Raw genomic sequence first — 72,089 nt, 5'->3', positions numbered from 1 at the left:
GATGGGCTATTGAGCTGGGAGGTTGGGTGGGGCGAACTGATGCGTTGCGGTTGTGAGTAGAAGTCTATGAGCTAGGCAGTTATTAACTATTAATAATGGGAAATGATAGGCAGGGGACACTCATCCGTCCCTGTTCTACTTTTAATAATAAAATAATATATTATATAAACAAAAAGTGAAAAAATCAAAAAGAATAAATGAAAAAAATATATAATATATTATTTTATTATTAAAAGTAGGACAGGGGACGGATGAGTGTCCCCTGCCTAACATATATTATGTATATTTAAAATATATAAATGAATTACTGAAAAATAAAGTTTGGGTTAAAATATAACAAAGGGACAAAGGCTCTTGAACTAACATTCGATTTTAAAATAATCTCATGAATTTCTAAGTGTGCTAAGATGACTTATCAAACTACCATCGTTTTCAAAAAAAGCTATGTTTTTCTGATAATACACTTATCCTCAAAAAAAAAAAAAAAAAAAAAAAACAAACTATTTTTTTAAACAAGAAAAAAAAAAAGAAATTAAAAACTTTAAAAAATTTTAAATTAAAAAAAAAGAAAAGAAAAAAATGAAAGGGGTGGCTGTCAGTTGGGCAACTTTTCCTTTAGGGGTGATTAGCGAGCCACCCACAGCCCATGGGGATGGCCACGCGCCACCCTAGAGGTAGTCGGGGGTAGCTCGCGGCCACTACAAAAAATTAGCAATTTAGTGACGTGGCTACAGTAACCCACTTTATGACACGCCACTAATTAGTGAGGTTTCATTTTATGAAACGTCACTAAATAATTTAGTGGCGTGCTAAATATACCACCTCACAAATTAGTAGCGTGTTGATACTGACACGTCACTATTAAGTGGCGTGTCAATCTGACAGGCCACTATTTAGTGCCGTATCAAATTGAGAGACAAGCCATTATTTAGTGGCGTGTCACCCTAACACGATACTAAATTAGTGGCGTGGTAAATTCAGCACGCCACTAATTTTTGTTTCGTTTTCCTCCCTATTTTTCCCCTACTCCCGCTCACCCCCTATTTATCTTCATTTTTCCCTCCCTTTTCTCCTTCTATCTTCTCTCTTCTCCCATACACATGTACTCCTTTCTTCCTTTCTTTTTTCTTGTCTTCCTTTCTTCTTTTTTGGCTTTGTTTTTTTTTTTTTATTCATATATATTATATGCGTTTTGGTTCTCCTTTTCTAAAGTGTTTTAGTCAAATGGGTACTTTTATGTGTTTCAATAAAAAGGGTTTGATTTTTGTTTTATGGAAGAAATGTTTTTGGTGAAGAAGGAAGAAAAAGGAAGCAGGATAGGAAGGCGGAGAAGAGCTCCGGCCATTGATGAACTGATCAGGAGGATATGGCTGTTGTGTTGTAGTTGTAGTACAAATGTAGAGCAGTTTTTGTTGGGGAGGATTAGGAAAAGTCAAGGAAGAAATGTTACAGGTCTGATCAATCGCATGGAAGGCATGGGTCTGGAGAGCAATTTCTGTTGAGGAGGAACTTCAGTTGCTTCTAGATGAGCGAAATCGCATGGGTTTGATTATTATTATTTTTTTGGCCACACCACAATTAGTGGTGTGGGTGTTATAGCCACGCCACTGAAGTTAGTGGCGTGGCCAAATTTGCCATGCCACTAAATAGGAATTAGTGACAAACTGATTAGTGGCGTATCAAAAACGCCACTAAAAGTTAGTGACGTGTCAGACTACAAAAAACGCCACTAAATGTAGGTCACTAAAAATCAGTTTTTTTGTAGTAGGCCACTCCCAAAGGTAGGCATGGCCTGCAGGCCACCCATGGATCAGGCTGGGGGTGGCCGTGAGCCAGCCCCATGGGCTACCCAACTGACAGCCACCCCTTTCCTTTTTTCTTAAAAAAAATAATAATCATATTTTTGTTTAATATATTTGTATTTATTTACTAAGAATGACACAAGTTATCATTTTATTGGTGCTGACATGGACATTAACAGAATTTGTCAAGTGTTTTGACTGTATGGACTAAATTGTTATTTTGGTCAACCTTGATGACTTTCTTACATTGAATGGTTTGAAAAATACTATCTATTAAAAGTATAGCATGTATTTTCAAACCATTTGATATAAAAAAACGATCTAAATTTACATAATCTTAGAATCTACAATTAAAATTGTAGGGGGTCCTTATCCTGAATTGGCAGCTTTCAATTTCCATTAAGTATGAAAGTTAATTACGAAGATGGATTAGATTTATTGGGATCTCGAATAATTTTCTATTCAAATTGCACTTACCCAAATAAAATCTAGGTTGTCATCTATCTAAATAGATAAGTTTTATATAAACTCTCTGATAATTATTGGCTAAATTACAATTTGATCAGCAAAATACTGGACATTAATCCAAGAATAAAACAGATGATTTGGCTATGGAACAGTCTTTAAAAATAGAAATAGCAGTGTAGGCCATCAAATTTTGTTGTTTTGTGAAAGTTAACGGGATTCTATAGGCACCGGGAATGTCATGGATCGATATAGAGAAATGGAAACTTGAAGCTTGAAGCTTTCTGGTAGAGAGAGAGAGAGAAGATGGGAATTGAAGAGTAATCTAGAAGGGTGGAGTTTTTCGGTTCAATCTTGCCACGCGGCAGAAGGAGACAGTCCCTGAGTTGTTATGCGGTCTAGCTGGAACCCATTTGGGTATCCAAAAATGGTGCGTTCAAGAGGGGAGAAGTGCGTGCGTTTTATGTTGCTTGTAGTGTCGTTTTTATAGGTCTGTCGTTTTATGTTTTGTCTATGCGTTTAAGGGGTCCGGTTGTAAAGGTCAGTATATAAGACCTGTTATGGGAAGGGTTAGGTATCTTGAGAATTGTTAAGTTAACTACAGAGGGAAGGCAGCCTCGAACTTGCAATATCTTTGTTTTTCCAATTATTCAATGAATTTCCAGTGAGCATTTCTTCTCAATTCCCTTCTAAATTCACCCTAAACACCTAAACGGGGATTATACCTGTTACAATTTGTGACGACTCATTTTTTTTTTTTTTTTTTTTTTTATACAAAACATTTCATAAATATTAATCTCTTAAAATACTAATGGATCCTCACAGTGACACGACGATGTGTTGCAAAGCCACATATGGTACATACCCCATAATATGTACCTAGTAAATCAGAGTACAACATCTAACTACTATGCAGTGGAAAACATAAACTCAATAGCAGAAATCACATCTTAAACATCTATCATAAATTAATAACAACAAGAGCCATTTAACATCTATGTGTTCAAATCTTTCATCAATATAAATACATAACAGAAATGGCTTTATACAATAATGAGTGACACATGCGTCACAAGCCATAACAAAACTTATAAAACTGAGGACGCCCATGGTCCCGCATTTACGACCGTTGCGGCGAGCTCTGGTCATAATATCCCAAATGCATGTCTACAACCCCATCAACTACGACCCGAGTACCTGCAACCAAAGGGACATCATCTATACGGTTGTGGGGGTTTGCCACATCCGTATAGATGAAATGATGAGTTCACCGCCTCAGTACATAATACTGAGACCTTAGTGATATTAAACTAACTGAGTTTTCGCAAAGAACCAACTTTTTCTTTTTAGTCTCGCGTACACTATAACAGTTGTCAGTTTATAAAATTTTGTTTGAAAAACCCCATAACTGATATAGCAAACACCGACTATGAGAAAACATTTAAAACATACTATGTAGTTGGACTCATACGTAGAAGTTCCATTGGCTTGGAAACAACCACGTATAAACCCACCTACAATAATACTTTTATGTTGGTAGCTCAAATGCACATATGTCAACGTTATTAACTGTGATGACATTGTGCCTCAGGGTATTACAACTTCATGTCAAAGCACATAGTTGTTCATGCGGTTACTAGAGTAAGACTCTGATATCCAAGCACTTCTTACTGATGTGCAAAGACAATCCATCTACCTACTCCCAAGCCACACTGATATTGCAACCAATAGCGTCAAAACCAAGCACACTAAGCTTAAAACATGCCATCTCGCTCTTTAGTACAAGCTTACTATCATTTTCTGAACATGGTTAGCACGGAATCCTAGGGCATTACAACTTCATGTCGAGCACATAGTTGTCCATGCGGTTACTAGAGTAAAACTCGGGTATCCAAGCACTTCTTACTGATGTGCTACGACAATTCATCTACCTACTCCTAAGACGCTGTATTACTCATACCGAACCATGACAATACTCTTGTTTGTCCAAGCTCAATGTTCTAAAATTATGCAACTAGACGATAACAGTATACATAAGCTCTTTTGCCATTAAAACTCTTAGGTATACTAATACGTCTAGTATAAAAACTACAATATTCTATATCATGAAAACATAACACAATTTAAACAATGATATGCATGCTTATGATGGTCCTTTCATTCCTTGTGAGATTTTTCTTCCTTTTCATTCTTTGAGGCTTACTCTTCCTTTCATTCTTATGCTCATGCTTTATGCTTTACAATTCAAACTCTATACTCCTATTCTTTGCAAATCATGCTTTCTTCAAATTAGCTAAACCAATCAACATGTAATTTTATCATTCTACTTTGCATAATTTAAATCTCAACCGTAGCTCACATTAAAACACTCTAAATCAATTCAACACATTTCATTCATACATCATTTCATAACATCATTGATATATTTGAACATACTCTAAAATACTCAAATCAAGCAAAACATGTATATTCAACATACAGTTGGTTCGGATTTATAAAATAACATATATATTTTGCAATTCTATAATGTATAAAAATAACAGTTTTTCAGTGAGTAAAATATCACATGGTTGCATTGGACTCACGACTCCAACTCTACATTGAAGAACCCATTGAAGTCTCCAATTATGACACGATCCTGCAAATACTTATAACGTTAGACTACGCTATGGAACTCTACACTCTATGACACATAGACTGCCCGCGTGCTCTTGCGTCACATTACCCGTGTCTAAATCTGGTTAATTATCCTAAACTATTATTAGATTATCATTTAGGTTTAGGTTCACATTTTATTTCATTTATTAACGCTAAGATGTATTTACTATATTTCATTAGCTTATACATTATTGTTGTACCACATTATTATTGCTGACCTTTTTATAGTTTGTCATTTATTTACTAAGTTAACAATATATATATATATATATATATATATATATATACACACACACAACACTTAACCTAAACCATTAGGTCTTTCCAACTTAGAACCTTAGTGACTTATACTTTAAAGGTTATCTTAATGTCTTTAATTATATTAGCCTAAAATCCATAATCTATTTATATAATCACTTTACCTATTCACAAGTTTATTCTTTCTTTATGCCAAAATATTTTATGTGCTCACTTACTTCATGTTGCCTTCACTCCTCAATTTATATTAGTCATTATCTTACTCATTTAACCACTTACGAGATGATAACTAACTCAACTCCTTTTCGTAAATGGAAATAGCATGTTCTCTACCAAAAGCTTGTTACACCAATCAATAACTTAGTTAAATCAAAGCATCTCCAAATGAGTCGTAAAGTCTTCAAACCCCACCAAAATTCCTAACTCATAGACATAACCATGTGATCCTACTAACACCCTAAACCACTAGGCCAGGTTCACAAGTCAATACAAGCTTATAAATAAGTCCCTACTAAATTAAAACCTCAAAACATACTTTTAACATTCAAACAGCTTCATTCAACTTAAACTTCCCCCTAAACCAATAATTAACAATATATCTATAAATATCACAATCCACTTCTCTATTGGTCATAACACAATGGCCTCATGAACAACAATGGCCTCAAACCGATATCAACAACAATGGCCTCAAACCGATTGTCTCCCAAACCACCCAATCGACCACCAAAAATTCAACCACTCGTCTACAACACCCATACAACCCAGCCAAACATCTACTACCACCAACTAATTAGCCACAAACAACCAAGGTACCCAACAACTCAATCCTCCAAAACACCCTTGAAAACAATACAATTCAAATTTAAGAACACACCCATCAAATTACAGCCATCGAAGATCAATCCATTCAAATGATAATACCCATTCAGCTACTCCATCCGAGCACTACAAATCCAAACAACTAAAACATCAAACATCCAACAATAATCCAATCAACAGAACTAATCTAAATTAAAATATCATTCTCATATTTAACAAAGATAAATCAAATATGAGAATGAGAGAAAGAAGGGGGGGGCTGCGTCCGTGTGTCGGGCATGGGGGAGAGATAGAGGAAGAAAGAAGAAAAGAAAGAAAAGAAAAGGAAGAAGAGAGGAGTGCGTGAGAGTAACCGGATTGGGGGAAAAAGAAAGAGAAATGGAAAGAAAAGATAAAGTGCCATGTGTCATCATGAGATTGATTGAGAGAGGATCATGTAATCTTCTCTTAACCAATCCGGTGGTGACATGTGGCAAGTTAGGATTTCTTTTTATTTAATGCCCCCATCTATTATTATTTGCAGTAGGACCCCATCTTAGTTTATTTCTATCATTCATTAATTAATATTTGACCACATATTTAATTTAAATACAATTAATTATTTGTTCAACTAGAACCCGTTATTATTATTTTATTCATACTATTTTATCTTAAACTTATTTTATTTCAATAGTATAATTATCGCTTAGGGTGTATTATTAATCTCATCTATTTAATAAACATAACATATTAATTGCTACATTTCCTATTTAATTTCTTGGTCTTTACACAATTGGTATCAAGAGCCACTCGATCCATCACCCACTGCTTCCTTTTCTACCCATTTTTTTCCCACTTCTGATCTTTAGCTTATGCAAACCTGATCAGCTACTATGGCGGAACAAACCCAGCAGCTGAAAGGACTTACATGAAGGGATGGCGCGGCTTTGTGGTGACATGGCGACCATGGCCACCTCTAACGATCTAAACGCTGCTATACACTCGGTCGAGTCTCAGATCCAGCGTCTTAAGGATCTGCTCCTCTCTCAATCCGGCCAGGGCAATGGCAAGGAACCTCTTATTCACTTTGGTTCTTTAACCATCAGATGAGTTTGGGAGAGACTTCTTATCTGGATGGCTCAACTTCCGGTGAAGGAATTATTGAGGCCAAAACAGTCCGACTGGACTTTCCTCTGTTTGATGGTGAGGACCTCGAAACATGGAGTTATCGTGCTGAGCAATACTTCGAATTCTATAACACCCCGGCTAATCATCACATCTCCATTTCGTCCTTCCATATGGATGGAAAGGCCCTAGTCTGGTTCCGGGAGCTCCGCGCTAGTAACTCTCTCACTACTTGGGAGGAATTTGTTCGTTCCATGCAGATTCGATTCGGCAGAAGTTCCTATGACGACCCTATGGAGACCTTGTCGAAACTAAAAAAGGTGGGCACACTGAACGAGTATAAGAATCTGTTCGATACCTTGGCTCTTAAGGTTTAGGGACTACTTAAAGGTCACAAACTTAGCTGCTTTTTAAGAGGCCTCCGTGATGAACTCCAAGTCCCAGTCCAGATGTTTAACCCTAAGAGCCTTGTTGATGCTTACTCTTTGGCACAGATGCAGGAGGAATGTGTCCTTACTACTCAGCTGAGTTCAAGGTCTACCTGGCACTCAACTCTGTTCCACCCATCTCACTCCGGGTGGAGTGCTAATTTACTGGTTGGAGCTGCTAAGGGAAATATTTTCTCTACTCCCACATCGCTGAATGTTCAGGGTCAACCTAGGCCGCCCCCTCTCCCTCTCACAGGCCCGGGTCCAGTGGGGGAAAGACAATTTTAACCAGAACTAGGCCTTGGTTCTTGTCTAAATCACTCAGGCGCAGATGGATGAACGTAGGCGGAAAGGCTTATGTTATTCGTGTGATTCACGGTGGAGTAGAGACCATGTATGCACTGCTCCTAAGTTGTTCCTCATTACAGCTATGGAGGACGTAGATGCTGCCCTTGTATAGGACACACCCCATGTTGATGAAGACCCGAGAGAATTCTTTTTAGAGGAATTTCCCGAGATCTCTTTAAATGCCATCACGAGCACTCCGAGCCCTATGACGATGCGAATTGTGAACTTTCTTAAGCTTCATCCAATAGTCATTTTAATTGACTCGGGCAACACGCATAATTTTGTGGATACAAAATTAGCTGCCACCCTCAGTATGCATCCCATGGGTCACGATGAAATTAAGGTTTAAATCGCCAACGGGCAAGAGATTGTGAGCCTTGGCCAAAGTAGGGAGGTTGAGCTGAGGATGCAAGGTTATGCTTTCAGGACTGATTTATTTATATTGCCTTTGGCTGGTTGCGACGCCGTATTGGGAATTGACTAGCTTCGGACGTTGGGGCCTATATTATGGGATTTTAATAAGCTTCAAATGGAGTTCACATTCCAAGTGGTTGCCTGCATGTTACAAGGACTAAAAAAAGGTCTGACTATTCACTTGGCAGGGGAAGATTCTTTTAAGCTTCCTAAACAGGAACGGAAGGGGTTCTTTCTCCAGCTGCAGGGTAGTTCTGCCCATGGCTCAAATCTTCTCGAGCTCCTTGCCTCTAGCTCCTCCCAACATGTTGTTCCCTAACAACTATCCGAGACTTTTGAGATTTATGCAGACATTTTCAAGAATCGACAAGTTTGCCTCCTAGTAGAGTTCATGAACACTCTATCACCCTACGAGAGGGGGCTCAACCAGTCTTGGTTGGCCCTTATCGATACCCTTTTTATCAAAAGGAGGAGATTGAGAAAATCGTATACGAACTCCTACACTTATGGGTAATTCGGCCTAGTCATAATCCTTTTTCTTCCCTAGTGCTGCTAGTTCGCAAAACGGATGGCACATGGGGCATGTGCATGGACTATAGGGCTTTTAATCAGGTAACAATTAAGGACAAGTTTCCTATTCTGGTTGTAGATGAGCTTTTAGATGAACTTTGTGGGGCACAAATTTTTTCTAAACTGGACTTAAGGTCCGGTTACCATTAGATTAGGGTGGTAGAGGATGATATTCCTAACACGGCTTTTAAGACACATGAGGGGCATTACGAATTTTTGTTTATGCCCCTTGGGCTCACCAATGCCCCCTCCACATTCCAAAGTCTCATGAACAGTATTTTTTTGCCATACTTGAGGAAGTTTATTTTGGTTTTCTTCGATGATATCCTAATCTAAAGTAGGGATATGCAGTCCCACATTTAGCACTTAACCCTAACACAAGATACTTTAAGACAACACCAATTGTTCGCTAAGTTATCTAAGTGCAAGTTTGGGTGCTCTAAAGTAGAGTATTTGGGCCATATAGTTTCTACCAAAAGTGTTTGTGTCAACCCCGGGAAAATTCAAGCCATGGTCGACTGGCCTTTTCCCAAATCTATTAAGGCCTTGAGGGGTTTTTTGGGACTCACGGGCTATTACAGGAAGTTCATCAAAGGCTATGGGTCCATTACTGCCCCATTGACTAGAATGTTGAAAAAGAACTCTTTCGGGTGGTCAACTGAAGGTCAGGTCGAGTTTGAAGCCTTGAAATTGGCTATCACACAAGCACCACTCCTTGCCCTACCTAATTTCTCCCAACCCTTCATCATAAAATGTGATGCAAGCGGCCTAGGTATTGGGGCTATCCTTATGCAGGAGAATCGACTGATTGCCTACCTCAATCAAGCTCTTAAGGGGAAGGTCGTCCACATGTCTACATATGAACGCGAACTATTTGTTTTGGTCACAGCAATACAGAAATGGCAACCCTACCTCTTGGGAAAACCATTTATCGTTCGCACTGAACAACAAAGCCTTAAATTCTTGCTAGAACAGAAGGTTGGTACTCATTTCCAGTATAAATGACTAACCAAACTCATTGGTTATGATTTTATTGTAGAGTATAAAAAGAGGGTGGAGAATCGAGTAGCGGATGCCCTCTCTCGGAAGGAAATCGAGCCGGCAGAAAAATTCAGTTATCCCTCTTATCTATCCCTACTGCTAGCTGGGTGGAGGATTTGAAACAACAGTATATGGAGGATGATGAGCTTAAGCAACTTTTGGCTAAGTGGCATAGGAATGAACTAGATGCCCAGCATTACTCTCTTAGAGACAACCTTCTCTTGTACAAACACAAGATCGTACTCGGTCAGTCACCTCAATTGAAGGCTCAAGCACTTCTCTTTGTTCACAGTGAGCCTTAGGCAGGGCACTCGGGCTATGAGAAGACACTACATAGGGCAAAAATGGACTTCTACTTGAAGGGCAAGAGGAAGGATATTAAACGGTTTATCCGGGAATGTGATGTGTGCCAGCAAAACAAGCACCAGAATACCTCTCCAGCAGGGTTGCTGCAACCCTTGCCTATTCCTACCCGGATTTGGACCAACATCTCCATGGACTTTGTGGAGGGACTCCCTATCTCTAAGGGTCACTCGGTCATTTTGTGGTGGTCGACCGACTGTCCAAGTACAGTCATTTTATCTCCCTCTCTCATCCCTACACTGCAGCCACAGTGGCCTACCTCTTCATTTCCAACATTTTCAAATTACTTGGGATGCCTCAATCCACATCTTCGAACGGGATCCGACTTTCACTAGTCTCTTTTGGAAGGAACTATTCCACCTACAGGGCACCTCTCTAAAGTTCAGTATTAGTTATCACCTGCAAACTGACGGGCAAACTGAGATCATTAATAAGTGCTTAGAAAACTATCTAAGGTGAAAATATTTATTGACTTCTAATTTATGTGCAAACAAATATCTAAAATGCAGAATTTAAATAAGACAAGATATTTGTTACGAAGTGGGAACTCTATAAAGAGAAAAAACCACTATGGGGCAGCCAAACCCAGGAAATCCACTATCCAAAAACAAAGCTAGTTACAAGACACTCATACTCACATAACCCTATGCAGTAGTCATACCTTTAACTTTGACGTGTAACCCAACATAAACGCTTCCCAACCAGATCTTCCACTTGAAGGGGTTTTTGATGGATTCTTTTACCCTAGGGCCGACCCCTAAGATAGACTTCACACGAACACTTGAACATACACTGGCACCGGCTTGAGAGCTAGCGGATCTTCGATTCTCCCTAAACACCCTCTCAAAGCACTATGGAATTCATCACCGAATTCTGTACAAAACACTAGCCTAGAGCGCCCTATTTATAGGCTTCAAGAGACCTCAAAAACTGTTGAGATTCGGACTCTGGCTGGCGAGCGTCTGGACGAAAGTTAGCCACGTCGGGATGGTTTTTTGCAATATCCTTTTAGAAACAGTGCAATTCTATCTTTATCAAGATCACGTCCGGACGGTTTGACCTAGCTTTCAGACGGTATTCGCTAAAATCCTTTCCGCGTTCGAACGGAACTCTGGAATATTCTGAAATACTAGACATCATCCGGACGTGTTGCCACGTCGTCCGGATGGCTTGCAGAGACTTCCCAAACAGTGTCTACTTCTGAAATCAAACTCCTTGTTGAATACTGATTGACCTAGCGTCCGTACGGTGTTGCTCTGACGTCCGGATGGCTTCATTGTTATCTGCTGGACACTGATGGGCGTCCGGACAGAAAGTTCTCGTCGTCCGAATGGATGTTGCTAACTGATGAGCGCCCGGACGGGAAGACCACATTGTCCGGACGGTTGCTTGGGATCTGACTTCTCTGAGTTGGAATCTACACAGAATCTTCCTTGAACACTGAAATAGCCTTCAAGAAGCTTGTGACACTTACAACTTGTCATAATACAGCTCTTTCCACATCAAAGAAATAAACTCTGAATATCTGAAGACTTTGAAATATATGGCATCCCTGTGAAAGCAGCAACATTACATAATAGTGATTTTGTCAACAGAATGTTGCCAATCAAAAACTAACATAAGGTGTTTCACCCAAGACAGCCCTTAGCATTGGATTGCCTGGCTCCCATGGGCCGAATACTGGTTCAACACAACGTGGCATTCCTCTACCCACATGACACCCTTTGAGGTGGTGTATGGTGTTCCACCACCTTGGCTACTAAAGTACATACCTGGAACCACCCGAGTCGAGGCCGTGGACGAAGTGTTGAGCAACCGTAAGCAAATCCTCGGCCTCCTCCAACACAACAACTGGCACAAGACCGAATGAAAAAATATGCAGACTTGAAGAGAACAGAAAGAAAAGTTGAGATCAGGTAAAAGGTCTACCTGCGGCTCCAGCCTTATCGCCAGTCCTCGGTTGCCTACCAGTGTGCCCTCAAGCTGGCTCCCCGCTTCTATGGGCCATTTTTAGGCCTCTGCAAGGTTGGGGAAGTTGCTTATGAGCTCGATCTCCCATCTGAGGCCCGTATCCATCGTGTTTTTCATGTTTCATAGCTCAAGCCCAAATTGGGCTCTGCGAAGCTCCCGCCAGTAGATGGTAACGGTGTTTGATAGGTCTTGAATGTTACACATTCAAGCCCCTTAATTTGCTATTGTTAAACCCTTAGCCTCATTGTAATCTAACATTTTGCATGGTTTTAGTGTTTTTAATAGTTTCAGGTGGTTAAAGCAAAAAGACCAAAAAGCCCTCGGAATTGAGCTTAAAACGTATGAAGGTTTCTGCCACAATCGAAGTCGATCGATCGACCAATTAAGTCGCTCGAGCGACTCGTAGATCAATCGACCAATCCTGTCGATCGAGCGACAAAGCGGCGCCGAAATGCAGACCTGCACGTTGCAGTTCTGAAAATGCATTAAATGCATGGAAGCATGTCAGAGGCGTAAGCTCTAGACTTGGACGGCACTATTTTCATCATGAGGATGCTTTCTTCTCTTGGAAGGAAAGGTCCTCTATAAAAAGAGGATCAAACGCCCACTTTGAAGAATGCTTCTTCTCTTAGATATTTTTAGTCTATAGGTTAGTTTTTGAGCGATAAGGAACAAGAGCAAACAAACGTGAGGGAGAGTTATTTTTGACAGTGTTCATGGACAGTGCATCATGGGGGATTGCTCAACAACATCAAGTGATCCAAGAACTTCCATGCGTGGCTAAGCTCTCCCTAGGGTTTTGGTAAACCCTATCCAAGTATCAATGGCTTAACTTTGTTTTGTTCTTTGGGATATTTTATTTTGTGCATTGATGATTGTATAACTATGAGGATTACATTTTTGTAATTGATTTTAATGATTAATGCAATCTTGATGAAATGTTATCTTGTCTATGAGAAAGCTTTTTATGTTGATTGTACTCAAATTATATTTATTGTTCAAAAGATGATAAGTATAATGGTTCTGCAATGGTATTATTTGAACATGGAACAAGAGATTTTGATAGTTCATGCCTAGGATAGACAAGTCATGCTACACCTTAGATTAGTGTAATATAGGTAGATGATTTGTACTAATCCGAAGATGAGCTACACTTAATCCTTGTTTGTTTGTAACCAAATTAATGAATTTGATAGTCCATGCTTAACAAAGATGGATTACACTTATTTATTAATGATGGTATTTTATTGACACTTTGTTTTGTGCTTGACAACCACACAAATAATATCATGTTCAGAATGAATATCCCATGTTAATATGATAGCCATTGTTACGAGGATAGTAGTGAAATCAATTCCCTAGTTTCCATCTCATTAAGTTCAACTTTAATTTATTTTCCAGCATTTAATTTCTGTTGTTAGTTTATAAATTAAAGATCACAAAAAAAACATCATTTTTCTAAGGGATAAATTATGATTAATTTTATTAAAGCTTGATAAACGCAACCAATACAATTCTTGTGGATCGACACCCTTAATATAGACATTATCCTATAGTGATTCGTGCTATTGCGAGTGGTATTATTATTATTATTGAAGTACAAAACAACCACATCAGTGTTCTCCGGCCGGAACCCGCCGAAATCCTTGACTGTCGAGCTTGACCGAAGAATCACCACCCTCTCATTGAACTCTTGATTCGTTGGGAGAGCCATTCGGCTGATGACGCCACCTGGGAGGAATTCTATTCCCTAAAGGACGCCTACCCACACCTTATGGGAAGGTGTTTTGAAAGGGGGGTATTGTCATGGATCGATCTAGAGAAATGGAAACTTGATGCTTGAAGCTTGAAGCTTTCTAGTAGAGAGAGAGAGAAGACGGGAGTTAAAGAGTAATCTAGAAGGGTGGAGTTTTTGAGTTCAATCCTGCCACGCGGCAGAAGGAGACGATCCCTGAGTTGTTATGCAGTCCAGCTGGAACCCATTTGGGTATCCAAAAACGGTGCGTTCAGGAGGGGAGAAGTGCGTGCATTTTATGTTGCTTGTAGTGTTGTTTTTATAAGTCTGTCATTTTATGTTTTGTCTGTGTTTAAGGGGTCCGGTTGTAAAGGTCAGTATATAAGGCTTGTTATGGGAAGGGTTAGGTATCTTGAGAATTGTTAAGTTAACTATGGAGGGAAGGCAGCCTTGAACTTGCCATATCTATGTTTTTCCAATTATTCAATGAATTTCTAGTGAGCATTTTTTTCTCAATTCCCTTCTAAATCCACCCTAAACACCTAAACAGGGAGTATACCTGTTACAAGGAAGAAAGCAAGAGACATGAGGGGTGGGGACTATTGCGTCAGCTGGGAAGGTATGTCCCAATGTCGTGGGTGTGTGCTAGGGATTTCAATGAAATTCTTGATCGGTAAAAAAAATATGGGGGGCTTGAGCGCTCTAAAAGCCAGATGGAAGCTTTTAAACAAACGCTAAAGGACTGCCATTTGACTGACATGGGTTTTGTGGACCTAAACTTATGTGGAGTAATAGAAGAAGGGACCATTTTTTTACACAAGAAAGGCTGGGCAGGGTAGTGGCTAAAAAGGAATGTCGTGAGTTATACCCCGTGGTGGACGTATATGTGGAGGCAGCTCGAAGTTCAGATCATTCACCTATCTTTTTGGTTTTGAAAAAGTCATATTCAGCACATACAAGAAGGGGCTTCTGTTTTGACGCTAGTTGGGCACTGAATAAAAGCTATAAAGAGGTGGTTAAAAAAGTGTGGAGGGTGAAAGAAGAACGGGGGAATAACTTGGAGAATTTCCAATGAAAGCTCAACACATGTCATAATGCCTTAGAAACTTGGAAAAAGGCCGATGTGGGCCAGGTGGAAAGTCTCGTCACCCAGAAGTCAAAACATTTGGTTGTATTACAAGGAGTGGAAAGGCCGGGGGGGGGGGGGGGGGGGGGGGGGGAGGGAGGAGAGATGAGAGATGGACCAAATATCAAAGACACATCAAGAATTGAACATTATCATGGAAAAATAAGATATGCAGGGGCGGAAAAAAGCAAAAGAAAATGGCTCATGCACGGAGATAGGAGCACTAAATATTTTCATGCTTGTGCCAACGACAACGGGCCAATCAGATTAGTAAAATTGTGTATAAGAGGGGAAATGTATGGGAATTACAAGACGATATTGGGCAGGTGTTTATAAATTATTTTAATAATTTATTCACGTCAGATGCGTCAGGAGGTATGAAGGAGTGTCTCAGGGCTACAGAAAGCAAAGTTACATATGCGATGAATACCAACTCTTGAAGGAATTTACAGTGGAAGAAATTAGTACATCTCTACATTAGATGTCGCCTCTGAAGGCTCCGAGGCCAGGCAGTTTTCTTGCATGTTTCTATCAGGAATATTGAGCAGTTGTGGGAATGGAGGTATGTAGTGTTATGCTCAGTATTCTTAATTCAAGTCATATGAATAAAGAGTTGAATTCCACAAATATTGCTTTAATTCCAAAAATAACAAATCTTACAAGGGTTAGTGAATTTCGTCCCATAAGCCTTTGTAATGTACCATATAAAATCATCTCGAAGGTCCTAGCTAACAGGTTGAAGGAAGTCCTTCCACATATTATTTCCTATAATTAGAGTGTGTTTATCCCTAGACGATTGATCACTGACAATGTCCTAACAGCTTATAAAACTTTACATTCTATACATATGAGGCTGTGGGGTAAGAAGGGATATATGGCTTTGAAACTTGATATGAGTAAATCATTTTACAGACATGAGTGGGGGGGGGGGGGGGGGGGGGGGGGGGTTTGGAGGCTGTTATGGTTAAATTGGGTTTTGCACTTATCAAGACATGTGTTACGACAGTGAATTTTTGCAGTGATAATGAATGGGCCCTTATATTTGCCCCATGAGGGGAATCTGTCAAGGTGACCCCATTTCACCTTATCTATTCATGATTTGTTCTGAGGTGCTGAGCTCCCTTCTTAGTCAGGCGGAGCGTTCAGGGAGACTATCAGGTGTCCCTACTTCCAAAAAAGAGCTATGACTTAATCATCTTTTCTTTGCTGATGATAGTTTATTGTTTTGTCAAGCAGGTCCACAACATTGGCATAGATTAAATCGTTTGCTAGCAATCTATGAGAGAGCATCAGGACTGAGACTAAATAAGGAGAAAACTGATATTTTCTTTACAAGAAACACCACTCCAAAGGCAGAGAAGACGATAATGGACCTTACTAGCATTCCGGTCACTCAACGATATGACAAGTATTTGGGTTTACCATCTCTCGTGGGAAAATCTTGAACACTAGTATTCAGGAGTATTAAGAACAGGGTATGGAAAAGATTGCAAGATTGGAAGTTGAAATTTCCATCTCAGGTGGGGAATGAGATTTTGCTTAAGGCGGTGATCCAAACAATTCTTACTTATTGCATGAGCGTCTTTATGATGCCAAAAGCTCTATGCAATGAAATTAACGCTTTAATGCAGAAATTATGGTGGGGACATCAAGGAAATGATTTTAAGATCCATTGGATGAGTTGGGAGAAGCTGGGAATTTCGAAAGCTCAGGGCAGTATGGGGCTTAAGGATTTGGTCTGTTTTAACGAAGCTTTGTTGGCCAAGCAGTGCTGGAGATTACTTCAAAATCCTGATAGTACGGTGGCAAAAATTATCAAAGCGAAGCATTATCAGGGAGGCACCATTTTGACAGCACCACTTAGGACAAGGCTGTCATTTGCTTGGCGGAATATTCATGGGGCCTATGATGTTTTGACTCAAGGACTCTTCTGGAGGATCGGGGATGGTTTTGATGTTAAAATCTAGGGGGATAGATGGTTGTCTACTCCCACTACATACAAAGTCCAGTCTCCTAGACAAATTTTAGCGATGGAAGCTAAGGTCAAGGAGCTTATTGATCAAGACACAAAATGGTGGAATAGGGATTTGATTGATAAAAAAATTTCTCAAGAGGAAAGAATGGTTATAAATTCATCCAAGAAGGACGCATTAATTTGGAGGCGTATTGCAATAGGTGAGTTCTCTGGTTAGAGTGTCTATCATATGGAAAAGGAAAAACAAGATCTTATAAGAGGTGACAGTACAACCCAGTTAAGAGGGTCTGACATCTGGCGTATTATTTGGCAGTTAACGATACCTAACGCGGCAAGAATGTTTTTGTGGAGAGCGTGCCATAATCTTTTGCCTACTAAAGACAATATGGTGAAAAAAGGGATAGTGAAGGAAGCATCATATCCTATTTGTACTCTTGTAGATGAAAGCACCAATCATATCATTTGGAGCTGTCCATCAGCGATGAATATATGGGGGGAATGTGGGAAAAAAAAAATTTAGAAATGCACACACTGCGATCCTGAGTTTATTTTGGTAGTAGAGGAGATGTTTCAAAGATTTGATAGGGAGGATTTTGAATTTTTTGTGGGGATCGCTAGGGAAATATGGTTTCGACGTAAAGTTGTGGTTCATAGAGAATTTAACGCCCCTTCTATTATTGTGAGAAGGACTCTTGAGGTGACATAAGAGTTCATAAAAGCAAATACAAAAGAAATGAGTTCACCTATGGAGGCCCATAATGGGTGCCATCAATGGACACCTCCTTCTGAAGGCCAATACGAGGTCAATTGGAATGCTGCGATGGACACTAGTAGAGGCACTGGCAGCTTTCCAAGCAACTATTTTTAGCAAAGAATTGGGTATCTATCACATCATTTTGGAAGGAGATGTGCTTTAGGTGGTTAAAGCTTAAAAAGCTACAGATAATAATTGAAGCAAATATGGTTAACTAGTGGATGATACAGTTTTACTTTTTTCTTTTTCTTTTTCTAGTTGGCAGATCAACCATGTTCGTCGTGAGGCAAATTGCTGTTAACACAGGGCCGGCTCTATGTTTGGTGAGGCCTTAGGCGAATATTTTAGATAAGGCCTTTTTGTAATATTTAAAATATTAAATAATTAATTTTTTATTTTTATTTAAAAATTATTTTTTTCCCTTTTGAGATTCAACGTCATATTGTTATTAAGAAATTTGCCTCTACGGATTCATTTTAATATTCATTAATTTCTCTTTCTTTTATTTTTAAAAGTTTTTTCATATCAAATGCATATTTCTAGTAAAAAATTATAATTAAAAATAGGGTTAAATACACTTCTGGTCCCTGAGTTTTGAAAACTTTATTTTTTTAGCCCCTGAGTTTCAATTCGCATCACAGATGGTACCTTAATTTTTGGAAAAGACTGAGCTAGTACCTCATGGCAAGAAAGAAAAAATAAAAATCAAGGGTTTTGGTCGAACCACCCCCATGGCAAAAAAATAAAAAATAAAAAAATTTCAAGGGTTTTGGCCCTTGGGGGAAGCCGAACCACCCCCATGGAGCAAAAGGCTTCAATTTTCATTTTTTTGTCATGAGCCACTCTCTTCTTTTTCTTTTTCCATTTTTTTTTTATTTTTTTTGTTTTAATTTTTAGGATAAATGTATAATAAATTCCTGAGTCGGAGCGCGATTTGAAAACGGTCCCTCACTTTTAATTTTCAACATTGACTCCTTAACTTTTTTTCGCGATTTTGAATTGGGCTATTTCTAATAGTGCCATGTGTCTATTTTTGCCACATCACGTTAAAATATTATTTTTTTAAGGGTAAATGTATAATAAATCCCTGAGTCGGAACGCGATTTGAAAATGGTCCCTCACTTTTTAATTTTTAACATTGACTCCTTAACTTTTCGCGTTTTTGAATTGAGTCCTTCCTTTCATTTTTCGTCCAATTTCGCTGTTTCGATTAATGCCACGTGTCTATTTTCGCCACGTCACATTAAAATATTATTTTTTTAATAATTTATTTTAAAAAAAAATTAAAAATTTAAATAAAAAATAAAAAGAAATGATTGGGGTGGCGGCTACCGGGCCGGAGAGATAGAAAAAATTAATTTAAAAAGATAATTAAAATTGATGGTTTGGTACCGACAGCCACCCCCCAAACCCCATTTTTCCTTTTATTTTTTTCCTTTTATTTATCTTTTTAAATTTATTTTTTCTACCTCGCCGGCAGCCACCCCCATCCTTTCTTTCTTTTTTAAATTTTTTTTAAATGAATTATTAAAAAAATATATATTTTAACATGAAGTAGCAAAAATAGACATGTGGCATTAATGGAAACAGTGAAATTGGACAGAAAAGGAAAGGAAAGACCAAATTCAAAGACGCGAAAAAGTTAAGGAGTCAATGTTGAAAATTAAAAAGTGAGGGACCATTTTCAAATCGTGATCCGACTCAGGGATTTATTTTACATTTACCCTTAATTTTATAACTAATTTTTAAAGATTTTTTATTTTTGTAATTTGTTATATTGTGACATGTGTCAACCCTCAAGAGTTGACACGTGGCGGACCGTTAGTTTTTGGACGGAAAATTTGACTGAAGTACTAATTTGATATTTCCCAAAACTGAGGTATTATTTGTGATGCGAAAGAAACTCAGAGACTAAAAAATAAAGTTTTCAAAACTCAGAGACCAAAAGTGTATTTAACTCTTAAAAATATTTGGAAATAAGAAAGTTACGTAATAGAATAATTGAACCTGATTCAACATAGGCTCACTTTATAACACTCTTAACCTGCACAAGAAAAGAATAATTTATTTTTTTAATAATTAGTAATGAGTGGCTAATTATACAAATTGACTAGTATTTTTTTTCATATGCTTAATATAATTTATTAATTTTTGTTGAAAAAAACATAATAATATTTTATAAAAAAACGGCGTGGTTGTTTGACTTGCAATAAGGTAGAAACAAAACATTGGAAAAAAAAAAAATAATAATAATAAAAAAAACGTAAAAAAACAAAGAAATCATATGGTTGTGGTCCTGTGGAGTGTTTGAAGTGAAGTGTAAAAAAAGTAAAAAGATGCATCGTCCCAGACTCAATATAGCAAAAGAAAGAAAAAAAAAAAAAAAAAAAAAAAAAAAAAAAAGGAAAAAAAAAAGTAGAAGGGCTAGAGATAGGTGCAAGAGATTTCCAAAGGCGGAGAGGCGGTAGGCGAGAGCTGGCCGGTAGTCAAGTGGGTGAACTTGTAGAAGTGGTCATGCGCCTCCTACTCAGGTAGTGCAAAATCGGTAATGATTTTGGTAATTTGCTAAAGTGATTGTTCAAAAAATAAGATTTCTGTTTTTATTTTTTTATTTTTTTCAAAAAAAAAAAAAAAAAAAAAGATTTGAGTTCCTGACTTGGGATAGTTGTTATTTTATGTGGGAGTTCTAGAAAATCGTTGTATTTCTTGCATAACGGTTGATTTTTCTATGTGTGGAGTTCTAGAGTCTACCAAACAAAATCTTAGCGATAATTCACTTTTTTTTTTTTTTTAATTGTACTTCTGGGCCTTGACCTTTGATTTTCTCCATTGGAATGCACCTTCTTCTTTTTTTTGCTTTTTTTTTTTTTTTTTTTTTTTTTTTTACTACGAATCTCTCTGTTTTATTATTATTATTATTTAAATCTATACTTTTATAGTGTCGCTAATGTTATTATGGGGCCTTCTTCCACTGGGGGCCTTAGGCGACCACTTAAATTACCTAATGGAAGAGTCGGTCATGTGTTAACAATTCATAAATAAGGTTTGAATAGAAAAAATCCTTACATGTATATGTGATATTGTATTTTTAGAGTGAAATGCTCTAGGTTCTTTGATTAATGAATGAGATAAAAATATTTATTAAAAAAAAAAAAAGAGTTTCCCATGTATTTTAATATAAATTAACATTTATTTTTAGAATATGTTACATATATTTTAAAAAATGCATGTGAAAATAAAATTATATGAAGGAATCACTTACTCTAAAAATAAATATTAATTTAATAGACAGTACTATAAAGATTTTCTCCCATATATAATTTAGATAAAAAAGTGACACATCTTCTAATAACTTTTTTTTAGCACATATAAGTTGAGTTATGCGCTCATATCTATAAAATAGAGCATTTTACATTTATCTAGAAAATAGAAATTTACCACTTTACCCCTTTTGTATAGACATGCCAAAAAAAAATATAAAAAAAATATTAAAAAAAAAAAAAAAAAAAAAAGTTTGAGGTGGGTCGGGCCACTCCGACCAGGACCCGATCCGACATGGGAGACATACCAAGCCGCTGGATGGCATCGAATCGCATGCAGCAACAAATATTGGTCCCGGTGGACCCCAGTAGGGACAACGAAAACCTAGGCCGCTGTGCTTCCACGATGCCATTTCTTTACATCTTAGTTCTTACATTATTGAAAAATGACCAAAATGGGTTTTTCTCTCCCTGACCCGGAATCCGGGCTTTCTTCGCCTTAGCATGTTTCCGTAACAGTGCTTTCTAAGGTTTGTTTCAATATCTGTAAAAGTTCCGAAAGTTGTTGCAAATGTTTGATGTTCACTTTCTGTAGGGTGGTTGGGAATGTTTTGGAGAGGGATATGTTAGGAAACAAGAAAAAGAACTGAAAATTTGGTTGTGTTTCGCGGTTTAGTTAGTTGCTTTTTGGTGGGTATCATTCAGTTCCTTGATTCATTGGTCCAAATTGACAATTCTAGTCGAGTTTTGGGATTACTCTGGATCTGGGTTCTGGTTATGCTTCTGTTTTAGATAAATTATGGCGGTTTTTCACATTTTGGGGGTATAGAATTTGTGGTGATGGTTGATCAATGTTACCAAAGTTTAGTTTTTTAAGCTTCTGGGGCTTCTAGATTTTTTTATTTCCTTTTTTTGGTGAGAAATTTGGGAATTTAATGGCTTAGTATTATGTATATATCATTTTGGGAGTGATTTTGGTTGATTTCGATATTTTACAGGAAGAATTTGAGTTTCATTTTCTTCAAAGTATAGATCTTGGCTTTTGCTTCTGCATATTTGATGAATGGTGTTTACTAGGTTATATTTGGTGAGAAATGTGGGTTGCTTTGGAGGGAGTGGGAATATTTTGATACAAGTTTTCTGTTGTTTGAGGTGTAGAGAGTTGAGGACTAAAGAGGCATCAAATGTCGATTAAGAGCATTATTCAGGATATGAGGGGTGAGTTTGGGAGCATTTCCAGAAAAGGGTTTGAGGTGAAGTTTGGGTATGGGATGAGATCCAGGTCCCACCGGGTAGTCCAGGATAGCTTGGTGGTTGCAATTGATGCTTTTAAGCAGAGCTGTTGGGCTAATTTACCACCGGAGCTTTTGAGGGATGTGTTAATGAGGATAGAGGCCTCTGAAGGTACTTGGCCTCCCCGGAAAAACGTGGTTGCTTGTGCTGGTGTTTGCAGGAGCTGGAGAGATATCATGAAAGAAATTGTGAGATCCCCAGAAATTTCGGGCAAGTTGACATTTCCAATCTCCTTGAAGCAGGTATGAAATAGATATCAGTTGCTGTTTTCAGATTCAACTTTATTTGTTTCTGTTGTATGTTTCCTATAATTTGTTTCTCTTATCATGTTATAGCCTTACGTGTGTGTTCGCATGTTTACCATCATCGTTTTTGCAGTCTATTTTAAAAGATTCAGCAACCAGAAATGAAAGTTTCACATGTGTGCATTCCTATCTATTAATGGCAGCAAGTGGATTTTAACTTGACTAGTTTTCCTTCGAATTTGTTTCATGGAGGATATTGGAACTGGTTCACAAACAATGACATGATTAGTTTGATTTGTTAGCAAACATGCTGCCTCAAAAGTCTTTCAGAAATTTGTGAGTCAGGAGGTTGTCTAATTTAATCCAGCCGACCAAGCTTGGAACCAGTATCACCATAAATGCTTTTGCTTTAGCAATTTGATCCACAGGTTGCATGATCCCACATGTCAATGGTTTTATTTTAGAATATAAGCTCTTGCGACAATCTTTCTTGCTTGTGTTTACATTTTCCTGCAAAAAGAAGAAAGAAAGAGGGAAAAATCTTCTACAGCTATTGGTGTGATATTGGGGGAAGATGTGTAGGAGTGAAGAAAAACCAGACTTGGGCTCTCACTCTGTTATTTTAGGTATAGCTTTGGATATTCATGAATAATATGTTAATTATTGAATCAGAGAAGTTTGGTGTGCATATTTTTTTGTAAGTTTGATCATGTAAGAGATTAGGCAATTTGTAGATATTTGTGCTTCCATGGTTTAACTAGGGATCCCTAGGAGAGCCGTAGAAAAACTCATGATTTTTTCTAAAACAAAATGCAATCAGTTAGAAACCTCTACATTCATGCATTCTGGTGTAGTGTTGTTTGGAATTTTGTTATTCAAAAAATAGCATTCTTTAGAATGCGAGCCCTCCTCCATTCCCCTCTCAGTTCCAGAGAAAAGGGGAAAGAAAAAGAAAGTGTTAGTCCATAAAGACAAAGCCACAGTTGCAGAACATGGTTTTGAGAATGAAGCAGAACTTCCATCATTTCACAAGTATGATCTTGAATGTAAACTGCTCTTTATTTTCATTTGCTTTTGTGATACTAGTAAACTTGGCATCATGATGATTTATGGATAAATACATGACTTTACGTGCAAAAGTTATGCCACTTCTCTCTGATCATTAACATTACATGGATTTGAAGTACTGAATGTAAAGAATTAGACTTCAAAAAAAAAAAAAAATGGAAAAGAAAAGAGTCGATTAGTCAGGACTGGCTTAATAGTAGCAGTGTTGGACATTTTAGGTTTGACTTTCTGTTATCCCTCTAAACGGTGGTTAGTTTCTAAAGACCATCCATTTCCTGTATATACTTGTGATTCTTGAAAATTTGAATTTTGTTCTATGTGCTTCATGATGTGTATTATTTGAAACTACTGGAAGCCATCTCTCCTCCTCTCAAAAACCCTACTGAGGTATTCCTTTCTAGTAGGGTTATAATCTTTAATGCATGTGGCCTTGTGCCATACAGTTAATGTTCAAAATCATTTGTTATCCTTTTGCAGCCTGGCCCAAGGGACTCCCTCTTTCATTGTCACATCAAACGGAATCGTAGCAGCCAAACATATTATCTTTATCTTGGCTTAAATCAAGGTCAATAACCAAACATTTGTTCTTTGCAATGTATTGTATTATTGATTTTAGGGATAAGTTTGCACTCTTCTCAAACTACCACTCAATTGACAATGTCTCCCCCTCCCAAACTTTAAATTGAGACAATATTCTCCCAAACTACAAAAAATTGTTAATATCCCCCTAATAACAAAAATAGCCTTAAAAAATCTAAAAAATTAAATTTAAAAAAAGAAGAAGAAGAAGAAGAAGAAGAAGGAGAAGAAGAAGAAGTTTTTTTCCTCGAATTTATTGGGGCATTTTTGTCTTAATGAAAAAAAAAATAAAAAATAAAAAATTATGGTCATTTTTATCTTTTTGCTTGCCTTGGGGGACATTGACAATTTTTTGGTATTTTTTATTTTTTTATTTTTGGGGGGGGGTGACATTGCCAATTGGGTTGTAGTTTGAGGGGGGTATGTGGACTTTTCCCATGTTTTTACTTTGCAAGGTTAGTTTGATTAGTAGAGACTTAGGGTTCCTACTAGAGAAGGAAAGGTTCAGCTTTTCTTTGGTTTCCTCTCTGAGCTGTTGAAATCGAACACTTTTGCATTTTTCTCTCTTGGCAGTTTCAACTGATGATGGCAAGTTCCTTCTTGCTGCGCGGAAATGCCGGCGCCCTACTTGCACAGATTACATTATCTCTTTAAATTCTGATGATGTGTCAAAAGGGAGTACCACCTATGTGGGAAAGCTGAGGTATGTTGAGCTGGCATGTGATATTACTGGTTCTTAATTATCTTGTCGGCCTAAGTGTAGAATCTTACTTTCTGTGATGGCAGATCAAACTTTCTGGGAACCAAATTCACAATCTATGATGCGCAACCTCCACATTCTGAGGCAAAATTCACCAGGTGTCGTTCGACCAGGATAGTTAATTTGAGACAAGTGTCCCCTAAATTCGCTGCTGGCAACTGTCCCATTGCCCATATTTCATATGAATTGAATGTGTTGGGCTCCAGGTATGATAGATATTCTAAACTACTTCCTTATCTTCAAAGAAATATGAGAAATAATGTAGAACTGGCATGATGAAAAGTGAAAACAATAGTTTGACTCATTTCTGTCATGTTTAGTGACTACACTATTTTTGCTATGTGAAACTGAAATTCTCATATCATGTAAACCAGGGGTCCTAGGAGAATGCAGTGTGTCATGGATGCCATTCCTGCCTCTGCTGTTGAGCCAGGAGGTGTGGCAACTCCGTCTGAATTCCCTCTCGGCAGTCTGGATAGTTTTCCATCATCCCTTTCTTTCTTCAGATCAAAATCAACCCGCAGGGAGAGTTTCCAATCTGGACATTTTTCTGGTCAGAGTGAGGGAATGCTGGTTTTAAGTAACAAGGCCCCTAGGTGGCATGAACAACTCCAGTGCTGGTGTCTGAACTTCAATGGACGTGTGACAGTTGCTTCAGTTAAGAATTTCCAGCTGGTTGCTTCTCCCGAGAATGGAACTTCTGGGCAAGAGCATGAGAATGTCATTCTCCAGTTTGGAAAAGTGGGAAAGGATGTATTCACCATGGATTATCAGTATCCAATCTCAGCTTTCCAGGCATTTGCCATATGCCTCAGCAGCTTTGACACTAAGATTGCTTGTGAATGACTGAAGTGCAGGTCCAGATTTAGTCTCATTACTTGGATTCCCAGTAGTTAATTGCTATGTGAGTAGAAGCAAATAAAAAGATTTTGTGGTATGAATATAGATCGGTTCTTTTTTCGAATGTGCCCTTTGCATTTTCTTAATCTGCAAAAGTAATTTAAACATATATATATTGTGCTTAAATATTTCATATTGTAATGTGAAGTGACCTGACACTACTCAACTAATTGTCAATGTTGCAATTAGCTATGAATCTTATATGATTACTTAAAAATGTCTTTAACTAAGTCTTTTAATATGAATAATGACTAATCACACCAACTAAACTATTATTTGGGTTGATTTTAGTTCCCCACACAAAATAGCAGCTCACATCATGGGCTCTTTGGAACCCTGTGTGCTTCTAGTCTGGATTTTACTAAGCCTCTATTATTTTGAATTTGAAGCAATTGAAGTCCTGAATTTTACCTGATATGTGTTGGCAGATGCAGTAGAAGTTGATTGGAAGACTAGGGTTGCAGCATGGACATCAGGCAACAACGCCTCCAGCGGCTTTCCTCGAGATGCCATCTAGGCAGTTAGGCTTTTTACTTTTCTCTGTACATAAAAATTGTTGGTGTTGCGAGCAAAACATGCTTATGCCGGTTGTCTTCTTGCTAACATAGTTTTGGTCTTTTTAGTGCTTGCATAGTGTATTTTGAGTGTGAGAAATACTCCTGAGTTGGGACTAGTTTGTGATTTTCTTAGTAGTGTTGTGTTCTGGCGGCCTATATTATTATTATTATTTTTATTTTTATTTATTTTTAATAAATACTGTTTGTTCCTGCTACATGTTTAATTTGGATATGCAGTACCATCCTTAATAGATATGTTTCTTGTCAAGTCCTGAACTATTGTGTCTTATCTCCAAGTGGCAAATTCTTTATTTTATAGAAACATCGTCTCCAACATATTTTCACATCCTAAATGATATAAATTTCCTACAAACTGGGTTGAAATTCTAACCTAGTCTCTAAGAGCGACATGTATCCCTTAGCATGTGAGAAGAATATGTTTTACAAATAAAATTTGCTTCTCACATACTTTTATGGTAAAATTAATAAAAAAAAATATTGATTCTCATATGTTCAAGAGACATGTCACTTTTAGAGACCGGGTAGGAAGAATTCTTCCATCCTAGTTAATAGGACATTTCCGTACGGCTTATAATTGTCTCCCATTCCACAAATAGTCTGTTATCACCTCTTATTTATTTAACGCACAAATTGTGTATGGGAGGAGACTAAAACTCTACTTAACATACTTGCACCAAATTCAATATTTATTATATAATTTTAGGCACGCCAATTTATTCTTCAATATCATGAAATAAATTATGAATAATCATTTTAAGGTCATGCCATATATCTCATGGAATTACAAAGATTATAACATGCATTACATTAACATATTTTAGAACTTATTGGATTAAACACAATAAAATCCACATTATCTCATATGGCATATTTTAATAATTTTTTTTTTAAAATATTTTAGAGCACATTGGATTTAAACACAATAAAATCCAATTAATTTAAAATATGTTAACCATATTATGCATGTTATTGTATGAAATAATCACACAACATTCCAATCGTAAACTCATGGAATAATCACAAAGAAAATTTCATTTAAAGTACATATAAATTTTTATGCGTCTCTATGGGCTGGCCCAAATAGGTTAGCCCAATAACTTTTTTTAGACAGTTTTTTTAAACAGAAATTGGGTCGGGCCTAATCAAGTTAAAAACCCTACTCAGAGACCAAATTATTGACCCGAATTTATTTTCATCTCTTCGCCCCTGCCGGCTGCCGCGCCGCCTCCTCTTAACACACACGGTGGCCTTGCCGCCAGACAGCATGGTGGCCAGGAAAGGCCGCCACCCAAATAGCAGTGGCTTCATTTGGCCATGTGCCGTGGCAACAGTAGCCCACACGCTGCTTTGCTCGGCATGGCGTCTAAACTAAGGCGGGGCGCCAACGTACACATGTTTCTTTGCAACACTCCGACGGTGAGGTGCACACAGCTCCATGGAGTTACAGAGGATCCAAAGAAAGAAAAAATCATTTCATCAAACAAGACATTATAAATTACAGTCACTTGTCGGTCAATATGTTGTTAGAAATATTCAACATATTATTCTTTAAACTAATATGCGCAGCGGAAATAAATTTGACAGTGATCTAGGCTTACCTCTAGCCATCTTTGTTCAAGCGCTTCCATGAAGATCTGAAGAAAACAAAAATATTATTTGAGAGATCTTCTAACCTATGCCTATTACCGAATTGCCGTACTGATGGTGTACACAAGCTATTAATTTATAGGCTAGGTTAGGGACCCTCAAATATAGTAAATACCGTATTGTTCCTCCCATCAAGGAAACAATATTATTAATTGATTTTAAATCAATTAATCGATTCTATTACGGTAATCTAAATTAATAAAAATTACCATAACCATAATACCGTATATTATATTTATTTATTAAAACAGAATAAATATAATAAACACCGTAATATGTGATATAAAGGCCACATAAAGAAATAATATCTTATATTCTCCCACTTGGCCTTTATGGCACATTACCTTATGGTATTAGGTTCTTTAGTTTGGCCAATCACTTATGGAATCCTCCCACTCAGATAAGAAATGTTTCACACGAATCATGGCGGTAAAACCATTATAAAATTAGGTCGTCCCTTCCATGTATCACAATGTAAAACACTCCTTACATGAGTACCTTATGGATAATCAAGCTTTATGAATGAACTTCCTATAAGTCATTCGGGTCCAACTTTATTTATCCTCATGGATAAAATAATAATTGTGCACAAAATCTTTATTATAATAACTTTATGTCTATAGACCAAAAAGAGACAAATCAAGCAAAAAATGAATTAATGAGTTTCATATACTCCGCATGACTTTATTCTTTCTTTACTGGTAAACTTTAAGTCATGGGATCCACAATCATTAATTCAATACTCATATGCTCAATAGACCCTTTATGTCTCTTAATGCTTTCTCTCGTACTGAGATACTTGATGTCGATTTACTTCTGTTTCTACTCTTTATTTTTATAAAATAAGACTATAGTAGAATTACCGCAGAGTATCTTTATGGTCTAACTGTAAAAAATCGACAATATTGAGACTTTCAACAAAATGTCTCATCCATCATGCCTGTGTACTAGATTCATAGCACGCTAGAATTTTAGCTTTCTTGGTAGACGTAGCAACCATAGTCTGCATACTGCATCTTTAAGATATATCTCTCAATAAAAGATATATACCATAAAGTAGACTTTTTACTATCTACACAATCAGCAAAACTCAAATCCGAACAACTAACCACCTTCAAAATGGAAAGTGTATCCTTAGGTTAAGTTGTACTTCTCGGTTCCTTGCATATACCGCAAGATTTTATCTGCAGCACTTTATCGACCCAATATTCTTATTGTCAGTCATATGGTTATACATAATGCAGACGCTTAAAACTTTTCATCTACCCTTATTCCAATACCTTTTGGGACATTAATCTGTATTTAATTGGTCCCTTTTAATTGCTACTGAAGGTGCATAATCCTTCATTCTAAATCTTCCCAAAACTTTTTCAATGTAGGCCTTCCGAGACAATGTTAATATTCTTTATGTCTCTGTGAATCTCTATGTCAAAAGACATAAGAGGTTTCACCCAAATCCTTCATTTCAAAGTTTTTGTGAAATGAACTTTATGTAGCAAACCTAAATCACCACTTGCAAAAATAATATCTACATATAGGACTAGAAAGATTATTGTACTCCCACTGACCTTAAGGTATATATACTAATTAATAAGGTTTTCAATAAACAATAAAACAATAACCTTGTAAAAAGTATATTACCGATGAGAGATCCATCACAGCCCATAAATAGAATTCTTTAATTTGCAAGCTTTCTGACTGTTATTTATAAAACCTTATGATTGTTTCATGTAAACCTTATCTTTAAGATCCCCATTCAGAAAAGTTGTTTTCGCATCCACTTGATGTAGCTCTAGATCAAAAATAAGCTATGATTATCTTGATGAACCATCCTTAGACACTGGAGAGAATGTTTCACGATAATGCCTTCCTTATGAGTAAAACCATTGGCTACGAGTCTAGCTCGACTTTTGAGCAATGGATTTATCTCTTACTTCATGGCACTGAATCTCAATGTGGAGTTTTCTCCACTCATAGCATGTGAAAACAAATTTGGATCATCTTTATGTCCAATGTCAACATCAGACTCTGGGAGATATACAACATGATCACTAAGAATTGTTGATCTCTTTATTCTATAGGATTTTCTTAATTCTACTTCCTCTGCATTTTGCAATGGGAGAATAGACTTTTGAACCTGTTCTGTATGAGTTGGTTGTTCTAGAAATGATTGTGGCTCAGGATAATCAATTTGATTTTCCCTAAATACAATCAATCATTCTCTATGAGGAGGAGATTTGGCCAACTCTAGTGCTTCCTCAAATTCCAATTTGTGTGAATGAGCACTCCCACTAGGCTCCGCATCCTCTAGAAATTTTTCAATCAACAACTCTAGGCTTATATGAAGGATAATAGAACTTTAAAACCCTTTAAAGTTTACTAGATAGCTTATAAAAGATCCGCTGGTTGTCCTTGAATCTAATTTCCTTAGGCGAGGATTATAAATCCACTCTTTAGCAAGGCAACCCTATATGTGTAAATAATTTAAACTTGGCTTCCATTTATTTCATACTTTAAAAAGTGTCTTAAGAATAACCTTAGATGAAATCCTGTTTAACATATACACAACGGTTTTCAAAGCTTTACTCTATAAGGGTAATAGTAGATTAGTATTACTAATCATTTTCCTTTTGTGTGTACCTACCTTAATACTCTATGCCTATATCAGATCTTATGATCTTCATGTTGTTTCTCTTCTTCTTTCTTATAGGTATTAAAAGCATTCAATACCCCAGCTTTAATATTTAGAAGATAGAGATACATAAACTTTATATGGTCATCACTAAAAAAGATAAAAATATCTCTGACCATTTAGGCAATGAGTTTGAAAAGGTCAACACTTTTCAATATACATGATCTCAAGAATCTTAAAAGGCTCTCTTTGGCACCTCTAATGGTCTTGTTGGTATGCTTTCCCTTATGCAGCCCACACAAGAACCAAAGTCAGTAAATTACCGACTTTTATTTTCTGTATGAAGATATATTTCAATCTCCAAAGCCATAACAAGAGCATTTTTAAATTCTCAAAGACTCTACTTTACGTCAACATCAGTACGCAGAGACAAACAAATAATTTTGTTTCAAAAGTTGGGATATAGGTCAATTTTAAATATACCTTAAATAAACCTCAACCAATATTCCACCAAAAATAAGAAAAATTTCAAGTTTAAAATAAAATTGAATTTTTTTTTTTTTTTTTTAACAAGCCAAACTAGAAAAATAAATTTCTAAAAGATTGTGGAATATAAATCATTTTTGAGGTAAAAAATATAACTGAATCTCAAAATTAACCTATAGATCCCAACAACCTTAAATTATAAACACGTGTTATTCATTTTAAAAGACTCTGCATTTGTGTTGACAACATTTGTTAAACCATAATCAATCCACAACAAATTTGAATGAGTCACTAAAAGAGATTCACGACATACTAGATATATGAGATTATCTTTATTTTAAGTCATTTCTCATACTTCATGCAATCTTTCTTTATATGCCCTTAATTTTCCTTATTGCATGAGAAATAGAACATCTTGATTGCCATAATACTTTATTGGCACCTTATTCTCATGCTTTAAGTGTTGGACATGATTGAATTTATCGGTCCTTCCCTTGACATGAGTAACCATATGAACACTTTATGAATTCTCTCATATCCTTGAACACACATGGTTAGAAGTTTATTTACTAACCATTTATCCTTACGTGTGTTACAAGATAAAATTCTACACTTAGAAGAGAGAATTCAAAAAATTGAAATAGACCAATAATGACTTAAAAGATCTCAATCTTTAGGGACTTAAGCTAAGCTATAATATCTTTCATTCCCATAATGAGATTATAAACACTTTAGAAACTGTAAAAGGTTTGTCTTTAAAGCTTTTTCTATTAAGATTCTGGCCAAGTTTTGTTTGAGCTTACTAAATGTTCATAAACAACCTTTATAAAACTTTGGCTCTAAAACATTCAGGAATAAATCTCTGATGACTTTAGTGACATGAGATTTCATGAACATTTAACTTAAGTGATTAAATCACTCCCACTGTTCATGCTTAATAATCTCACATGGCGTACTTAATTCAGCGAAAGTAGGTGGTTTGTCCACACGGAGCACCAAATTTTTAACACCCCAAATGAAAAAGCATATTAATATATATATATATATATATATATATATATATATATATATATATATATATATATATATATATATATATATATTTTTTCAGTCAGAAAAAATATTACCTTAAAGTATTGGAATATAAAACTACCAAAAGTAGAGTAATATGAATAGCTGCAATGATCAAGAAAATAAATACTTTAATACTATGAATTAACCTTATTTTAAATTAGCCAATGCCAATTTAAATAGTAAATTTCAACCTACCTGTGGGCAAAGGTTGCATCACGCATGAAATTTACTCTTTATTAATAAGACTAAAGCAAATTTAAATATTAATAAATAAAATTCTCCGTACCTGTGGGCAAACGAGAGAAATTTTACTTTCAATACTAAATTTGTTATCTTATTCTAATTAAGTCATAAAAATAAAAACTTCCCTGTGGGGATAAGTAATTAAATTTATGAATTAATTACAAGACGATGTTAATTTTTCTATATGAAGTTCACGTGTATGATCTTTATGCGATTATTATAAAATCGAGATGCTGTGGCTTTCCCAAAATCATAATAATCACGCTGTAATTCATGAACATCTAATAAATCTTTACGAGGTTCATGCGTGTAATCCTGATGTAATTATCATTAAAATTTGGGATGTTGTGGCTCCCCAAAAATCATAATGATAATTACGTGTGTGTAATCCTGATGCAATTATCATCCAAATTTCGGATGCTGTGGCTCCCCAAAATCATTATGATAATTGCAACTTCATTAACATCTAACAACTTTATAGATGCCCCCTTAATAGCCCCAGGAATATAACAAACCAATACCTAAATGGGCTAAACAGCATTTTCTAAGGTGCAACCAGGTGAGTTCCCAGGAAAGTGAGGGGGGTCACTTGGACACACTTAAATCCCAAGACTTTCCTAGCCAGAACTTTTCTAGACATTGCATTCTTGGCATTGCTGTAAACACACTAGTATATATGGTATTGTTAATTATTCTTAGATCTAAGCATCAAGCAATTTATATTTAAACAATATAAATTCAACAATTAAAAATATATCCTTCAATTCATGTATTAAATAAACAATAATTTTAATACACAATACTGTAAATAATAAAGGGAATAAAACCTTAATGTGAAAGCATAAAACCAGGCTTAATTCAATGGTTTGAAGCTTGTCACTTTATGGACATGAAGGTCCCAAGTTCGAACCCCATATGAGCCAAATCTTTTATTTTATTTAAAGGCTACTGTAATGGGCTACTATATTTGGTTGGGCTTCTGGGTCTCAAGACTCCAAATGGGCTACTGTATTGGGCAATTAGGTCAACCCACTTAATCGGGTCAGGCCTCTAGGTCTATGTATAGTGCTGGCCCAAATTTGGGTTTATGAATAATGTTGGCCCAAAACTGCATGGGTTTTAAAAAACCCTACCCAAAATATATCCAACCCAGAAACCTTAATGGGTTGAAACCCTACACGGCCACCAACCAACCCGACCCGTAATGTTTCAAATGGGTTGAAAACCCTAAAAAAATGGAACCCTAGCCTCCGCCCCTTTATGAAAATACCCATATCAAGATTACGGCAACTCAAAAATAGGCAGTATATCACAATACACAGAATAGTGATAATAAAAAAAAAAAAGAAAAAGAAAAAAGAATTGCCATATCAAATTTATGGGTTTTCAAACGTATGTGAACAACAAATTTAATTGTATTCACAAAACATCTACTGGATTGAACAAAAATATGTTCACAAAACTATGATTTAACAACCAAACGTGAACAATAAAAAACAGACCATGTTCACAAAAATTATGGATTTAACAAAAACTTATTGCTAAGCAAAATAGCATAGAAGTGGCTCTGATACCACATGTTAGAAATATTCAACATATTATTCTTTAAACTAACATGCGCAGTGGAAATAAATTTGATAGGGATCTAGGCTTACCTCTAGCCATCTTTGCTCAAGCGCTTCCATGAAGATCTGAAGAAAACAAAAATATTATTTGAGAGATCTTCTAACCTATGCCTATTACCGAATTGCCGTACTGATGGTGTACACAGGCTATTAATTTATAGGCTAGGTTAGGGACCCTCAAATATAGTAAATACCGTATTGTTCCTCCCATCAAAGAAACAATATTATTAATTGATTTTAAATCAATTAATCGATTCCATTACGGTAATCTAAATTAATAAAAATTACCATAACCATAATACCGTATATTATATTTATTTATTAAAACAGAATAAATATAATAAACACAGTAATATATGATATAAAGGCCACATAAAAAAATAATATCTTACATATGTTAGTATATATGAAGCTAGCCGTTGGGTGCATGTGGTTCTGTAGTAAGTTACAGAGGATCCAAACTGTTGTTAAGATCAACCATAAAGGGCCGTTGTACCGATCATAAAGCTTGGAATGGTAGGTTTGGAAAACAATAATTAGTTGTCGGTTTGACTGGCAGCTTTGACGGGAAAGCCGAAAGGTGGCCGGTGTACGTGTCATCACGTATAGCTTTGATTGAAATCATGTAAACTAAATGCTTCGAGGTTAAGGTAGCTTCTTCTAACTTCTCACAGATTTCATTTTAGATATATATATATATATATACTTATCCTAATTCCTAGAGGCTGGACCCAGTTTTGATATATTTTCTTGGTTTTTTCCCTCAAACCAACCCAGCTGTAAATTCTCTTGCTTAGCATTTCTCTGTCGGTGCTGGTGGTTTTGGTGGAGGGGGCAGCTGCGGTGCCGGTGCTGTAGAAGTCTAGTCTAGCCAGATTATGGGACCTGGGGGCGGTGGCGGAGGCGGCGGACATGGGGGAGGTGGCGGTGGACATGGGGGTGGGGGACCTGGTGGCTGGGGCGGAGGACCTGGGGGTGGGGGACCTGGTGGCTGGGGCGGCGGACCTGGGGGTGGGGGACCTGGTGGCTGGGGCGGCGGACCTGGGGGCGGCGGACCTGGCTGGGGTCCTGGACCTGGAGGTCCTGGTTTCTGGCCTGGACCTGGTGGTGGCTTCTTTGGAGGATTCGCTAATGGTTTATGCAGCATGATATCTTCTTGGTAAGTCAAATCCCTGCTGAATCAACTTTTTTATGCCGAGATAAATGCTATTTAGCAAGCGGACGACGTGGTAGTAAATTTTAGACTTTTATTTTTTTTTTATTTTTTAACGAGTTTTTATTGATCTTAAGGATTTTTATTTTTATTTTTTAACATGAGCTGACTAGTAACCAAATATAGAAAAGAATAAATCAGTTATTTCGATAGTGCTGGATCTCCAATGTCTGATTCGAAAGAGTTTTGATCTCTAAGAATACAGTAAAACAATAATCAACCCATATTTTTGTTATTGGTAAATTTCTTTTAAATAGAGAAACAATATACTATACTTATTACATAAGAGATTAAGTCTTGACTTTTAAGACTAAGACAACTTTAATTAAAAAAAAAAAGATTTTAAATTAAAAATCTATTCTTTATTAGAGTATTATAAAATAAATCAAAATTTACTCGTCATGTAATTACAGTTATACAATAGTTGTATAATAATATAGTAAATAACGCTTAATTAATTAGCGGAAGTATTAGCATGAATTGTTTAAAAGTATAGTGTGGCTTGTCATCAGAGTACGTGGCACTGATTCTGGATTTTTTTTGTTTTCCCCTCGATGGGGACTGCAGCTTCTACTGCCTATGCTGCTGTTGGTTGCTCCAAGATTGCTTCGGCGGACCGCGTGGAGGCGGCGGGCCACCGCCTTTCTGATTTTGATTTATTTTACTGCACTGTAATGGTTTATCTTTTAAATTGGGTCACAAAAATAATGGTTGGCTTTATGATCCATGACATGCTTGTGAACTCGATCTTGATTCCCCCTAGCCCCAAAATTTTCCTTAAAATTTTTCCACTTTATTTGCTGCTTTTTTTACAATGGAATATGGATGGTATACAAGGGAAATTAAAATGCTTTTAAGCAATTCTCTGGAATGGTTCTGGTGATCAACTGATTCTTTTGATGGGTGCCTAAACATGGCAGAGACTGAGTATTATAAATCGAAATTCAGCGATTTAGCTAGGCCATCCAGAATTCATGGCTGTTGCACGGTTTTCAATTGATAAAATTTGGGCGCCATGGTGTCCATGGCGAGGCCGACGGAAGTTTACAGAGGCCATCATGGGGCCTTTGGACATTCATGGCGGTGGCCACTGTAGGGACGCCAAAATTTCTTGCCACCGGAAGTTTAGAATAACCATTCCGGGTGTTTGGGATCATGAGCTAATCAAAGAATGCGCAACGGAATACCGATTCCAGAAAAAAAAAAAAAAAAAAAAAAAAAAAAAAAAAAATTAAATATAAAAAAAGTTAGATTAATTAAACTAACATGTACAACTTGTACTAGTAAATTAATAAATAATACTTCATTATGACCCTCTATTTATAGACTAAGATTTACTTTCATCTAACCCTAGAAGATAAGATAGAACTGTAGCAAAGATAGGATTTGAGTCATATGAGAACTACAATTTTAATCCCTATTATCTAGAATGTAGAGATAGAATTGGAGTTCATAAGAGAACTACAATTCCTATCCCTACTGTCTAGGGTTTTAACTCTAACCTATTGCTACCAACTATTCAGCATGAGCTTGAGTTTTATTCATTAGGCTCAACGTTCATTTATCTCTACTTAAGCCATTTGGAATTAATTCAAAGAGTCTATAGCTCTTTAATTGCTTAAGCCCATGGAAATTAATTCTTAAGTACATAGCTCTTTAATTGCTTAAACTCATAGAAAAATAATTCATAAGCCCAATTATCTCTGAGTAATGAGCCACATAAGAATCAAATTCCTTTGGCGCGTGTTTTATCAAATAAAACAATCCAAATAAATAAATATATAACCAAGGCACATAGCATACGGTCAATTTACTTACACCATAGTCAAATACAATATAACTTAAGAACTTTTCATCACCCTTAGCAGTTAAACCCGATGGAAAAGTTAACACATGCGTGTCACGTGCTATGTTCAAAGATAACGTCTCATTTATACCCTTGTTTTAGCACGTTAAGTTACCTTAATGCCCTTGAAAAACAACACATGCCTTTTAGGTCAAAAAATACTAAAAGCCACAACCTTTCGAGACTTTTGTTGTCTTCAAGCCAACAGGGTCACGATCTTTGCTGGAAGGGTTTCTTCGAAAAGCAACCAACCCATGGAATCTTCCATTGAAATCAGCACCTCTGGGTCCACGCAACGCAGCGGGGCCACATCTTCAATTGAGCGCATTTGTTTTTGTCAGCGGCCGATGATGGTGAAAACCGCCTACACCACCGAAAATTTCGGTAGGAGATTCGTGAGTTGCGAAAATTGGAAGGTAAGTTAGTGACTCGAATTTTTTCTGTTCTTGTATTTTTGTGATAAGTATATAATGATCATTGGTTGTTTGTGTTCGATTCTAATGTAGGTCTGTATTTCTCAGTCATTGTATGTCAATGGTTATTGGTTGTTGGTGTTCGATTCTTATGTTGGGTCTGCAATCTGACTCGTTTCTTGCATGAAAAGCATTGTGTAAACCTAAAGTTTACTGAGTAATGCGTAGATGAATATCAGGTTTTATTTTTCTTTTCTTTTGTTGTCATTCCGAAAATAGGTCGAATGTCCTTCTACTAAATTAATTAACTAAATCAAATTCTTAAAAAATGTACACTGTCATATCACTCCAAAAAACAATGGAAAACCTATAAGTGGTTCTGTGTATACATCATGCTTAAGTTCCCAATATTCCAAAATAATAATGAGAATCTTCTCATGAGTTGAAACCTGCACAAATTGAAGAACATATAATTCATTGGGATTTAATGTGAGAAAATCAATATATAGGTTGAAACCCAGTATAGGTTAAGCTATCTATGATGTCTCTACCTTCTTAGTGAAGTAGTTGAGGAGCTGCATAAAACTCACTCTTATTGAATAATGGCCTCAAATTGTTGTGGTGATTAATCCTTGTTATTGGTTTTACAGATTAACCGTGATTGTGGGTTCTTTGAATGGCTTGATCCTGAGTTGTGTCAATATAGTATGAGAGTGGCAAGACAATTGTGGTGGAGGCACGAAGTGTTGGTAGCAGAAGCAAAGCGATGTGAAAGCATGGTTGCAGATGAAGTTGGGAAGGTAAAAGCTGAAATGGGGATAGAGATTGGGCAGCTCAAGGCATTAATTGAGAAATAGTTTGAGCAACTGAAGTCAAAAGTGGAGATTGGGGAGGTCAAAGTCCACACAGTGAAGAAGAAGTACCAAAAAGTCCTTCTTTATTCATGGATCTTTTGCGCACTTTCACTATTTTTGTTTGGATTCACTTACAAAGGGACGCACAATGGCAAAGTCTGTCGTATGCTATTGCCTTGAGTCGTCCATATGTATTGGTTTAGTACTTTAGTGTTTGTAATGAAGTCTATGTACCCCATGTTTTGAAGCTATTGTTCTTATTGTGGTGACACTACTTATAGTTATCATTAAAATTTTATTCAGTTATATGTACCATACTAACATGGACTTATGTGCTAATTAACACTAAGTCCAAATTAGGTGAAAGTTAATTTAATTGTAGACTAATAACTTGGTTTATGTTACCTAATATTCCCCATTGTGCTAGTTGAGATAAATAATATAGAACTCAGTCTATTGTGGGAGAGATTGCTAAGAAAAATATTTATGTATGGCATTGACCTAACTCCATTATACACACCAATCCTGTGTAGGAGCAGAAAACAAGCCTCATCTACTGGCCCTTCACCGTTTGACCTTGAGAGCACCAAACCACCAATGCTATATTATAGACCTTAACCTATTGCTGCATATAGTAGCAAAACCCTTTACAAACCAAGTAAATAAACCCAAACTGCAACAGCTAATATCCAATCATAACAAGGATTGCAAATTCCAACAATATACAAGAGAGATGTGTTTAGACAACTCCTTGATACTTCCTGTAGCAATAGGTAATATGTAATTTCCTAATCAACACAGAATTGAAAATAAAAAATAAAAAAAAATAAAAAAAAAATAAAAAAAAAAATAAAAAACCAAAGCACTATCATTTGGCAATGTTGTAACAAGCCTAGGAAAATGCCTACATAACCTTCAAGGACATAACCCTAAAAGGCACACACAAATCCACTCTCCAGGTACTGTTACAATACAATCTAATTCTAACAAACACATATCTAACACCACATTAACAAGAATATTAACTACCATGGGAGAACACATTCTCCCATTCAATATACATATTGTATCAAAACATAACCCTACATATTTCCTTACAAACCATGCCTTAAATATTGTATCTAAATGCCACAGAAACTGGTTCTTCTCAAAACAACAAACATCAGCTTTTTGGTTCTTCTAAAAACAACAAACAACAACAATTAGTTCTTCCAAATTGGGTTCATCCTTTTTTTTTTTTTTTTTTTTCTTTCGCTTGCATAATTTGAATCCCTTTTTCAACAGTTGACACAATATTTTTGCCTTTGCCTTTGCCTTTGATTGCTGAGGCATGTGATAGACCAGTCTCTGCTACACGTTGAGGTTCTGAATCACTATCAAGGTCAATGGTTACAGTTGGACCTTTTTTAATAGGAGCACTGCGGAACATAGCCTTCAACCTAGTAAACTGTTGAACTTTTAGAGCAACATATACTGCTTTGGAAGCTGCTTGGGTTGACACTCTGCCCTATGCTAGAGGTGGGAGAAATCTTGCAGCACTAGATTGAGTGTTTCTCAGTGTCCTTGCAACCTCAGGTGCTGGTTGAAAACTTTGTGCAACCTCAGGTGCAGGCTGGAAACTATGTGCTGGCTTAAAACTCCTTGCATCCTCAGGTGCTGGCTGGAAACTAGGTGCTGGCTGGGAACTCCTTGTGGCAACAGATGGACTTGGGTTTGCATTTTTCTGTTTATTTGTTAATAGCCATAAAGTTAGCCATAGTATGACAAATATTAACTAACTATAGTACCTTCATACCAACTCTTCTTGTAGGGGTTTTGGTTCTTCTACATATGCTAGAACAGCCACTTTGTGACTGAATAAAATACCATAAAACCAAAAAGTTGAGATAAATATATATGTTAGACACATAAATTATTTGTAAAAATAAACATAAGTAGTAATGACAGTGACTATAGTCAACTCACACTTGCTGTAGGCTGGCTAGGACACTTGACCTCTGTTCCAGATTGTGAAGCTTATGCGGAGGGTCTAGCCCCATTTAGTGGACATGCCCTTTTATTATGCCCAACTACCATACACTTTGAGCATCTCATCCTTGATTCAAATTTCCTCATTCTGTTTGGATTTTTAGGGCCTCTACTCTCATCAGGACACCTCCCTCGTAGCTTCCTAGGTCTACCTGGGGTGACTCTTCGTCTTGGAGGTTCCAATATGTCATGCCCAACAACATGGTCTCATTGTTCCTCACTAGGCATAGGGTATATTAGCCGACCTGGGCCATGCAGCCCAATATGCAAGTGTTAGGGAGATTGAGACCTGAAAGCAACCTCTAATAAGATTATAATATAGTATGTTGGGATACTATTTAATCAAAAGTTCAAGCTTATGGGTTTGGACCCAGCTGTTTTATATTGATAATCATCGCTTGTGACATCTTTCTAACATGAGAAATGACACTCTGTATACTTAAAAGTAAGCAATATATTTAAAAGCCAGAAAATGGTATGTGAAAAATAAAAAATGGGACAGTTGTTGGAATCTTAAAGATTCTAAATTTCTTATTAAAATCATTTTTGAAATAATTAAGCAGCATTAATACTGCTGGCATTTATCATCAAAAGTGAACACAAAAAAGATGTCACTTTATTTATCTATTTTTTTCTCTAAGCTGATGTTAAACTAAACACTAAACAGTGGATTGTCGTTTGGATAACCTAAGAGGCATCTAAACCTTGAGATTACAGTTAATTAATCCAGCTTCTATCGAAACAAACAAAAATTGCACATCTAATAGACCTAAATAATCTTTAAAATGATCGTCACATGAGTCGACTTTTCTCCGGCACCTTTTCTCCGCATACCCAAGTTTTGTGTATGATCATTTGTGATTCTTCTTTTTTTTTTTCTTTAGCTAAATCAACAAAATGAGATATTACATGTCATTAAGCCACATAATGAATGCGGCAGGGGCTTAAGCTTAATTATATTATTAATCTAAGCAAAGCTTACTAATTAAGCTAGTTAGAATAAAATAAAATTGATAGGTTGTTGTTTTGTACACAAGCACATTAACACATTAAAATAAAATTCCATGGACATCAGGCAACAAAGCCTCCAGCAGCTTTCCCCGAGATGCCATCTAGGCAGTTAGGCTTTTTACTTTTCTCCGTACATAAAAATTGTTGGTGTTGCGAGCAAAACATGCTTATGCCGGTTGTCTTCTTGCTAACATAGTTTTGGTCTTTTTAGTGCTTGCATAGTGTATTTTGAGTGTGAGAAATACTCCTGAGTTGGGACTAGTTTGTGATTTTCTTAGTAGTGTTGTGTTCTGGCGGCCTGTATTATTATTATTATTTTTATTTTTATTTATTTTTAATAAATACTGTTTGTTCCTGCTTCTTGTTTAATTTGGATATGCAGTACCATCCTTAATAGATATGTTTCTTGTCAAGTCCTGAACTATTGTGTCTTATCTCCAAGTTGGCAAATTCTTTATTTTATAGAAACATCATCTCCAACATATTCTCACATTCTAAAGGATATAAATTTCCTACAAACTGAGTTGGAATTCTAACTTAGTCTCTAAGAGCGACATGTATCCCTTAGCATGTATGAAGAATATGTTTTACAAATAAAATTTGCTTCTCACACGCTTTTATGGTAGAATTAATAAAAAAAAAAAAAAAAAATATTGATTCTCATATGTTCAAGAGACATGTCACTTTTAGAGACCGGGTAGGAAGAATTCTTACATCCTAGTTTATAGGACATTTCCGTACGGCTTATAATTGTCTCCTATTCCACAAATAGTCCGATATCACCTCTTATTTATTTAATGCACAAATTGTGTATGGGAGGAGACTAAAACTCTACTTAACATACTTGCACCAGATTCAATATTTATTATATAATTTTAGGCATGCCAATTTATTCTTCAATATCATGAAATAAATTATGAATAATCATTTTAAGGTCATGCCATATATCTCATGGAATTACAAAGATTATAACATGCATTACATTAACATATTTTAGAACATATTGGATTAAACACAATAAAATCCAAATTATCTCATATGGCATATTTTAATAATTTTTTTAAAAAAATATTTTAGAGCACATTGGATTTAAACACAATAAAATCCAATTAATTTAAAATATGTTAACCATATTATGCATGTTATTGTATGAAATAATCACACAACATTCCAATCGTAAACTCATGGAATAATCACAAAGAAAATTTCATTTAAAGTACATATAAATTTTTATGCGTCTCTATGGGCTGGCCCAAATAGGTTAGCCCAATAAATTTTTTTAGACAGTTTTTTTAAAAAGAAATTGGGTCGGGCCTAATCAAGTTAAAAACCCTACTCAGAGCCCAAATTATTGACCCGAATTTATTTTCATCTCTTCGCCCCTGCCGGCTGCCGCGCCTCCTCCTCTTAACACACACGGCGGCCCTGCCGCCAGACAGCATGGTGGCCAGGAAAGGCCGCCACCCAAATAGCAGTGGCTTCATTTGGCCATGCGCCGTGGCAACAGTAGCCCACATGCACGCTGCTTTGCTCGGCATGGCGTCTGAACCGAGGCGGGGCGCGCAACGTACACACGTTTCTTTGCAGCACTCCGACGGTGAGGTGCACACAGCTCCATGGAGTTACAGAGGATCCAAAGAAAGAAAAAATCATTTCATCAAACAAGACATTATAAATTACAGTCACTTGTCGGTCAATATGTTAGTATATATGAAGCTAGCCGTTGGGTGCATGTGGTTCTGTAGTAAGTTACAGAGGATCCAAATTGCTGTTAAGATCAACCATAAAGGGTCGTTGTACTGATCATAAAGCTTGGAATGGTAGGTTTGGAAAACAGTATTAGTTGTCGGTTTGACTGGCAGCTTTGACGGGAAAGCCGAAAGGTGGCCGGCCGGCGGCCGGTGTACGTGTCATCACGTATAGCTTTGATGGAAATCATGTAAACTAAATGCTTCGGGGTTAAGGTAGCTTCTTCTAACTTCTCATAGATTTCTTTTATATATACTTATCCTAATTCCTAGAGGCTGGACCCAGTTTTGATATATTTTCTCGGTTTTTTCCCTCAAACCAACCCAGCTGTAAATTCTCTTGCTTAGCATTTCTCTGTCGGTGCTGGTAATGCTTAGAGGTTAAGGTAGCTTCTTCTAACTTCTCACAGATTTCTTTTTATATATATATATACTTATCCTAATTCCTAGAGGCTGGACCCAGTTTTGATATATTTTCTTGGTTTTTTCCCTCAAACCAACCCAGCTGTAAATTCTCTTGCTTAGCATTTCTCTGTCGGTGCTGGTGGTTTTGGTGGAGGGGGCAGCTGCGGTGCCGGTGCTGTAGAAGTCTAGTCTAGCCAGATTATGGGACCTGGGGGCGGTGGCGGCGGCGGCGGACATGGGGGAGGTGGCGGCGGACGTGGGGGAGGTGGCGGTGGACATGGCGGTGGGGGACCTGGTGGCTGGGGCGGCGGACCTGGGGGTGGCGGACCTGGAGGTGGGGGACCTGGAGGATTCGCTAATGGTTTATGCAGCATGATATCTTCTTGGTAAGTCAATGCCATGCTGAATCAACTTTTTTATGCCGAGATAAATGCTTTTTAGCAAGCGGACGACGTGGTAGTAAATTTTAGCCTTTAATTTTTATTTTTTTATTTTTATTTTTTTTAACGAGTTTTTATATATTGATCTTAAGGATTTATTTATTAATTTTTTTAACATGAGCTGACTTGTAACCAAATGTAGAAAAGAATAAATCAGTTATTTCGAGAGAGCCGGATCCCCGATGTCTGATTCCATAGAGAGTTTTGACTTATAGAATACAGTAAAACAATAATCAACCCATATTTTTGTTATTGGTAAATTTCTTTTAAATAAAGAAACAATATACTATACCTATTACATAAGAGATTAAGTCTTGACTTTTAAAACTAAGACAACTTTAATAAAAAAAAAAAGATTTTAAATTAAAGATCAATTCCTTATTAGAGTATTATAAAATAAATAAAAATTTACTCGTCATGTAATTACAGTTATACAATAGTTTAATAATAATAATATAGTAAATAACGCTTAATTAATTAGCGGAAGTATTAGCGTGAATTGTTTAAAAGTATAGTGTGGCTTGTCATCAGAGTACGTGGCATTGATTCTGTATTTTTTTGTTTTCTCCTCGATGGGGACTGCAGCTTCTACTGCCTATGCTGCTGTTCGTTGCTAAAACATTGCTTCGGCGGACCGCGTGGAGGCGGCGGGCCACCGCGTTTCTGATTTTGATTTATTTTACTGCACTGTAATAATGGTTGGCTTTCTGATCCATGACATGCTTGTGAACTCGATCCTGGTTACTGGCTTTTTTATTATTTGTTTTTCCGCTTTATTTCCTGCTTTTTTTACAATGGAATATGCATGGATGGTATACAAGGGAAATTAAAATGCTTTTAAGCAATTCTCTGGAATGGTTCTGATGATCAACTGATTCTTCTGATGGGTGCCTAAACATGGCAGATTCTGAGTATTATAAATCGGAATTCAGCGATTTAGCTAGGCCATCCAGAATTCAAGGCTGTTGCACGGTTTTCAATTGATAAAATTTGGGCGCCAGTATAGCGTAAATGGCGAGTCCGGCGGAAGTTTACGGAGGCCAACATGGGGCCTTTGGACGTTCATGGCGGTGGCCACCGTAGGGACGCCAAAATTTCTTGCCACCGAAAGTTTAGAATAACCATTCCGGGTGTTTGGGATCATGAGCTAATACTTTGCTAATCAAAGTATGCGCAATGGAATACCAATTCCAAAAAAAAAAATTTCTTCAAGATAAACAAAGCTTGATTAATTAAACTAACATGTACAACTTGTACTAGTAAATTAATAAATAATACTTCATTATGGCCCTTTATTTATAGACTAAGATTGACCCTCATCTAACCCTAGGAGATAAGATAGAACTGTAGCAAAGATAGGATTTGAGTCATATGAGAACTACAATTTTAATCCCTACTATCTAGAATGTAGAGATAGAACTGGAGTTCATAAGAGAACTACAATTCCAATCCCTACTGTCTAGGGTTTTAACTCTAACCTATTGCTACCAACTATTCAGCATGGGCTTGAGTTTTATTCATTAGGCTCAACGTTCATTTATCTCTATTTAAGCCATTTAGAATTAATTCCAAGAGTCCATAACTCTTTAATTGCTTAACCCTATAGAAATTAATTCTTAAACACATAGCTCTTTAGTTTAGGTTAGTGCTGCAAATGAATTGTGTATGTACTGAATTAAATTTATTGTGCATAGTTATTGTAGTGACTTTGAGATAACCGAATTAAAAACCCTAGTTGTGACTTAAATGGCACATTAATCTTCTCCTTAGCAATTGTTTGAAGCAAAGGATGGTACTGCTTGTTGTGAAAACCTCTAGAAATTAATTAGTGAAATTATTAGTGTGCGAAGGACTATAATTTTCATAGAAATTAAGGGGATTAACAAACCTGTTGAGTCTAACCATTATTATTTTTATTTTATTTTTTCCTTTGAGAATTTTATGGGTGGAAAGATAAGTTGCTCTTTTTTGTAACGCAAATATTAACTCTCCCATTTTTGGAGTTGAGCATTATAATTTTGAAGCAACTTAGATGAGATTAACTCATAGATAGGCGCTTACTCTCTAAAACTCGCCAATATGTCTAGTTAGTAGGAATTTTAAATCTTGATGTGCATTACGAATATTTAAATATTCTTAGTTGGCGCATTAATTTAAAATATTAGCGGAGCATCAATAATAACACCGTTAATTTAGCTCAAATTTTATTTTATTTTTTCACGGGACATATGGGTCAAACCAAAAATGCGAAAGTTTGAGCGTCCCATGAGATATGGGTTGAGTTGAGAGAAATACAACACCAAACGTCTTGGAAGCATGGTAGTTATAACAAAGTCAAGGATGGCTACGTACAACTTAGTTAGTCTAAACATATTGCTTGTGGTTGCACTGATGCAAAAGGGCTTGAAGGCTTAGATAATTTCTGGCAAATATTTTTTTCCTTATCTCTTATATAATGGATTATAGAATAGAAAAATAATTGTATGAGCAAGAAACAGAAAAATATCGTTGATTATTAGACATTAGCATGAAAGTAATGAAGAAGTGCATGAGTTGCACACAGTTACAACGTTATGTTTTTGCACTTAAATACAACGACATTAACGAACTCAGTACTTATAACGACCTAAGAAAAAGCGCTAGTTACATTTGCACTATCACCTTAAAAGAACTAATGAATTTGAAACTTTCTCTAGAATCACTTATAAAGCCCAGTTTCACCTAGTAAGTAGGCAATGTGGGACTTAGCACTCATCTATCTCTTAGGATTAAATACAATTCGCCCCCCCTGAAGTTGTCGGTCATTTTCAATTTGGCTACCAATGACACGCCCCCGTTTTGGGATAAGGGAAACACGAACTTGAGTATTAAAAACATTTAAATGGAAGCGTGCATTTACAACATATAGATTGTAAATTCCTATTTTTATTAATCCTGTCTATTAACAATTCTTTATAATGCCTTGAACTCCAAAAAGAAACATACTATACAAAGTAAAAATTTAGTCGGTCCACAATGATCTAATGCTCTTAGTGAGGTCTATGCAAATATCAAGAAATGACATCATCTTACTAGGTCATCTGAAAAGATTTTGGAGAAAAATGGGTAAGTTCGACAACTCAATAAGGAAATTACAACACTAGAGAAATAAAAACATACCATAAAATCTTCACGCCATAATCTTTAGTCATTCATAATGACAGTTTATGCAAAATGTCAAAATGTTCAATTAAACATGAAACTTATGAGTGAGTAAATGAGGAATATGAGTAATGGCATGCATAATGACAGTTTGTGCAAAATATCAAAATGAACTATTAAACATGAAACTTATGAGTAAGTGAATGAGGAATATGAGTAATGACATGTATAAGAAATTTATAATGATCTAGTAAATTCTTTTTATCTGTTTTCTCTTCAAAACTGTAACTGTGGTTTAACTATTTACAGATTCTACACCGCTATTACCCTTGAGCGGAGCACGTTGGCTTTTGTCCCAATGACCTATGGACTCAGTCTGTCGTCACAGAGAAGAGTCGCCGGGTTGGGAATCTTCCCTAGGTGAGGGCCAACCCCGGTCTGTAGCACACACCGTATTTCGGTATGCTTGCCATGCTACCCTATTAAGTACCGATCATAACTGTAATAGTGCCTCAGGGTTAAACAATTACTGCACATGAACGTTTTCTGTAATTCTGTAGGCTCTGCTAAGAGCCGTTTTCATAACTATAGTCATGTGCAGATTTTAAACTTTAAATCCTCTTTTCATTCAAAGCTGTATTCATGTATAAATCATAAACTTTGAAATGCTCTTTTCACAACTGTAATTATGCATAAAATCCCTTAATTATAATTATATTTATGCATAAATCATAACTTTGAAATGCTCTTATCCACAACTGTGATTATGCATAAATCAATACTTTAAAATGCTCTTAATCAAAACTATAATAACTTTGAAATACTCTCATTCACAACTGTAATTATGCATAAACCAATACTTAAAAATGCTCTTAATCATAACTGTAGTTTATGCACATACTTCTTGAATAACAACATATGAGTAATAAAAGTTTGGCATTAAAAATCACATAAGTAAATGCTTTGTAAAATTCTCCAACACTTTTATTTTTCAAAGGATTTGTAATAAAATCTTGTTGAAGGGTGTTTCGATGTTGTATCCCCTTACCTGGACTTGTCATGAGCGTCAGGATCGACCTTCTACCTAAATAAATTGCAAGAAGAAGTTTAGAGAAATATTCTTAAACTAAGGTATCCTATAACATCCAACCATAGACCTCCAAATTATACTACCTATCAATATTACTACTTAGTAGACTAAATCGTCAACATTCTAGGAATTTCAATACGAACTCATTCAGCCTAAACCATATAAAATATGAATAGAATAACATTATTAGTATCAATAACGCTTAAAATACTTTAAAATAGGGAAAACTTCAATTTACCCCCATGAAGTTGTCACCAATTTGCAATTCTACCACCAATGTTTCAATTTTGTTAATTGCACCCCATTAAGTTTCAGAAATTTTCAATTTAAGGAATCCGTCCAAATCAACTGTTTGACTTAACGAAATTCAGCCTTTGTGCCGCGCACGTGCCCTTTTTGACAAAATTGCCCTCTTTAAAACGGCATCGTTTTGGACATATGGAAACCAAAATTGCCCTCTTCAAAACGGTGCCATTTTGTAAGTCTTCTCTAAGCTCCAAAACAACACCGTTTTGAAGACAAGCGCTCAAAAAAAGACAGCCTCGCCGAGGAAGACAAACTCGACGGAGATGGACTGGCAGCGTGCGGGTTGTCCGTGACAGAGACGGGGTGCACGACGGATGCCAGTGCGGAGGCCTCCTGGTATCGGCCAAACTCCAAAGTGACCTTCTCCAAGTTTCAAAACGGCACCGTTTTGAAGACGAGCCCTAAAACAAAACCTAGATCTCGTCGGGGAAGACAGCCTCGACGGATGCTAGCACAGCAGCCTCCTGTCATTGAGGACACAACTTCACCCTAGCTCAACCACCTCGGCCTCCAGCGACAATTCCGCGTCGTTGAACGACTCGGCCGAAAATCGACGAAACAAAGTATTGTCGATTTTGGCCAACGCCGGGAGGCCTCCGAGCCAGCATCCGCTGCGTAGTCCATCTCCGTCAAGGATGACCCGCTTACCGCTCGCCGCCAACCAATCGAAGCCGTCTTCCCCGACGACGCCGTCTTTGTTTTAGGGCATGATGTTTTGCCTCAAAACAGTGTCGTTTTGTTTTCAGAAATTTTAGTTTTGGTGTTTCACAAAACGATGCCGTTTTGTAGAGGGCATTCTCGTCCATTTTCATCCCTAACAAGCACGTGAACAGCACATGAGCTGAATTTCGTTAAATCAGACGGTTGATTTGGACGAATTCCTTAAATTGAAAATTTCTGAAACTTAATGGGGTGCAATTAACAAAATTGAAACATTGGTGGTAGAATTGCAAATTGGTGACAACTTCATGGGGGTAAATTGAAGTTTTCCCTTTAAAATATAAGGACGGCGTAACAGCACTTTTGTAAAATAGTAGTTTTTTACTCGGGCATTATAAAGACACATTTTTATATTTAACCACCCTGCTTTGAAAAACCCTATTTTAGAAGCAACATCAAAAGCGTTAGATAACTTGATAACAAACAATCTTAAAATATTAAAATAAAGTTTATTTAAAACTTACAAAAAAATATCCTTGAAATATTTTGTAAAACACACGTAGAGAGTGAGTGGTCCTTAAGTCCTATTTCTTTTTCTATCTTTTCTTTGTTCTTTGTCTCTTCCCTTACATATATTTTTATATATATACATGAGTCATGTCTTTTAGAAAAGAAGAACTAAACCAAAAAGATGATGAACCTACGAGAGAGAAAAATGGGTCCTTCTATGTTCTTTTCTTGTCCTTTTCCTTTTATCCATTTTCTAAAGACATCTTTATTTTATCTAAAGAAATTTGCAATTCAGGCATTTCCTCACCCTCAGCAATTAAACCTGACGGAAAAGTTAACACGAGCATGTCACGTGCCATATTCAAAGATAACGTCCCATTTATACCCTTGTTTTAGCACGTTAAATTACCTTAATGCCCTTGAAAAACAACATACGCCTTTTAGGTCAAAAAATACTAAAAGCCACAACCTTTCGAGACTTTTGTTGTCTTCAAGCCAACAGGGTCACGATCTCTGCTAGATTGGTTTCTTCAAAAAACAACCAACCCATGGAATCTTCCATTGAAATCAGCACCGCCGGGTCCACGCAGTGCAGCGGGGCCACATCTTCAATTGAGCGCATTTGTTTTTGTCAGCAGCCGATGATGGTGAAAACCGCCTACACCACCGAAAATTTCAGCAGGAGATTCGTGAGTTGCAAAAATTGGAAGGTAAGTTAGTGACTCGAATTTTTTCTATTCTTGTATTTTTGTGATGAGTATATAATGATCATTGGTTGTTTGTGTTCGATTCTAATGTAGGTCTGTATTTCTCGATCATTGTATGTCAATGGTTATTGGTTGTTGGTGTTCGATTCTTATGTTGGGTCTCTACTTTCGGGTTTTAAGTCCTTGTAGTCTGACTCGTTTCTTGCATGAAAAGCATTGTGTAAACCTAAAGTTTACTGAGTAATGCGTAGATGAATATTAGGTTTTATTTTTCTTTTCTTTTGTTGTCATTCAAAAAATAGGTTGAACGTCCTTCTACCAAATTAATTAACTAAATCAAATTCTTAAAGAATGTACACTGTCATATCACTCCAAAAAACAATGGAAATCCTATAAGTGATTCTGTGTATACATCATGGCTTAAGTTCCCAATATTCCAAAATAATAATGAGAATCTTCTCATGAGTTGAAACCTGCACAAATTGAAGAACATATAATTCATTGGGATTTAATGTGAGAAAATCAATATATAGGTTGAAACCCAGTATAGGTTAAGTTACTGTTAATGCATTCCTGATCTTTTGAATAATTGTCTCAAATTGTTTAGGTTAAGCTATCTATGATGTCTCTACCTTCTTAGTGAAGTAGTTGAGGAGCTGCATAAAACTCACTCTTATTGAATAATGGCCTCAAATTGTTGTGGTGATTAATCCTTGTTATTGGTTTTACAGATTAACCGTGATTGTGGTTTCTTTGAATGGCTTGATCCTGAGTTGTGTCAATATGGTATGAAAGTGGCAAGACAATTGCGGCGGAGGCACGAAGTGTTGGTAGCAGAAGCAAAGCGATGTGAAAGTATAGTTGCAGATGAAGTTGGGAAGGTAAAAGCTGAAATGGGAATAGAGATTGGGCAATTCGAGGCATTAATTGAGAAACAGTCTGAGCAACTGAAGTCAAAAGTGGAGATTGGGGAGGTTAAAGTCCACACAGTGAAGAAGAAGTACCAGAAAGTCCTTCTCTGTTCATGGATCTTTTGCGCACTTTCACTGTTTTTGTTTGGATTCACTTACAAAGGGACGCACAATGGCAAAGTCTGTCGTATGCCATTGCCTTGAGTCGTCCATATGTATTGGTTTAGTACTTTAGTGTTTGTAATGAAGTCTATGTACCCCATGTTTTGTAATGAATGTCTATGTACCCCATGTTTTGAAGCTACTGTTATTATTGTGGTGACACTACTTATAGTTATCATTAAAAGTTTATTCAGTTATATGTACCAGACTAACATGGACTAATGTGCTAAATTACACTAAGTCCAAATTAGGTAAAAGTTAATTTAATTGAATTGTAGACTAATAACTCGGTTTATGTTACCTATTATTCCCCACTGTGCTAGTTGAGAAAAATAATATAGAACTCAATCTATTGTGGGAGAGATTGCTAAGAAAAAGATTTATGTATAGCATTGACTTAACTCCATTATACACACCAATCCTATGCAGGAGCAGAAAAGAAGCCTCATCCACTGGCCTTTCACCGTTTGACCTTGAGAGCACCAAACCACCAATGCTACTTTATAGACCTCAACCTATTGCTGCATATAGTAGCAAAACCCTTTACAAACCAAGTAATTAAACCCAAACTGCAACAGCTAACATCCAATCATAACAAGGATTGCAAATTCCAACAATATACAAGAGAGATGTGTTTAGACAACTCCTTGATACTTCCTGTAGCAATAGGTAATATGTAATTTCCTAATCAACACAGAATTGAAAAAAAAAAAAAAAAAAAAAAAAAAAAAAAAAACCAAAGCACTATCATTTGGCAATGTTGAAACAAGCTTGGGAAAATGCCTACATAACCTTCAAGGACATAACCCTAAAAGGCACACACAAATCCACTCTCCAGGTACTGTTACAATACAATCTAATTCTAACAAACACATATCTAACACCACATTAACAAGAATATTAACAACCATGGGAGAACACATTCTCCCATTCAATATACATATTGTATCAAAACATAACCCTACATATTTCCTTACAAACCATGTCTTAAATATTGTATTTAAACACCACAGAAACTGGTTCTTCTCAAAACAACAAACATCAGTTTTTTGGTTCTTCTTAAAACAACAAACAACAACAATTAGTTCTTTCAAATTGGGTTCATCCTTTTTTTTTTTTCTTTCGCTTGCATAATTTGAATCCCTTTTTCAACGGTTGGCACAATATTTTTGCCTTTGCCTTTGTCTTTGATTGCCGAGGCATGTGATAGACCAGTCTCTGCTACACGTTGAGGTTCTAAATCACTATCAAGGTCAATGGTTACAGTTTGACCTTTTTTAATAGGAGCACTGCGGAACATAGCCTTCAACCTAGCAGACTGTTGAACTTTTGGAGCAACATATACTGCTTTGTAAGCTGCTTGGGTTGTCACTCTGCCCTACGCTAGAGGTGGGAGAAATCTTGCAGCACTAGATTGAGTGTTTCCCAATGTCCTTGCAGCCTCAGGTGCTGGCTGGAAACTTTTTGTAACCTCAGGTGCAGGATGGAAAATATGTGCTAGTTGGAAACTCCTTGCATCCTCAGGTGCTGGCTGGAAACTCCTTGTGGCAACAGATGGACTTGGTTTTGCATTTTTCTGTCAATTTGTTAATAGCTATAAAGTTACCCATAGTATGACAAATATTAACTAACTATAGTACCTTCATACCAACCCTTCTTGTAGTGGTTTTAGTTCTTCTACATATGCTAGAACAGCCACTTTGTGACTTAATAAAATACCATAAAACCAAAAAGTTGAGATAAATATATATGTTAGACACATAAATTATTTGTAAAAATAAACATAAGTAGTAATGACAGTGAATATATTCAACTCACACTTGCTGCAGGCTGGCTAGGACACTTGACCTTTGTTCCAGATTGTGAAGCTTGTGCGGAGGGTCCAACCTCATTTAGTGGACATGCCCTTTTATTATGCTCAACTACCATACACTTGCAGCATCTCATCCTTGCTTCAAATTTCCTCATTCTGTTTGGATTTTTAAGGCCTCTACTCTCATCAGGACACCTCCTTCGTAGCTTCCTAGGCCTACCTGGGGCAACTCTTCGTCTTGGAGGTTCCAATATGTCATGCCCAACAACACGGACCCATTGTTCCTCACTAGGCATAGGGTATATTAGTTAGGCATATGCTTTTTTGTACATCTCTAAACTGTAATAATGGACATAATCCTCAGGTTCCCCACAATCAAAGAGTATAGCAGAAACTGAATGCCCACATGGGATACCAGTAATTTCCCATTGTGTACAACCACAAGTTTTTTTATGCAAGTCCACAGCATACCACAATCGTCTGGGAGCTTCCACTGCAAATAACTTCTCACCAGCAAAATGGGGAACACATTCCATTGCCTCTAGCCCAATTGACTCCAGCTTCTTTACCACCTTAGGACATAACTTCCCAGTCAATTTTGAAACGCCATCTCTTTTGACTTGATACCTCCTCATGAATTTTATTCTTATCATCTCCAACATGGTCAATATAGGCTTGTCACGAGCTTTCAGAATGTAGGCATTGAAACACTCGCATATGTTGTTCACAAGAAGATCACATTTAGGGTAATCGTGGAACCATGCTCTAGACCATCCACTTGGATCAATCTTGTCCAAGTACTCGAAAGCAGCTGGGGTCATTCTTTTCAACTCCTGCATATGTGCATTGAACTCGACTTCGATATAGGCACATGCTATAGCCCATAGCTTATCTTTCAGTGTAACCCTTCGATGCCCTTCATCTCTAAAGTTTGCCCATAAATGTTTAATACAAATTCGATGATCTGCCATCGGGATCACATCCTCAAAGGCAGGCATAAGACCCTACAAAAACGAAGTAAAGAGTAAATTAGCAATAAATAAAATGAGTAGTATACATATATATATATATAGATATGAACTAATGGTGTGCAAAGCAATCACCTTCTGTCGATCCGATATAAATGTCGGCCTAGCATGCCGGTCATGTGTTCCAAGATCTGACACTAGGGTTTCCAAGAACCAAGTCCAACTGTCCTTGGTTTTGGCTTCAACAACCGCATATGCAATCGGGTACTATTGTCGTTGCCATCCCGACCAACAGCAGCCAAGAGCATTCCCTTAAATGGCCCTTTTAAAAAGCACTCATCTACCCCAATAACTGGCCTACAACCATCTAGAAATCCCTTCTTCATGACTGCAAATGATATGTATAGCCTATGAAATTTGGGTGGAACCTCAGGGCATGGTTTTTTCACCTTCATCAATACGGCACTTCCTCTATTGGTCATTCTCACAGTTTCACAATAATCCCACAACCTCTCATACTGACACTCTGATCTGCCATAAATTTGTTTTCCAGCCTTCCTTCTAGCCCTATACATACAATTTGCACTCACATCTACCTTCCACATATCCTTCACTTCATCCAATATCACATCCAATGACATGTTGGGCTGAACCTTGAACTTGTCAATTACCTTGTCAGCTATCCAAGTTGCATTTACAATGGAATTTTTATATTTCCTGCCACACATATGTTTTGGCTGCATAGAAATTATTTGGAATGACTGCTCATCTACCATCTGTCGGCCATACACACGATAATGACATTTAGGATCTCTACACACCACAATACACTTTCTCCTTTCATTTCTTTTAAATCTGATGTCTTTCCCCCTTCTCACATTATACATCTTAACAGCCTCTCTAAACATTTTAATGTCTGAGAATTTTTGTTTCAGTTTGATGTCTGGATCAGCTAGGTCAACTGCATGAAAATCATGATTGGGTGCATGTGTAACTTCTTCATCTTCCCCACTAGGACATGGTGACTTCAGTATATCACTCCTCCCCATGTTAGAATTAATGTCCTCGTCATCAGCAATCTCAAATGAGCTCATGACACTGCCACCACCTTCAAACATACCAACATTATTGACATCATAATCCATTTCAACAGTCTCAGTATTGTCGTCATCATCACCCTCATCAGTATTGTCATTAGCCTCACCCTCGAAAGAATACTGTGTGGAGGGTCCAGCCCCACCACCACCACCACTAGATTGTGTGGAGGGTCTAGGCCAACCATCACCTCCATCCATATCAACATCGAACAGATCTTCATTATCACTCAACCCACCTTCCCACCACGGATTATACAAACCAACCCTAGCTCTATAATTATTTTCATCTTCATAATCATCTTTTTCATTATCACCTTCATCACCTCTCCCTTCCCCAAACGATACAATGTATGAATGCACAATGTTATGGCTGATATGGCAAGAAGACAAAAACAAGACATCATCGTCAGAAGTTATTAGGTACAAACCATTCACGAGACTCTTCACAGGGTCTTTAAAATACATCAAATCTCCAGACTTGTAGCCATATTCTTTTAAAATACATTCTATCTCAAAGAATGATAGCTTATCATGATCAAAAGTCTTATGATGTACTATAGCAGAACCACTAACATACTCACAGCCGAAGTGTCTATCAAACTTGCCCCCATAATGAACCTCAAAGGCCAATTCGGGGGACCCTATCCTACATGATGAAATGGTAAAATACTTGAGTAAACAAATAATACAAAAAAACATAATAGACTTTTTGAGTAATGAATATAAAGACTGCAATAGTAGACTTTTTAATTATGATATTGGTATAAGACATGAATGTAAGCCAGAAGAAGAGGTAGAGAGAGAAAACGTCAGGGTGTGTTATCCCTTCCACTAGACAAAAAACAAGAGAGTTATTGAAAATAATACAATCGGGTACATTTTGGGACCACTATTGTTAAACTAGCATATAAATGTTTCTCCCAATCAGACAACATGACAAAGACCCTACGAGGCAACTAAATAAATTGGATTTACAGACCACTATCGTTATTGCAGTGGACCCAACCTCACAAAATGATAATGCAACAACCGACAACATCTATGCACACTTGAAAGCAACATATGATTACAACTCATCAGTTAAAGTCGACCCAAAACAAAAAGCTAACAATTTTACAAAACCGTCAAACTCAACATTCACATGTGAAAGCAACATCCCAATACAATAAATTTCATAACATTGCAAAATTCATTAAAGGAATTTCAGAATATGGTTGATTTTCAACACAATATAAATTCGAAAATCCCCAATTTCGACACAACCCTAATTTTAAAATGTTCATTTTTTCACTTACCTCCAACCACAAAATGGAAATCAATGCCCTCGTGAGAGAAATCCCTAATTTCTGTAACACACGGTCGCAATGTCACACTTTGTAGTTGTTGATAGCAGATGAGATGCTCTGGTTCGAAGAACACGAGAGTTAGTGTTTTCAACTGATCGAAGAACACGAGTGTTAGTGTTTTTTTTTTTTTTACCTAAAAGGCTTGTGTTGTTTTTCAAGGGCATTAAGGTAATTTAACGTTCTAAAACAAGGGTATAAATGGGACGTTATCTTCAAACATGGCACGTGACACGCACATGTTAACTTTTCCGTCGGGTTTAACCGCTGAGGGTGACGGAATGCCTGAATTGCGAATTTCTGAAACTTCGGGAGGGTACATTGCAATTTTTAAAACTTTGGTAGCCAAATTGAAAATGGCCGACAACTTCAGGGGGGACGAATTGTATTTAACCCTATCTCTTATAAACCACTCACTCTATGTGTGTTATTTATCTCTTCCTAATATGAAACTTGAGTGTTATACTGAAGGTACGCGCTCTTGGCCGAAAATGAGGTCATCAAGGTCTTGAATTTGGAGGAGGGCTGTGCGTTTACGTTCAGTGCATGGGGCTGAGCATATACTCAAAGCTCTTTGAATTTGGTGAGCTTGTAACCCTTTCTTCTCTCTCTCTCTCTCTCTCTCTCTCTCTCTCTCTCTCTCTTTTCTTTTTGTGTGTGTGTGTGTGAGAAAAAAAAATGAAATAATAATAATAATAGTGTGTGTGTGTGTGTGTGTGAGAATTTCAGAATCTAATACATATCAAAATTTCATAACATTGTAAAATTCATTAAAGGAATTTCAAAATCTAATACATATCAAAAGGTGACCATCTCTATTTGCACTGTTGAGCCTGAACTTTTATGCTAAAACCAACATAACATTTCCCTTTCCGAATAGCCCAAAGATGTTTCCATGCAACTTGGCACTATGCCCCGACCAACTAATTGATGAGAACCTGAAAATTCTTTGACTATGTACTCCTAGACACAAACTCAATCTCCATAACCCATATTAAGGACAAAGAAGATGAATAAAAGTTTCTCATTCAAATATCAAATTCTCAATATCCTAACCCTTTCTAAGTGCAAACAATATGCTCAAGAAATTTTCAAACAAATTTTGATTTTCAATTGTTAAGAGTACCAACCGGCATTGTTTGATACTTTCTGTTTTCAATGATACCTAGCTTCATCACTCTTGGTTCTTTTACTTTAAGGAAGAAAAAAACATAGGCATCTCAACCATTTCTGGTTTGGTTCATTGATTGGTGGTGTTGTATGAAAAAGGGTGCAAACCCAAGTGTAAGTTTTCGTAAGTAATAATTCTCAGTAAGTATGATGTCGATGCACAAAGAATGGTAGATACTAAGTAAAATTCCTACTATTGTGCAGAAAAGTAAATTAAATTGATTTTTCCATTAATAAGGTGGGGCAATTGATAGATGATAAACTAAAATAAAATTAACTAAGCTAAATTAATAAAAAGAAAAAAAAAAATTAGAAGAAAACACCAAGGCTTCAGGGATCCACCTATCAATTTATTATATATTTTTGAGACATATATTTTTAACTCAACTAGGTTGAGAATCAACTCTCCTAATTGGAAAATAAAACAATTAAGCGCAAGGAAAATATAAATAAATTAAACATGGGTTGATTGAGAAATTGATTTCAAAAACATGACACAATAAATTAAGCATTCAATATATTTTCGAATCATAAAAATCAAACAAAGTAAGCATTTGATATAAACAAAAATCAAAATGAATCAAAAAAAACTTGTTTTATTAAATTACTCTCAAATAAAAATCATTCTCAAATTTAATCATTAATCTATGAAGAACAAAAAACTTAGTCTCAAGAACACATAATACAAATATTAGGCTTCACCTCTAGCCTTACCTAGAGATTTAGCTACTTATGTTTATGAAAAACATAAATGACAAATAACAAAACCGGTTGAGATTCTCCAAAACTGTCCCTCTCTGCTCTTTCGTGTTCCTACTCATTTCTCCTCTCCTCCCCTGCAACTCTTCTGGCATGAGCAAAACATGATATATATAGACTAATTTGTTAGGTCTTTCAATGCTGCATGCATGCTTTCTTGATTCTTTCATTGTTAAGGATTTATTGCAAGTCTGGCCCTTCATAGAAATAAAATCACATATCTTTACAATTAATGTAGTACAACTTCTTCATGTCTCAATACATGTGTCGATGAGTTATGCATGGAAAGACTTATTCGGTGCTGATCCTTGTTCAGGGAAGGTAATACGTGTGAGTTAGATCCCCACAAATGTGTCAGGTATGAAAAGAAAATCAATTTGCCTTGTTATGGAAAGCGATGCTCCTTCTTATTTTTCATGTTTTGTTTTCTTCTATGTAGGCCCCACGAATTTCCTATTTATTTCCTTTGTCCTCAACGCCTCTTTCTCTTTCTCTTTCCTTTCCTTATTCCTTTTTCTTAGACTTTCATTTATTTGCTTGGCTTGGTTTCTTTTTGTCCATTTCTTTCATAGGCTTGATTGGACAATTATGAAAAGGTTCAAACAAAGCAATTTCTTCAATTAAAATATTTTTTTATGCTCAAAATTAATAATTCAACACTATTCCTTAATTAAATCTAAAATGTAGAAATTAAAATAAAACATAATATGATAATGCCTATTTTAATAGAGAAAATATGCACTTTTAAGCTATTATCATGTGGATCGATTTGAGGCCAAATGAACAAAAAACATCTTTTCCATGAGATATCTGTATACTTCAAGGACAATTATTTTGGATACTTCAACAAAATGACTCTGAAATAAAATTCTTAGACAACAATATAACAGTTGAAGGCAAAATTTAGGACCAAACATACTTCATAATGAATAAAGAGATAATTTCAGAGGAAAACATATACGAAATAAACAAACACGTGTGGATCCATAACTCAAAGATTATCCTGCCCTCCATTGATGGCAACCGAACTCTGCGTGTGGAGTACAACTTCGAACGATTCCTTAAGCCCTTCAATTTGAAGATAATTTTTTGTCTGTGTAAAAGGATCATACAAGACCAACTGCCCCTCACTGTTCTCCATGAACAACTTCCTTTTCTTCCAAAATCCCAATGGCCTTCCCAAATCCATGGGAATCTCAATGCTAACAAATCTAGTCCACGACTCCTTAACACCAAATTCGAGCAAAACCCATATCTCCAAAGACATCTTTATATACCTACAATCGAGAGGAAAAATCGCCATAGCAACATACCCGTTTAACTCCATCAACTGGGGATAAAAACGCAATGGATCTCTAGAGTACGGAAGCGGTGTCGTACGGAACACCTCGTCGGTGAAATCAAAAGAAATAATTTGACCGCCATCTTGCTCCGCCAACCATAAGAAAACCCCACCCAAAGCCAGAATCTGTGAATGGGCAAAAATACCGTAAGGCACGCGAAGGTCAAGCAGTCTCCAAGAACCACTGCTCATACTGTAGACTTCCGCTATCAGCGCTGAAATACCAGAGCCGTTCACAACGTGACGAACGCTAACCACCTTGAAGTCGCTGGAATTGGGGTCGAAGTCGAACCCAACGCTGGAGGGAGGAGGAAACAAGGGCGGGATAGCTTTGAATCCTACATTTGGTGTGGTGGGGTTCCAGAGATAGAAGCCGCTGGTTCGGAAATCGTAAAGGCATAGTAGCCCATTACAGGAAGCGGCAAGCTTAAGGTAATAATTTGGTCTAATGAGGAAATGAACGGGTGCTAGAGGGAGATTCATCGGGATTTGAGAAACACAGTCGAGGGTGTCGTAAGAGAGTGAATAGAACACAAACTTTACGGCATTCGATTTGTCTGTGGTTTTGACGAGGATGAGAGGAAGAGGACGAGTGGGATTTTGGGTGGTGAGAATAGAGTGGTTGAGGAGATTTGTAGAGAAGAAATCATGGTTTCCGATCAGAGCAAGCCAGGTCTTCGAGACGCACCTGAATCGGAGGAGGGATTTTGGCGGCAACCTCGCAGTATCTCCACCAGAACGTCTGGAGGTAGATAGGTTGATGACATTGTTTTCCCAACTCCGGGGATGATTCATTCACTATTTGAACACAATTTGTCCAATACTTCAAGACACATTGAAGTGGTGCAATAGAATTCATTGTGTGATGTCTTGAAGAAGTTGTGTACAAGTTGTATACTAATAGTGAATGAATCATTTCTTCTGGCAATAATTTCAATCTATCTCTGCGTTGTCCAGCCCACAGTATTTGACGGAGACTTAGACTCTTCCGTTTTCATAAATACGGATGGAAAATTGAAGATATTGAAACCCACAAATATAAAAAAGAAAAGGAAAATAAAAATAAAAAAAAATAAAAAATAAAAAATAAAAAACTGTAACCCTTCGGTTTTATATTAAGAGGATCATTAATTCATATAAAATGGGTAAATTATAAAAAAGTTTGTAAGTGTTAAATTTAATATTAGTTCATTTGGTTTTATAGCAATATTAAGAAGTTTTAATTGTAATTTAATTAATTATTTTGAAATGATAACACACTAAATATTTTTCCTCAATCATTACTGTTTGTATATAGTATATGACTGTATGATTGCATGTAACAGAACTTACAATCAGCGGAGATAGGCGAATTGAGTAGGAGAGAAAAAATGTATTTTATTTTATTTTTTAATTTTTTTTGTTTTTTATTCTTTATTTGTTTTTTTTCAAGATGATTTGACAATACCCGTTTAAGAAATGGTTGAAATATTGCAATATAAAAGAATTATGTTGAAGTTGCTGGATAAAATTCCACCGGAAAGTTATGTCCTTTCCGTTCCGTCCTTTCCGGACACCAAATTTGAAGAAATGGTTGATATATATATATATCCGTATCAGTCGAGAAATGTGGCAGAAGATGCAAACTAAAGTAGTTGAAAAATAAGATAAACAAAATGAAACAGATCTTAACACTTATGGCTTTGATGCAGTAAAGGGCGGAAGGAGTAGAGGGAGAGATCAAGAGAGACCTGAGAGAGAGTTGTAAGGGTGGAAGGAGTAGAGGGGGGATCAAGAGAGACCTGAGAGAGAGTTGTGTGTGTGTGTGCGCGCGCTGTGGTTTTTGGAGTTCTTGATTTCTTTTTTTTTTTTTTTAGCTGCTAACAAAACGGTGCTATTAGAGTTAGTCCTTCAACTCATGCCGTTCACGCCATCCTATTTTAAGTCATGCATTATAAAACTCCCACTAGGCAATAACTGAAAGGCGTGTTGTACTCTCAAACGGTGTTATTTTAGACTATAGTATCTATGCGGTACTTTCTAATACTGCATAGAAGCTGGATCCAAGTTTCTTACCCTTTTGTGTGCACGTGTGTGGGTGGATGAGATACGGGGGTTTAGTGATATGGTATTAGAATTTGCATGCTATAGGATTTTACACATATAGAATAAATATCTCATGAAAAGTTATCTTGGCTTTAGTTTATCTTAAAGCATGAGTACTTTAATTAAATAAAAATAGTCGTATTTATTTATCTAAGTTAGTCTTTTAATTATTTATAGTATCATGGTGCATAAGTATTTAGTAGTAGGTTTCTATTGTTCATTGTAGGAGTTTATATTTAAATCTAAATCTTATATTCCTTCTATTTAAACAATGTCATTGAATGAATAGAAAGGTAAAAAATTAATTTCAAACATTTTGTTTGAAAAGGTCTAGGTTCCTCAGAATTTAAGGTTTAGGTTCCCTCATAATCTAAAAGGTCTAGGTTTCTTCAGAATATAAGGTCTAAGTTCCCTCATAAATCAATTCACCTAACATTTAGGTTAGGATTTCTATCTTAGATTAAGCATTTGTGTTTGTCTTTGCGATTTTATAGATTAAAAGTTTAAATTTAATAAAATTGCAGAAAATGTTTTGTTTGGAAATACGTTTAAAAATAAAAAATAAAAATAAAAATAAAAAAGGCCCATATACCTGCTCAAACTATCACATAATTGACAATGTACCTCCAAACTTTCAATTGAGACAATATCCATCCCAAATTACAAAAAATTGTCAACGTCCCTCGACCAAGGTCAGTAAAAAGACAAAAATAACTTTAGAATTTTTTTAATAAAACAAAAATGCTCCTATAAATTTGAAAAAAGAACGAAAAACTTTTTAATTTTTAATTTAATTTTAATTCACCCTTTGTTTTTATGTATTTATTTATTTTATTAAAGATATTTTTGTCATTAGGGGAACATTAACAATTTTTTTGTAGTTTGAGAGGAACGTGGTCCAAATTGAAAGTTTGGAGAGATATTGTCAATTGTGTGGTAGTTTGAGGAGGTACGTAGACTTTACCCTAAAATTGCAATTTGAAATCGAAAAAAAAAAAAAATGCATTTTTAAATTGCAAGCAAGATGGAGAGTTTTTAAAATCACATAATTTTAAAGGCTAAATTTCAATTTTAAATATCAAACTACAATTTTACCAAATACTTTATTACATTATTCAAAATTACACGTTTTAAATTTCTATTTTTAAATTGCAAGTTTTGAAATCACAACCCCACACATACTTTAAATACAAAGATAATCAAGCACTTGTTGCATATACATCGCATGTCATATTCACTTCCTACGCCGCAGTTCTAACTTCTAAGGATCCCACATGTGATGTTGTCAGTGATCAAGGAGTTTGAATGCCTGATATTGAATTATACAATTATGTAATGTCTATAGTCTATTTGCAATTATCAAACTATACGAAAATTCAAGAGTTAAATTCACTAAATTAGGTTGCAAGTAAAGGAATAAATAATTCCTCATATTAGCATTTTGACACATTTTCGAGTAATGCTATAAATCACATTAATCACATCCTCATATTGTGAGCCATAAAAATAGATCCACCAAAACATCTATACCCACATTAAAATAAGAGAAAAATTCACAAAAGGGTATTGAAGTATCGGCCAGTTTGAAAAAGAGTACTGAACTTCCAAACATCTCAAAAAATGGTACTAAACTTCCGGAACGTCTCAAACTAGAGTATTTAAATTTCCAAACGTCTCAATAAAGAGTAATCCGTTAGAATTTGCTGTTAAATTCTGCTAAATTTTTTAAAATCCCCTCAATTTTTTAGAAAAAAAAAAAATTGTTAGGATTTAGGTATTAGTCAGAATTTAACGAAAATTGAAAAATTACTCATGCATGACTCTTTGAAAATTTTTATAAATTTTTTTTAAAAAATAAAAAATAAACATAAGAGTATTTTGAAAATTTTGACAAAATTTAACAGCAAATCTTAACAAATTACCCTTTATTGAGACGTTTGAAAACTTAAATACCCTAGTTTAAAACATTCGGAAGTTCAGTACTATTTTTTAAAACGGCCAACACTTTGATTACCTTTTGTGAAATTATACTTTAAAATAATAATAATAAAAAAAAAAAAATCTGGGAATCATAAAAATAAAAAAATAAAAAAAAAAAACTCAAATTAATTCATGTTTTCTGAAAGTAGTTTATAGGAACTGTTCTCAAATCACAAAAAGAAAAATATTTCCTTTTTTTTTTTTTTTCCCTAGACTTTCCCTGCAACAAGTGAGAGCCTCAGATTAGCATTTTTGGCACATTCTTCAACGCAACAAACAACCCATGTAGGAATTCTACACGGAGCGCAAAATGTGTTGTTGCAGCTCAGGCCATAATGTTTGTCATCATCAGCAATAACCCAACAATAATGTTCCAGTTCTGTTTGTCTGCTAAGAATTCAGGGGAAAATAGCAGAAGGAAACCAACCAAAAAGGAAAAAACAGATACTTTGAGTCTTACATTTATTCTTCTTGCAAAATCCGAAAAACCCAATTGGATTAACCTCAGCTGGGATCGGATTCAGGTTTTCTAAAACCCCAAATAATCAAAATATGAAATAAAATTCAAATAAAAATAAAAAGAGTAAAACGAAAAAGCAAGCCAGCTTTCTCTTTCTCGGAAACCAAACAAAGTAAGATTAGATTTCAGGCAATACCTTATACCTAAACCAATAACTGACAGAGTCACAGTGAATTTCCATGCGGAGTAGAAGGAGGCGGCCTGGTCCGATTAGGGTTAGGCTTGCGAGAAAATTCCAAACGTGAAGATTTATTCTATCGAGGATTTGCAGATGTACCCTTTAAACTTTATGTATTTCCCATAAATATAATTTTACTTTATCTGATTAATTAACAGTCCGCTTGTTACGTAAATCCCTTGCATTCCTGTCCCTAGACATTGTCGTATGATTCGTGTCACAATGATTTAGTGTGCGTTTGGAATTGCGATTTCGTAGACAATAAGTATGATTTTAAACTAAATTGTAGAACATAGATCGTTTGGGAACTGTGTTTTTAAAAACGATTTGAAAATGTTGAAAATCTGCTTTTTCAAATCGCAGATAAGATGGTGTTTTTTTGAAAACACAAAATTTTAAAGGTAAATTCGTGATTTTAAAGGCTAAACTGCGATTTTACCAAACGCTTAACTGCGATTTTAAAAATCACTTTTTTTAAATCGCATATTTTAAAATCGTTATTTTAAATAGCACTTTTTGAAATCGCAAACCCAAACGGACCCTTAGGCTGGTGTTATTTTTGTTTTGATATATATATATATATATATATATATATATATATATATATATATATATATATATATATATATATATATATATATATATATATATATATATATATATATTTTTTATTTTCTCTTTTTGTTTCCTCTTTTCAAAATAAAAATAATAAGAAACGGACAAAAACTTCTTACAAATTAAATTATAGAAAACTTCCTACAACATCAAAATCTTTAAAATTGTCATGTGTCCCAAAATATTTGAGAAATACGTGTTTTTTTTTTTTTTAATAACATGTGCTTCTCAAAAAGATATATGACACTTTTAGAGAGAGTGGGTTTAATGAATTCCCAGTGGTGAACCCAGCCTTCTGAATATGGGGAGACCAAATTGAAAGAAAAAAAAAATTAAGAGGGCAAAACTAAAAAAATAAAAAATAAAAATTAGAGGTAAAATTTATTTATCTTTTTTTTTTTAAAAAAAAAAAAAAAAAAAAAAAAAAAAAAAAAAAAAAAAAAAATTGAGGAAAAAATTTTGGGGTTGGGAGGCCAGGTCCCTCCTAGCCCTCATGTAGGTGGACGCCCCTTTGAATTCCTAGAACCCATTTTATAAGAAATTTATATCCTTAACAAACAACTTATAACACAAAACATTCAATTTTTTTTTCTTTTCATATTTATGTCACATCAAAATAATTTTTAAAACCAAAAATAAAAATAATCTCTAAAACATATTAATAAACGAACCCATTGTCTCCTTTGCTGCTTCGAATACTTTTTTCCTTATTTTTTTTCATCTTTTTTTTTTAAAAAAAAAAAGATAAATAAAAATAGAAGCTAAGATAGCCAGATAGATATCATCAAGTTTCATTAACTAAAAAGAAGCAAGATATATATAGGGATAAAAAATAAATAAATAAATAAAATTGGGATGAACGAATTTCTTTTAATTCGGTCTATAAAATTGATATACGCATGGACGAAACTACTCTTTGGCTTGGGGGGACTTGGCCCTCCAAGCCAAAGGGTTTCCCCCCCTCCCCCCCAAAAAAAATAAAAATAAAAAAAAAATTTACCTCTTTTTTTTTTTTTTTCTTAGTTTTGGCTCCTCCAAATTATTTTTTCTTAATTTGGCTCCTCCATAAATTTTAAAATCTGGCTCCGCTCCTGCATATACGTCTTTTAAAATGTGAGGAACCTTAACAAACTTCTCAATATAGTTGATACACGGTCAAATAAAAATAAAAAACTAAAAATAGGCCAATTAAATTATATGTTCCAATAACTTATTGTTCCCCCGAAAAAGAAGAGGGGACACAAAAAAGGGTCGTTGATAAAAGAGTGAGGTATCTTATCTGCATCTATCAATACAGTGGGAGTAGAGGCCTATCTTTTCTGCTTTGGATGATATTGGGCCTATGAGGTTTTGTCAATGAAGTGAATGTATTTAAGCCCTTTTGGGTTCGTCGACAGTAACATAGAGTTGACTGAGGCCCAATCCTATGAGCCATTATTACTTCTTTGCAATGACTGGATCTGGATGGGTCAACTCTGTGCTTTGTTTTTTCTTTTAAGGATGGATTAGGGGAAAGCCAAAAGGAAGGAGAGAAAGAAAAAGAAGGGAGGAAAGGGAGAGACGATTTTGCCGGACGCCTCCCCCTCTCTATGCTGGTTTTACCTCTAGCTTTCGCGGGTTAGGGTGGCTATTGTTTCCCCTGGCTTGTGTCCAGTTGTGGCTGTTTTATCTCCCAGCCGTTAGGGTTATAGAGCTTTTGGTCCTCCAAGAGCTAGATCTGGTGGAAGTTGTTGGTTTTTTCTTTGTTTTGTTATTGTGTGTTGGTGCAAATAGAAGATTTTCTGGTTTAGGTCCGTAGAGAATGATGGGTGTTGGTGGTTTCCAGCGGAGATGTTGTCAAAACTAGATCTACAAGACTCGGCTGGAATTTCTTCAATGCGGTTGCCGGCTTTCTCCGGTCACGGTGGTCACTCGACGTGTCCATGTGGTTCACTCCTATTCGGCGTGTGACCAGCACACGCCAAGGGTTTTCTCTCCTTGGCCTTGCACATGTAGGTCACCGTTTGCTTCTCCAGTCTTAAATGGTGACGATCTGGACTCTTGAAAGTCGTTCGACATAAGGAGGGTTCCCGGAGAAGGCACGTTCTATACACGTGTTGCCTCCGGCGGCGGTTTTTTCGGTGCTTGTTTTCGAGGGGTTTTCTATTTGTATTTGGTTGTATATTCTTGTCTTTAGTCACAGTCAAGGAGGGAGGGCTGGCAGGGGCCATGCCCCCCCCTCCCCCCACCCCCAAATTTCCTTAAAATATATATATATATACTATTGGCCCCTCCTAATAATTTTTTTTTGCCATTGGGCCCTGTCCATAAGAACTTCTGACTCCATCCCTGGTCACGGTCTACCGTTTGGTAGCTGTTTCAAGTCAGGTTTTTTCCTGACTTAGTGGGTAGAGTTTCTTTATCTCTAGTCACTACAACGGACTTCGGGCAGCGTTCTTCACCTTCGGGCAGTGTTGTTTCGCCTTCAGGCTTTATTGTTTGCCTTTTGTGCTTTATATTTATATTGGCCTTTTAATCAAGTGTAACTCCTTTGGGATTCTTTTCGGTAACGAAGAAGGTACTGTTTCAAAAAAAGAAAAGAAAAGGTGGGATGTAGGGGTGCTTGCCACTTGCCTTAAGGAGCCTTTTCATTCTTTCCTTTTCGGCTTTCTGGTGTTTTTTTCTTTGGGGGTTTGAGAATCAAAGAGACCCATAAAAACTCTCATGGGGTCTTGCATTAAACCTATCTATTATGGATTCAATCATGGTTTTGGGCCCCATTTGTGATACGACTCTCAGCCCATGATTGATAGAAACATTTGTCTGGGTTGAAGTCTTCGAGTTAATTGGCTTGCCTCCCACGAAAAATAAAAAATCATTTGTAAAGTTAAACGGTGGAGATCCCGCAATCTCTACCGTTTATTTTTACACAAAAGATCATTCACCGGAGGCAAGCTAAACTTGAAATGTCCACCCAAAATAGTTATTATTTAGGAAAAAAAGAAAAGAAAAATGCCCTTAAATTCACATATTAAAACAGACAATTGCCAACTTAAGTAGAAAGTATCCTTAAAATGGATGATTGGGTGTGTTTTAGCTGGGCAACGTCTGTAGAGCAAGCACTCAACGATGTGTAATTGGATGGTTAAACATCATTTCAAACACTTAAGTCTTTCCTAATCACAACCCACTATCTATCTATAGACTATAGTAGTAGTTGGAGTAGGTGATCCAAAAAAACATGTGCCCTATATTTTCCACACCACCCCACGTGTTTTGTTTTGTGAAAGTTGGAAACTCTTTCCCACAAAACATTGTATAACAGGGCATTTTCCTCTCTTCCTCTTCGGAGCATGCCCGCCCGCCACTTGCCATGTACATATAAATGTAATGATAAATGTAGAGATTGAGGTAGGCTGATTTAAATAAAGCTAGTTTCAATGAAAACAGAAGACTAGCATATCTTTTGACCCCAAGTTGGTATGGGTGGTGTTAGGTTTTTAGATTGGTAAATTTCTGTGTCTAAATGGACAAATTGGTCGAATATGTTAAACTTGTAAGTTTGGGTGTAATTTGGCCTTCGTTTTTGTTGGGATTGTTTGGACCGTTTTGAATGGTGTGGATAAACTCACTTCCAGAATCGAGTGTTTGCTAGGCCATTCGGTGTGATATTTGAACGTGAGATTTCATTAAAGAATCTGAAAGTGTCGTTCGATATAACGTTTGCAAATATGTTCAAACGGGGATGCATCATTAGAGAAATTGAGAAGTCTGTTCGATAGGCCATTTGCTAAGGGGTTTCAACGGGTAGCATCGCGGAAAAAACAGAGACTTCCTTTCGAGAGTAAGTTCACTGAGTCGTCGGAACGCTCGTTAGCTGAAAGACTTCCAGAGCCGTCCGTTCAAAGTCCCGTTCGAACGGAAAACTTCTAGAGTTTACCGTTCAGAAGGGCATTCGCTAAGTCGTTTGAACACCTTTGTTAAGAATTCGATTTAACCTAGTTTTGTTCGAATGATTGGTTGGTACTGTTCGACTGCCACCTCAGATTTTTCTTATTCGGCTCTCCTAATTGCTCTAGTAAACCTAGTTTTTTAAGAGAATAAATAGGCCTCTCTCTATGCACGATTTTTGTAAGACTATGAGGCTATATTTTAGTGTGCTAAGAAGAGAGTTTTTTGATTTTAGAGCATTCATGGTTCATTCTCTTTTAGAGTTATTTTAGTTAAGCTACACAAATCCATTACTTCACGAAAAGCCTTCAACTACTAGAGTTTCAGGATCGCAAGAGGAGATCAAGTAGAACAATTGTCGAGAAGTTATGAAATAGCTACTACGGTAGAGGGCAAGTAGGTCATTTTTCTAGTACAATGATATGTCAACTACAAAATGTTTTGTAAGTGCAATCAATTTCTAATCTCCGTAGTGGTTTTACTTTAATGGCTCTTCAAAGGGTTTCTACTTCGTGACTAAAATCTTTGTGTTGATTGTTTCGGTGTTTTGATTAATTTTGGTATTCATATTTGTGGTGTTTGAATTTAAAGTTGATAACTTTATTAATTTTTATTGTTGTTAAGATTGAGATATTTATTGTTTAGTAACCTGGGGTCTAAGCTTAGGTTTTTCAAGTGTAAAGTAGGTCCTGAAAACTATTTGCTGGAAGGAAATATGAGAAGAATTTGGTTAATAAGTTTAGAACAGCAAGTGTAAAGTATGTTATTAAGCTAACTGCCCCTTGTGCAGAGTTTTTGAACTCCACTTTTCAAAACTTACTAGTAATTTTGAAGGATTATGCTTGAGTGCAATAAACTGCACATAATATGAACAATTTATGTAAAAGAGCACCCGAGCCCTATTTGATCAAACATGTGCTCAGATAGTTCAAGCAAGTGCTTGAGCAAGTGTGACCTAAATGCCTTTTCACCTGAACTCCATATTGCAATTCGAATTGCTCATTTCATCCTATCCCCATCCCAATTTGAATGAATTGGGAAGGTGGAAGCTACAGTCTATAATTAGGGTATTTCTGTTCAACTGTATCTGAACTGGATTTCATCCCACCCCCTTATCACTTAAGCCAATTCATGTGAAAAGCTAATACATGAGTTAGAAAGCTTAGCCTAAAATATCAATCCATCTTCGACTTAAAACATCCGACCAAAAAAAAAAAAGAAACCCGGTCTTTGGCGTCGTTTTCTTTCTAGTCGTTTACAAAAAAAAAAAAAAAAAAAAAAAAAAAAAAAACGATTGGAATTGTAAGAGTTGACGTCGTTTAGAGACTAATAACGTCAATTTATCGTCGCTTCAATTCAAAGGAGTACTATAATTGACCAGTAGTATTAATTGGTGGAGGAAATTGAAAAGAAACTACTGAATTGAAGCATCATAATTCCTTTGTGTAAACCACTTGCCACTATATTTGATAGCAACTAAGGTTTCATTATCAGCATGTTCCATTATCTGCAACCACTGGTGCTGCATTTTTATTTTTTCTTCTTTAAATTAATGTGTGATTCTAGGATTCCTCAAGGAAGCTAGGCCGGTGTCTGGAGGAAATTAATGGACCTTAAATTGGCCCTTTACCTAGGATATCAATCAATATCAGCGTATTGTGCATGGCACATAAAAGAAGTTAAATATTGGTCCCCATGCATATGCAAGCCAAGCCTTCGGATGAGTGGTCCACATACAAGGGGACCATTAATGGCGAAAGGTAGCTTAATCAATGAATTGCAGCCATAGGATCCATCAGGGGATTTCACGATCAGGACCACTTGCTTGGGCCATTAATGGAGGAAGGAAAGCATAGCAGGACCACGATACAAAAAACACTTGTAAAAACCTACACATATTGGAATTGATAACTCAAAGCTATACATCATTCTGGTCTGTGATTGTGGTCCTCTGCCCTCACCATCATATATTTAGTGCATATATGTTTTGGCTACCTGCTTTCCCTTAGGCTTGAAGTTTAATTCAAACCCTTTTTTTGTCTTCATCTTGTTCGCCGTACACTAAAGCTATTTATTACACTGTTATACAACTACCGTTATAACACCCCGGTCCAGTATTGGAAAGACATAAATAGCTCACATAAAGTGAATGGTTTATAAAGATATTAATGCGTGATAAGCCTCACATTGTCTAATTAGTAAATGAAACTGGGTTTTATAAGAAATTGTAAAGAAACTTCAAATTGACTAGTCTTTTTGGGGTGATAACATAAATCTGGCTAACAGGGCATTTTCATTGTCAGGTCATCCAAATTGTATGACAGTCGTTTATTAGCCATCTACTCAATCAATTCTGACGGACAGATAGCATTAAAGGCTTTGGTGAAGATGGTTTGAAGAACATTGGAGGTAGCTGCTAGTCCTTTTGTTAGTGATGAACTCAACAATTGTGAGCATAGAAGAGGGAGTATTTGTTTGTCCGAAATAAGGCTGATCTGAGGTGGGTCAACTTTTCTTTTGTTGTTCATCAAAGGGGAAGCTAGCTAGCTTTTATATATTTATATAACACGAGAGTTGAAGTACCAGGAATGGTTGTCATGTGTATGGCATCCCACATCCC

General features: G+C 36.3%; 4 protein-coding genes across 7 annotated transcripts; 3 read left to right on the top strand and 1 right to left on the bottom strand.

Moving 5' to 3' along the window:
• Positions 1-21,512: 21,512 nt before the first annotated feature.
• Positions 21,513-26,764, top strand: LOC133851566 (tubby-like F-box protein 3). Of its 3 annotated transcripts, none has more exons than XR_009895813.1 (6): positions 21,513-22,629; positions 24,178-24,265; positions 24,853-24,982; positions 25,066-25,245; positions 25,414-25,943; positions 26,368-26,764. XR_009895813.1 is itself a non-coding variant. In XM_062288030.1 (6 exons), exons 1-5 carry the CDS (start codon positions 22,279-22,281, stop codon positions 25,883-25,885), a joined length of 1,221 nt encoding a protein of 406 aa, XP_062144014.1. In that variant the 5' UTR covers positions 21,513-22,278; the 3' UTR covers positions 25,886-25,896; positions 26,368-26,764. The 3 variants fall into 3 exon arrangements, 1 of the variants encoding a protein (XP_062144014.1); XR_009895814.1 differs by having other exon boundaries at positions 25,414-25,973; XM_062288030.1 differs by having other exon boundaries at positions 25,414-25,896.
• An 8,338-nt stretch (positions 26,765-35,102) lies between these two features.
• Positions 35,103-36,162, top strand: LOC133852510 (uncharacterized). Its single transcript, XM_062289279.1, has 2 exons — positions 35,103-35,383; positions 36,005-36,162. Exons 1-2 carry the CDS (start codon positions 35,103-35,105, stop codon positions 36,084-36,086), a joined length of 363 nt encoding a protein of 120 aa, XP_062145263.1. The 3' UTR covers positions 36,087-36,162.
• Positions 36,163-43,562: 7,400 nt separating this feature from the next.
• Positions 43,563-45,023, top strand: LOC133851960 (glycine-rich cell wall structural protein-like). 2 transcript variants are annotated; one of them, XR_009895862.1, is made up of 3 exons: positions 43,563-43,723; positions 43,843-44,128; positions 44,768-44,958. XR_009895862.1 is itself a non-coding variant. In XM_062288595.1 (2 exons), the coding sequence occupies exons 1-2, from the start codon at positions 43,944-43,946 to the stop codon at positions 44,847-44,849; spliced, it is 267 nt and encodes an 88-aa protein (XP_062144579.1). In that variant the 5' UTR covers positions 43,740-43,943; the 3' UTR covers positions 44,850-45,023. The 2 variants fall into 2 exon arrangements, 1 of the variants encoding a protein (XP_062144579.1); XM_062288595.1 differs by lacking the exon at positions 43,563-43,723 and having other exon boundaries at positions 43,740-44,128; positions 44,768-45,023.
• A 14,779-nt stretch (positions 45,024-59,802) lies between these two features.
• On the bottom strand, positions 59,803-60,740 carry LOC133850981 (F-box/kelch-repeat protein At3g06240-like). Its single transcript, XM_062287263.1, has one exon. It carries the CDS (start codon positions 60,642-60,644, stop codon positions 59,811-59,813), a length of 834 nt encoding a protein of 277 aa, XP_062143247.1. The 5' UTR covers positions 60,645-60,740; the 3' UTR covers positions 59,803-59,810.
• Between the last annotated feature and the right edge of the window lie 11,349 nt (positions 60,741-72,089).

The sequence above is a fragment of the Alnus glutinosa genome, chromosome 12 (genome assembly GCF_958979055.1).
Source record: "Alnus glutinosa chromosome 12, dhAlnGlut1.1, whole genome shotgun sequence".
Classification (NCBI taxonomy): domain Eukaryota; kingdom Viridiplantae; phylum Streptophyta; class Magnoliopsida; order Fagales; family Betulaceae; genus Alnus; species Alnus glutinosa.
The sequence above is the reverse complement of the archived record's forward strand: the minus strand, read 5'-3'. Positions and strand labels throughout refer to the sequence as shown.

Coding starts and splice junctions, on each gene's coding strand:
- LOC133851566 (XM_062288030.1), top strand. CDS start 22,279: ATGTCGATTAAGAGCATTATTCAGGATATGAGGGGTGAGTTTGGGAGC. Junction 24,266..24,852: donor TTATCTTGGCTTAAATCAAG/GTCAATAACCAA, acceptor CTCTCTTGGCAG/TTTCAACTGATGATGGCAAG. Junction 24,983..25,065: donor ACCTATGTGGGAAAGCTGAG/GTATGTTGAGCT, acceptor CTGTGATGGCAG/ATCAAACTTTCTGGGAACCA.
- LOC133852510 (XM_062289279.1), top strand. CDS start 35,103: ATGGGACCTGGGGGCGGTGGCGGAGGCGGCGGACATGGGGGAGGTGGC. Junction 35,384..36,004: donor TGCAGCATGATATCTTCTTG/GTAAGTCAAATC, acceptor TGGGGACTGCAG/CTTCTACTGCCTATGCTGCT.
- LOC133851960 (XM_062288595.1), top strand. CDS start 43,944: ATGGGACCTGGGGGCGGTGGCGGCGGCGGCGGACATGGGGGAGGTGGC. Junction 44,129..44,767: donor TGCAGCATGATATCTTCTTG/GTAAGTCAATGC, acceptor TGGGGACTGCAG/CTTCTACTGCCTATGCTGCT.
- LOC133850981 (XM_062287263.1), bottom strand. CDS start 60,644: ATGAATCTCCCTCTAGCACCCGTTCATTTCCTCATTAGACCAAATTAT.